At 38.7% G+C, this 72,089-nt stretch overlaps 5 protein-coding genes across 8 annotated transcripts in view; 3 read left to right on the top strand and 2 right to left on the bottom strand.

The window, feature by feature from the left end:
• The first annotated feature begins 17,106 nt into the window (after window positions 1-17,106).
• On the top strand, window positions 17,107-26,707 carry LOC135475263 (uncharacterized). Of its 3 annotated transcripts, none has more exons than XM_064755097.1 (2): window positions 17,107-17,339; window positions 24,128-26,707. In XM_064755097.1, exon 2 carries the CDS (start codon window positions 24,188-24,190, stop codon window positions 25,256-25,258), a length of 1,071 nt encoding a protein of 356 aa, XP_064611167.1. In that variant the 5' UTR covers window positions 17,107-17,339; window positions 24,128-24,187; the 3' UTR covers window positions 25,259-26,707. The 3 variants fall into 3 exon arrangements, with proteins under 3 accessions (XP_064611167.1, XP_064611168.1, XP_064611166.1); XM_064755098.1 differs by lacking the exon at window positions 17,107-17,339 and adding an exon at window positions 20,765-20,837; XM_064755096.1 differs by lacking the exon at window positions 17,107-17,339 and adding an exon at window positions 21,904-22,612.
• A 9,903-nt stretch (window positions 26,708-36,610) lies between these two features.
• LOC135475430 (large ribosomal subunit protein eL13-like) lies at window positions 36,611-40,487 on the bottom strand. Its single transcript, XM_064755321.1, has 4 exons — window positions 40,460-40,487; window positions 38,436-38,686; window positions 37,539-37,712; window positions 36,611-36,883 (listed from the first exon to the last, which is right to left on the bottom strand). Exons 2-4 carry the CDS (start codon window positions 38,679-38,681, stop codon window positions 36,668-36,670), a joined length of 636 nt encoding a protein of 211 aa, XP_064611391.1. The 5' UTR covers window positions 38,682-38,686; window positions 40,460-40,487; the 3' UTR covers window positions 36,611-36,667.
• A 55-nt stretch (window positions 40,488-40,542) lies between these two features.
• LOC135475414 (U6 snRNA phosphodiesterase 1-like) lies at window positions 40,543-46,931 on the top strand. Its single transcript, XM_064755301.1, has 7 exons — window positions 40,543-40,715; window positions 42,343-42,488; window positions 42,994-43,180; window positions 43,812-43,865; window positions 44,291-44,396; window positions 44,811-44,894; window positions 46,156-46,931. The coding sequence occupies exons 1-7, from the start codon at window positions 40,543-40,545 to the stop codon at window positions 46,267-46,269; spliced, it is 864 nt and encodes a 287-aa protein (XP_064611371.1). The 3' UTR covers window positions 46,270-46,931.
• Window positions 46,932-49,991: 3,060 nt separating this feature from the next.
• Window positions 49,992-64,814, top strand: LOC135475181 (uncharacterized). Of its 2 annotated transcripts, none has more exons than XM_064754972.1 (12): window positions 49,992-50,128; window positions 52,493-52,667; window positions 53,246-53,401; window positions 54,121-54,257; window positions 55,444-55,595; window positions 56,377-56,565; window positions 56,754-56,843; window positions 57,981-58,070; window positions 59,831-59,959; window positions 61,536-61,667; window positions 62,443-62,559; window positions 62,946-64,814. In XM_064754972.1, the coding sequence occupies exons 2-12, from the start codon at window positions 52,507-52,509 to the stop codon at window positions 63,072-63,074; spliced, it is 1,482 nt and encodes a 493-aa protein (XP_064611042.1). In that variant the 5' UTR covers window positions 49,992-50,128; window positions 52,493-52,506; the 3' UTR covers window positions 63,075-64,814. The 2 variants fall into 2 exon arrangements, with proteins under 2 accessions (XP_064611042.1, XP_064611040.1); XM_064754970.1 differs by lacking the exon at window positions 49,992-50,128 and adding an exon at window positions 50,145-50,392.
• A 5,413-nt stretch (window positions 64,815-70,227) lies between these two features.
• The window catches only part of LOC135475854 (glycine cleavage system H protein-like), a 9,366-nt gene continuing 7,504 nt past the window's right edge, over window positions 70,228-72,089 (bottom strand). The window contains 1 exon segment of the mRNA XM_064755799.1: window positions 70,228-70,954. Within this exon segment, the coding sequence (XP_064611869.1) occupies window positions 70,866-70,954 (89 nt within the window). The 3' untranslated portion in view covers window positions 70,228-70,865.

Raw genomic sequence — 72,089 nt, 5'->3', positions numbered from 1 at the left:
CCTAGATTGGTCCGCTACAGACCACTAGCCCGCTACAGACCACTAGCCCACCATCATCAGGCCGGTTGTTCAAATGCAGGTTCTGTACCAGGAGGGTGCGAAGTACTTACAACGTAGCAACACCGGAGAGTTTTCCCCAGGTTCTTTCGGTCCCTCTTGCAGACCTAACTGCAGCCATAAGGAAATCCGTTTTGAGTATGTTTTACAAACATCAATCAATGCAAGCAATCGTTCGATCAAACTTCCGTGTCTCTGTTTCAGAGAAATTTCTGGCAGGGCGCTCACTCACTGGTTGTCAGGCCTTTGACAAATGAGATCGTGTGTTCAAATCCTGCTATCGTTGTTTTGACTGCTGTTTTCCATCAGGGGGTTTGCTGGGTGCCTCGCCTAGTTATCAAGCTTTACTCAGGCCACTGCCTGGTCGCCTTCGTAGATTTAAAAGTCCTGAACTCCAATTAAATAAATGTCAGGCAGCAGTACCCAGCAATGAATTACATACATGTATATGGGTCAACGCTTTGAAGTCCTAGGACAAGGCTGGTCTTATACATAATTAGTACCTTATCTGGTTGATGAATGTGTATGGTTTGTGGAGGTTCATGTGCGATAAATAATATTCACGAAGCTAAACTTTCCAACAAAGAAGCCCCAATGATGTAACGTGAACCTCCCACCATAATGCTACTTGTAACAGGTCTTGAGTGTGGTGTAAAATACCAATCAAAGGAACGAGTAGAGAACAGGAAGAAGTTAACTTTACAAAAGCTTTTTGGTAATAGCCCCATGTATATATACAATAAATACATAAGATTTTTAATGATGAAAAACTAAAGCAAAACCTTTACAGAACTGTGAAAGTACAGAATGACAGAGCCGTACTCCAGTGCGTTGCTTTACTAATTTATTTGATTGGTGTTTTCAGCAGTACTCAAGAATATTTCCCTTATACAATGGCGGCCAGCATTGTTTGTGAGAGGAAACTGGGCAGGGACCCGGGAGAAACGCACGACTATCCCCAGGTTGCCAGTGCATTCCTGCCAGAATGCATTAAATATAATTACATTTTAAATATTTAAAACATTCATGCATTGGGATGACCCTATGTAGAGAAGTAAACATCTGTGTGATAAGACGGAAGAGCTTTGTAACAATGACGTTTAAACTTGAACAAAATTCACTTTCAAAATGGCAAGACAACTAGCGTATACTCCACTTCGCTTGGAGTCAAGAATATTTACTGCAGTATTTCAAATGGGTATCTACATATTTAGCACTTTTATGGACCCTAGATTTTTATGTTTGAATGTAGGTCCCTATAAGAATGAAGACCTTTGTGGTCGTCTGAGCTTACAAGTACTTGTAACTCACAAAACAAATTATATATTCTGGAAGTCAGCGGTGTGGGTGAGGAGGAAAAACTTCCGCATATACCGGTAAATAGACACTGTGAAATGTAGACCCTGTGAGACCTATTCCTATCGTCTTTCAAAGTGTTATTAGAGCCTGCATGATCAGGTTTCCACGGACCAGGGGGAAGAGAATGCCAGTGGACACATATATCATGATCAGACTTGAGTAAACAAACACAATTAACAAAGTAGGACACTGGGAGAAAAAAAAATTAAAAAATCAGAGTTAAACAATTGAACTCATTCGACTCATTGAGAAAACGGAGTCAAATGACCCGATCAGCTGTCCAAAAACTCACATGGTTATATTGATGACTCACTTGGTTAGTCTGAAAAGTCACAGGCGTCTTTCCTAACTGGACTGATCTGCTTATATGACTTGGTTATCTCAGTGAGTTGAAAAAGCTCATCTGTATAATTTTGAGTCAGTTGCCCCTAACTTTCCTCTCCGTGTACCTTTCCCGCGACTCGCATCCAAGCTGAATTTGTCGTTCTCTTGCAATGCATGAATATCAGGTTACCAATTAGCGAATAAAATATCGGAAAAAGACAGAAATGCACAGTAAACTACACAGCAGAAGGAAAGATTCCTCATTGTTAGTTTACAATCCGGTATCGATCTAAACATAACAGCTAGTTGGTGCGCACATATAAACACTTATAACACGGGAAAGAAAATTGTCGTAGACTTCATTTTAATGAAACAAGCGGATTGTTATTCGACGGAGTTTAGTGAAGGTACCACCAACATTTCGTCCGTAAATCCAAAGTTGTTATCCATATAGAGACTGTGTGATGTTATGATGTATCTGTATCATTTTTCATTTCAGAAACATTTGTCAAATCTTCACTCAAAGTAAAACTGTGTTAAAATCAACAGCATGAACAACAGAGTACTCTGTTCGTGTGAATTGACAAAATAATCTGTTATAACGAAAAATAACAGAGTGAACTCTGTTGACGGATGGCAACAGACTATTCTGTTGTTTTACATTGAATTAATAGGCTAATGTGTTGTGTTCAACAGAGTGAAATCCGGTAAACTGTAACATACTTTATTCTGTTGCTTGTCATAAATTCAACAGAATGATCTATCAAGTACAGCATAATGGTTTGTGTAAAGGCAAGGTGTGTCTTTTGTGTTTCTATCAAAAGAAACCGACAAATACGTTGCGGTACTGAATTTGTTCGATGAAAATGGTCACACTTCTCATTTGCTATTTCTCAGAAAATCTCTCATAACTGCCCATTCTTGCTCAGCTATATTCATTAAACAAAGCTTACCTCAGACGACCTCTCTTGCAGAATAAAATTATCTATAGCGAAGGTTTAGGGGGCATACCAGGCTATTACCAACCATATACCCGAAGACCTTTCGAATAAACACAACCTCTACAATGGCTGCAATGCAACAACGTTCAACACTTATGAAGCTAGCTATAACATGACAATTTTTAAGTGAGAAGATTACTTTATTTATAACACTACGGAATGTACAAATATATTAACAGATTTTGGTAACCCCAATTACGAAGCAGTTTGCAAAAGCTGGCAACAATAGCTATTTAAACAAGCCACCTCATTCACTCGCACGACAAACCTTTAATACCGGTATGTACTACACCTGTATTTTCTACGAAAACAGCTTAAAGTTTCAATCTTAACTTACAATGCAACCAAACAATTTAGCAACTGTATGATTCGATTAATATACGGCACAACACATCACTTCAGTACAATTGTTTTTGTAACTCAAAAAGCTGTACAGTTGAGGTTGTAATCTGGAAACAGTCATACCTATAAAGTCCTATTTTACATGCAAGTAGCAAATTGGGAAAATCCGGAGACCATGGTAGCCGTTTAAATCAACGAATCGAGGTGCAACACATCGTCACCTCTGTATCTTTTTCTCTCCTTCAGCATGTTAAGAAATTATTATTCATTAAAATATAAGTTAAGTTCAAAAAAGAATCATTCACTCACCCGAACAAATCTTTAGTATGTACTACACTTGTATTTCGTACGAAAACAGCTTAAAGTTTCAATTTAGCAATTGTATGAATGGATTAATATAAGAGACGACACATCACCCCAGTATCCGTCAACTCCGCCCCCCCCCCCCCACCAACACACACCTAAAAAAGCTGACTAGATGTAACAATGTGTAGAACTCTGTACAGCTAAAATATTGCCTAAATTGCTTCACGTCTGGTTGGTTTATGAATTATCTATGTGAGATTCCATCTCCTGGACATAATTAAGCACATGTGAGAGATTAACAGCCAGTGGTAGGGAACTCGGGTTACATCTGAACTCTTACAGACAGAAATCATTATAATGATTCTGTAAACAAACTGATACTCTCTCATTCATGTATTTCTTCATGAGTATCATGTGACCCCTTGTTCATTAAACATGCATGGCATCAGTAATTCTCTGCATAAAATTGTCTGAAATTTATACGTTATTCTCCCGCCAACACTAGTATGTACTCCTTCATCCATACACACACTCCTGTACGTCAGATAAAGTGTGATATATAATAAAATTCACTTTCAAAGGCACCTAATGGTATTAAAACAATAGTTTTGATGTCAACACTTAATTTTTTCTCTGACAAAAAAGTAGACTACAGTAGACTGTAGGCATTCTTGAGAACATTGACTACATGTAAACTGACGGCCAAAAGACACTTTACAAATAGTTCAAATCGATTTATTTTGCCAAAGCAAAAGACAGGATGACTGAAGTTTAAGATATTGAAAAGACCAATGACTTCAGATATTGAAAGTCTTGAGTAAGAACGGACAAAGCAGCTCTCAAATCATTTAACAAATGTATGGGGTCTGGCGTTGTCATGCTGGTTCAGGACACCACGTGGCTGCTGTTGACGGAATGGCAGGGAAACAGGACGTAGAATCTCATCCACGAAACGTTGAGCTGTTAGGTTCCCGTTGATGATGACCAGTGGTGTCCGTTCCTCTCCACAAACCCCACCCCACACCATCACCCTGCCGCCACCAAACGGTACCACCTCCTGGACCGATCGCCTCTTCGACGGTAAACTCGCTGTCTGCCATCGGCTCGGATCAGGCAGAAGCGGCTTTCATCCGTTGCCAATCACGTCGCTGCAACCTCTAGCGACGATGTTCGGCTGTCAACAACTGCCCTCTGAATGGTAAATAGGCCCAAATTCCGTGAGTCTCCTGTACACGGTGTGCCGGCTGAACGGGTACCCAAGGCATTGATTGACGATGACGTTACTGTCAGGAAGCGATTCCTCAAGTGTAAGGTGCGCAGGCACCCGTTTTCTCTGGGCGTAGTTACCCTAGGCCAGCCGAAGGTCCTTGCAATGTGGGCATGGGTGGCTCCCATGGATACTTTACCTAGGGCCCTTTCGCGTTGTTCTGGAGTCAATCGAGGCATTACTTTGGTGGTTTTTAGCCGGTGTGCAAGTCCAGCACACTGTGTGTAACGTTTTTATACACTTATTACATGTGCAGTTGCGGCCATCCATGGGTCACGTGATTTTTCAACTTTTTTCACTGTCTCAAAACAAATTCGTGTGAGCGTATATGACGCTTGCACATGGGAACATGCTTCGTACAATGTTTTCCTACAATAATTTGGTACTAATTTGCTGAAAAGGCTGGTTAAATTTAACTCACTGAGTCGCAAAGTTTCTTTTGGCCGTCAGTTTATAAAATTCTCAGTGAAATAAGGTTCTATTTTATTTAGATATGAAAGCCACTGGCAAAACCAAACTGCCTTCTATTAAATAACTCTTCTATTCAATAAACTGAGATTTTTCCTCATGCTAATATGTGTGCAATGAACTCTAGTCAGTGTGAAGTTCATATAAGATGAAATCATGCATTAAAGCAATATTAGCACGTTATTGACCTGTCATTCTGAAGAAAATTTACATTAAGAGAAAAAAAGGAATTACAGAGTACTATATTAAATACAATCCTATAATCTCTGGGAATGGTCTTGTACTTTGGAACCTCTTCCATTAAATTAGAGAAGGTATTTCTCCTCACTTTAACCTGGCTTCTTCTGTAACAAAATGTTTTTGCTGCCGACATCAGAATATCTTCCGCGTGGTTTAAACTCAGGAGGGCCATTTTAGCAACCTCATTCTTTGCCTCAGTTTGTGTGGTTCCTGTTGCAAATGTGAAGCCAAACTTATGCTACACGAGGAACATTTATACATTAAATAAATAAGAAGATATACATCAAAACATTAATTGGTCATTCACTTATTTCACTTTATTACAACCATCAGCTTTTTGGCCAAGGGAACCAGCAGCTAGAGTTCAGGACACCAATTAATTTCAAATTACTGTACACAATTTGAACTTTAATATACATTAGGTAGTTAATAATAACAAAATTAGGTCAAGTTTGTCGAGAGATTTTAGTTAAATTCCCTAAATTATCAAACTACACGATCACATGTATTCTGCATGTACATGTGCCATAATGCAGAATTTTGGTAAAATGTTAAGTGCATGTATCACATGTACATTTACACGGATGCTAACTCATGCATCTACCCTTATTGTTGCGTGTAGGTCAACCAGTTGTCCCAGACATAGGTTACAAATGTTCAGTTTTTCTGTGACGTCAGAATTGCTTAGAATGGAATGGAAAGTAACATCGTTGTCACAAGAAGGGGTAGTGGGACATCGGTAGTGGTGTATCTATCCATTAATACACATGAAGAAGGCAATGTTCATATTGTTTGGTTAGACAGTACCAGTTATAATACTGGATACATAATTCTCCACAAACAGGGCATTGGAAATCTATACCTACACTCAATTCAAAATGCATAGTTGCAGCAAGTGTAAATGTATTTAACGGATTGCAATTTTACACCATACTCAAGAATTTTTCAATTATACAATGTTTATGCAGTGGCGTAAATATGGTGGGAGGAAACTGGGCAGAGCCCAGGGGAGACCTACAACCATTCACAGGTTTCTTGCAGACAGGGTACATTTCAGCCCTGCAAGCACTTTCAAAATAAAAAAGTCCACTTTGGTTGTATTAGTTACATGATGGCCACATACAAAGGGGTATAAACAAGGAGTTATTTGTTAGAGACCAACATATTTCATTTGTTCCATCTCACTAAAAAGTCTGTTATCCTGTGTACCACCATGCATACCGTGTAACAAATTTATTATACTGGAGACCAAGCCATGTGACACAACAAGACTCGCAGATTGTCTAGTCAGCAAAACAAACCAATTATTTAATTTCATGTACATTTATTGTAGCAAACTGAACAGAAAATCATACAATACATGTGCAGTAATCTGGTTTTATTGGCTATTATCAGCAACTCTGCTTTTTGCCACCCCTGGCTATGTTGGCCATTCAATCTTATATTTATGTAATTGTATACACATTTAAGGCACCACAGGTAGTATGTGTCAAATGCCTGGACACTTCACACAGCAATATAATTTCATTATCATTTAATTATTATGTCTTGACCAGCCTTCACACGCTGTCACTGTAAGTGTCATCTGTAATACATGTACCAATACAATGCATTCATATATCTATACTTACATCCTTCAAGGCAACAACCTTCAAAGCAGTATCACTTTCAATACAAAATAATAGTTCTCTGTCATCAATTTGAGCACCACCATCTGTTGAAAACTTCAAATCTTCTAACTCTGCATTCAAACGAAGCTTCTCTTGCACTGCAAAGAATGAAGAGAATTTCCAACTTGTAAACTTACATAAGCATCAGAATAGCTTAAAAGTAAATTAAAATATAGTTTATGTTTTTTCATATGCAAATTAAGCCAGAATACAGGCCTTTCTGGAAGTTGCATATATTCAGTCAAAAGACATTCACATATCACCTTATGAATACACCTGCACTTTCAGTTGTACACAGCAAGTCCTAATATTTGTATCAGCATTCATGCTTATATACCCAATCAGCAAGTCCATTAGCATTACATTATACTTGCTCGAAAATAGACCTATATTACATTGCAACAAATATGGAGATGTCAGTGCTCCAAATCTGGAAACCTATAAACCTATTAGACTGTTTTCGGTTCAAGTCAAACTCGTCTGGCAGTTTAAATGATATTAGCGAAATTGTATACAGGAATGGGTCAGAAAAAGAATATAATTTTGTAGAAATGAAAGGTATAACACTGATACAATGTACAAACAAAAAATGATTATACAGATATATATTAATGTTTTTGAATTTCAGGCACGTCAGCTTAAATAAAAACTGCAATCAATTCCATTTACCTATTACATCAGATGATATCTCAAGCTGCAAAACTGTTGCAACATTTCCTCATACATGATCTCCTGGCAATGCACAGGATGGTAGTCCTTAAGTCTAGAAACAGCAAAGCAGAATTCTGTCATAATTCTTCTTCCTTATTTCATAAGCATTGAAATGTTCATCGAACCAGAGTGTTTCATAACTTTGAAGAACAAAGTAACTGGCTGCCGCAATTGATAAAATGCTAAGAACTTTTCCAAACCGTGGAATACTGTCAGTTGTGCTGTGCACCACAAAGCACTTTGGTGTGAACTTGTAATGACCAAGATTTAGCCAATTAACAACATATAAATGAATGTGAATGAGAAAATGATGCTTTGGCAGAAGTTGTCTGTTTGGAAAGAGATTTCTGAACATGGTATGATGGTCACAAATCAGTTGCCTTAAATATTCACATAATCCAGATGTGATGACAGGGGCAAAGATAATGTTCATGACTTGCAACAACAGTAACAGTAGAGCCCTGTGAGGTTCTTCTCTTGTGGATCCGATAATGAGTGGTAAATTCCTGATCAAACACCAGGCTTCTGCTGCTCACAAACGTACACTAGACTGGGTCACGAAAGTCTGTCGTTTACTGTTTCTGTCTGCAGGGCCGTAATCAAAGCGCTGGATTTTAAGATTCAATTCATCCAGTGTGAAATACTGTTCCTGTATCAACACATTGACAACTAATTTCAATTCCAGTGGTACTATACCCTCTAGTAAGTCATGTATAGCATCAGGTGCATAGTACTCTGCCACATGGAAAGATGGAATGTAGTTCAAAACACAACCCTTCTTTTGTGCCAGTCTCACTAGGATCATACGCTGGTTGCGCAGAAAGTTGCACACATGTGTTACATGTGTCTTTAGTTCTGAGCTCAAAATCTGATTCCAACAATTGACCTTGTGCCGTATCTTCAGTTGCCTCACAAAACCTGCAGAATTTGCTTGCTGAAAAGCTCTGTAAAAAGCCAAATATAGAATGGGCTCCCAAGTTATCAGCAGAGAAGAGTACAAGAGTTCCTCGGATAAGAGTGGGTGTGCTGTTCATAGATATGCAGATACCTTCATTTTCCAACTAAGTCAATGATGAAACAACTGGTGCTAATAACTTTTCGTACCCATACTTTTTCACATCTTCATAATGCCATAAAGAAACCAGAAATATGCTACTCAGTTTTAACAGATATTCTGGGGGAAAATTTTGAATCACCATATGCAAGCCCTCTAACTTGTGGACAGATGTGTGGCTACCTAGTTCATTTGTTGTTTCAAAAGCATCAATGAAAAGATGCAGCTCAAGTGATTTTGGAAACTTGGAGAAAAGTGGATATGTGGCAATAGTAGGTGTGTTTTTAAAGTCAGTGATTTTCCCACAAGGTTTTGGACAGAGTTGTCAAACAGTTTAGCACTTGTGTATTTTTCCAGAACCCTTGTCAACAACACTTCCAGTTGTACAAATTGAAAAGTTTCTTCCACCAGAACTGTTTTTGTGAATCAAACCTACTTTCCTGGCGTGTCCCCAGAACAATCCCTGTTGGTTCAATGTAAGAACCTTCATCTTTGAGAACGTTCTGTCTTATGTATTCTGTATCAATTCATTGAAGGTGACGGGGAATATCAGAAAATTCTGACATACAGGTGGCTACAGATTCTGCAGTCTTGTCAATGCCCAAACTTTCACACATCTCTAAAACTTGTTTACAAACTGCTGACCACATCCATCAAGGCGTCATGAAAATTTTCTGTAATGGCTTGCATCAGTAAAAGTGTTACACCAGGTCTTGACCGCATGTTAGTGATGAAAGCCATGCATGATGTTGGTAGACCAATACCAATATTAAAACCATCCTCAACCTCTGTTTGAATGCAAAAATTATCCCCAGTGAATGCGCCTGTTTCCATATATTCACCTACAGAGTTGTATGGTCTGTCACTATCATCACACAATGGACTTTTCCCTCCTGAACACCAAGATTTTGCCACATCTGCATCTTGATGATGGGACCGATTAATGTGCACTCGCAGAGCAGAGAAAGAAGTGAAACGCCTAGGACCATCAGGCTGGCCACACTGGACATCCATACCAACATGATGTATAGCATGTTTTGACTTAAAATGTTTGCACAGGCCATTTGTGTCACTTGCCACAAGACACTTACAAACAAAACAGTAGAGTACCATTGTCACTGTCAATCTATTAAGATAGCGGAAGGAGCTAGACTGAAGATGTGTCACTTTTAAGCATTCTCACCTGTGTCCTTGAAAGTTTCCTGTTCCTCAAATAAAACAGTTTTTCTTTATCTGTTTGTCGGCAGTAAACACCTTTATAAGCTTGGCCATGATAAACACTTGAAAATATATTAAATGAATGTTAGTTAAGCTTTCAAGTGATATTGCATCTGTATGCATTCACTTGATAGGTGTTCAATGCCATACTGGAGAATTTTTGACTGATAGGTATACCATGGAGGTCAGTTTAATGGGTGTAGGAAAGCAATGCATGTGCCTGTGGTAAACCACAGACCTTTAGTAAATTAATGACAAATTTTCTCCACATATGATATGACATACTGATATGCACACCCTTTAGGAGGAAGGCAAAACTAGTGTTCAACAAACATCAGACTGCCCAATTATTGATATAAACAGTGATATTTCCTTTTTTTTCATTTAACAGGGCATAGGACCTTTTTGATGTAGACACAGGGCCTATATGATTTTAACATGCTCAGTTACATGGCATGATGTTACAAATTATAAAATCATGCATTCCAAATTTGATTATGAACTCCATGATGGGTTTTATTGGCATTAAAATATGTGAACAACATAGTCATAGTTTTTTGATATGCTTAAACAAATCTGAGCAAATGATACAACAGTCAATTTTGAAAATTTTATATTTTATATGGTTGGGCTGAAAAGTGAGGGGTCCATAACAAGTATTGGGCCTCGTATTTCTTAAAGTGCAACCTCTACCCTACTCCCCCGATTTCTACACCTCTACGTCAGGTACAAACCTAGTTCATCCAGATGGACTCAGGACGTTATTTTAAAACTCTGACATCCATCGCAACCCCGTATAACGAGACCTATGGACAATGTAAGTAAGTTTTAATGTGTGGCTGACAAATTTGAAAACTGTAAACCTAAATAGCATAGGGATTCTTCAAAAACACAACTTGGATTTAATGAATGATTATGGCTCGACGCCATGTGGACAGAATCTCGTGGCTAATACGTGGATTGAGCCACGCCTCATCTTCGTTACTGGAAATGGATTGTACTTTGATGAATTTAAATACATCCACTTGACCTATAAAAACTTGTGCAATTTAAGGCGCTTGCACCAAATCAAATGACTGAAATGATTAGCAATATACCATTAGTTGGTATATGACCAAATTATCACTCCCCTGCTGAACGTACCGACGTGAGGGAGCTAACTTCTATTGTATTACCTCCAATGCTATAAGAGTTCTACATCTTTTTGATTTGACTCTCAGAATGTTGTGCGTATATTAGGAGGGCAATGAATAATGTATGTAAGTTTTTAATGCGTGTCTGACAAATTTGAAAACAGATTTGCAAGGCAATTTCCTTGTCATGCTTCTTATTTTCAAGCTTGATTTCAAGCTTGAGGAACCAAGTAACTACAACAACTAGCCAAAAATGCGGAAAGTGAAACCTATTAAAATATTGTATATCCTGATGGACTAAATCGAAATTTACATGTCAACAATCACTCTTTAAATATTTTTGCACAAAATATTAAACATTACGAGGGTTCCACTGATTTACGATCGTAATCTTTTTTGGCTTCATACATGTACACATACCTACTGCGCAAGTTTTTCTTCCCTGTTTAAAGCAGTATTTTAGCAAAAGTCACGTTGTGCAAACTTTGGTTATACCAATCACATTTCAGTAAAATTACAACTTACCAACGCCTAAAAAAGTGAAAAGATCCTTCCTGTGACCCGTTCCTTACTCTGGCTGCAGCCGGCGGTTCAAGAATAGCGAGGATTCGGACGGGTTTAAGGTTGTGTCAGCGCCCGTTGAAATATCGTGTTACAAGAAATTGACCAATCGTTGCTCTGCGTTGTGGCTGCAGCAGAGTAATTCTGATATTGTACTCAGCATCCGTCCGTCAGAAGGCGGGAATGGACGAATTAACTGATTCAGTTTGCTGAATCAACAGATCAATCTGTTTTTTGGTTTTTTTGGGGGTTTTTTTCAACAGATTATTCCCATCAAAATACAATCTGATGAAAGAGTTTTATTTTGAATTCTGGGAATACGAGTGAATGTAACGTCCTTCTATACAGACGATAAAAACTGTATGGATATTATCGAAAGCAGGCCTGTTTACAAGAATATATTAAGAATTCAGTTGTTGGGAAGAGTACAATCTGAAAAAGAACAAATTAAAACTCTTGAATTTACAAGTAGTAGAGCCTACAGGTGCAAAATACTACTAAAACCTGGATCAACTAAAATAGTAAACAATTCTCGAACAGTTAAATAGTGAAATTATGTCTGAATTGTTTGATTTGTTCACATTATTAAGTATACCGGTTCATGCAGATGGTTCTCTAAATGAATTCTTCGTTGAACCTTTTTTTCAATGCTACATTGGTTCTGGCCCTATTGGCTCAGAGGCTGTGTCATTCAGACTAAGAGAAAACAGGTGTGTTCTAGGATTAAGGAGATAACTTCGGCCTGATTGTGGGATTCTTTATTGATATACATACGTACATTTAGTCTAGTGTTGTCTTTTCTTTTAAGGCTGCAGCGTAATGTTGAAAAATTGTTGAAGTTTTTATTAGAGTGATAAAGAAATCTAAAACTACAAGTAATGTTTGTTTTTTATTTTGTTTTCAACTCATGCTTATATACTTCATTTTAAGTTTCCCTTGACGAAGCAAAGTGATTTTTTAGTGGTCTGAGAAAGTATCGGTGTCCTATTTCTATATTTTTATATGTGGAATGATATGGGTGTAAATAATGTATATGTAATGTGAATATCATATGTGCGGGTTTTTATGCTAGTATTTGATTGAAATGTGTTGTGGTAAAGGTCAGGGTGGGCCTATCTCTTGAGGGCTGCATGGGTTATACTTTTTCGTTCATCAGCCTGTAAACTAACAGGTTAAACTATTTGTTCACCAACCATTAAACTAGCGAGTTATTATTTTTGTTCATCGAACTGTAAATAGCCGTTTATACTTTCTTGTTCAGCAAAGTGTAAACTACCCGGTGAAACTTTTTTGTTCATCAACATGTGAACTGGTCGTTTACAACGTTTAGTTTATAATGTGATAGCGACCGTCCGATTGTCCGCTCATCGCCCATCCGTCGCCCGTCCGTCGCCCGTCCGTCGCCCGTCCGTCGCCCGTCCGTCACCCGTCGGTAGCGTCTTGTCTGGTCTGCCTATTCTAAGCTTTACATGCTACGGATTTCACTTCTTTTGGCTAGGTGTGTTGTGCAGCACTGTTGATGCCAGCTGTCATGGCAACCAGATAACCAGTTTATAATAAATGTATTCACTCTGTAATTATGGCTTCGTGTCCGGGATGCATGTGTTGAGCTTGTGCACTTTTTATTTTTGATTAATACATAGATTAATTCATGTTGCGCTTCACATTTGTCCAAACTGGCGCTTGTTATGGTAGCAAGATTGCCATACCATGCACTATATAAATAAGTGTGACCTTGTGTCCGGACTACAACTCCAGTTGTCTTGCATGTGCAGTTGTAATTATAAGCGGAATCATAGATACAGGGTGACAGTGCGTCGGGCGTCCTCTTTTCTATTTTCGCGGTTGCTTTGGTAACCAGCTTACCGTTTTCCCTGCGTGTACTAGCCCAAATACATAGGCCTGTATGTCCATGCTACGGCTCCAGCTGTGTTGCGCATGTTCAGTTTTAATTGACAGGTGGATACATAGATACTGATGTGAAGACGTGTCGCATTTCGCGTTTGTCCATATCTGTTGTTACCATGGATACCTATTTCTCAACAGTATTCTGTACGGATAGATATAAATGCATGTCATTTTTATGCCTGGAGGAAATCTAAGTGCCCAAGGTAAACCCTAACCTTTGACATGTTACTGATCAACTTTCCCACGACTGAAGAACAGATAAGCGCAGCACATATACTGATAGAAGACAAAGAGCGTTGTAAGCTGTAGTAATCTTCGCCAACAACTAAAACAAGCGTAGTGGCGAAAATGTATTGTCATCAGAACACTGGAACAGTCAGAGTTGAGGAATCTGCAAAATCTCTGTGTATATCCGGGTTTGGATCTACGCCTGTGTGCTCTTGGGCTTCACGGTATTGGAAAGGGGCAGGGATGTGTCGGGTGTGACTTTGTTTATTAAACATGTTTGGGTTTGTAAGTAGACAACATGTGTTGATGTATGTTTGGTTGCGTTATTACCGTTTTGTTGTGTTCAAGTTGTGTTTGGACTGAGTAGAAACTTGGTAAGTGTTGTGGTGACCAAAGAGGATGTGCATTTCGTATGGCGGCTTCATGAAGATATATACGTGTGTAATGTTGTTTGTTGTATATGATTTTAGCAGATGGTGTCATTTTAATATAACCAGGAAGCTATCCCGGGTTTGTCAAAACCCTTCTTGGGTGGGACGTCGTATCTGGTGTATTCGGCATGGTGTTCCTGTGGGGCACCACTATATACATATTGGTTATATTATGTATATTTAATCATACTACATTATTATACATATTGGGCATTGGTTTCTGTCTCCTATACCACGAGTCACCGTCGGTGATGTGACCGAAACGTTGTTGGCAGGAGTTAAATATATAAACCACGAACAAATGTTTCATTGATCACGCATCCACGCATGTTACACCGAACTGCTGTTATAGTGCCATAGAATATATGCACGCTTTGCATTCAACATAGTACAATTTATAGGGCCTATAAAATCCATGTGTGTATATTTGTATAATCCCGTGCATTTTTAATTATATGCAGATTTATAATCTTGCACATTTTAATTATATTTTGTGTTTTAATTGTAAACAATAACAAATAAACTTGGCTCATGCAGAGCTGTTATATATCATGGTGACATCATCCATGTATCAATATTATTTGATTTATTTATACGCTCTGCAGGCCACGTGCTCTGACCGAGTTACATCTGTGCGGGATATCATTTAACAAGCGAACACCCAGCTGACCTCTTCCCTATCTCCAAGTTATTCGGTGAAAAGTTAACACTAAATAACTATATGGCACGACCTCACAGTATATAGTACATGTAACTGCATTCGAAGGAAGGCATGACACCACGTGTAAACGTATAAGCCTATACCAGCGCATGGCCACATGTGTAGGCCAACAAATGATTATGACGTAGCTTTCGTCACTTGAGCCCCAACATAGCGTATATGTATAATAAGTCAACTTTCTCATTCCATATGGTTTAGCTGTAAGCGAGAGACACATTACCCGGAAGTTTTGTCGAAACCTACATACGATGTTTTCATGGATCAAACCTCAACGGAGCATTGTTATCCAGGAATTCAATTCGAACACACAAATAGTCTTGATATTATGCAGTCTGTGTGAAGCACGTTATATACGTTTTATTTTATGCTCTTTTCCCACAAATCTCATAATGCATATTGATATATATGCCCCTTGAAAGCAAAGGATAATATATGGTCAACAGATATAGCTGCATACAGAAGGAATGTAGGACGCCCAATATATCCGCAGGACAGATGTTCTTACATACCCTCAAAAAATAATCTGCTAAGTTTAACAGAAAGTTATCTGAGCGATACTAGAATGTATTCTGTTATTGCAGCAGATTATTCTGTTAAGTATAACACACATTATATTAATTTAACATGACGATTCCATTAGACTTACAGGACATTATGTTGAAGGTGACACAATATTGTGTCATAAGAACAGAATGCATTCTAGCATATTTCAGACAGCAGACTTTCTGCTAAATTTAACAGATTAATGTTTGAAGTGTAGGATACGAGTCCTTAGTCCTTATTTTAATTCACGACCTTCTGAAGACATGTTTTTCTTTTCTTGTTTGAAAATCCTTTTCTCTTATAACTGAATCAGATAAAACATTAAAAACAATAAATCTTCAGAATAAATAAATGCAGAATCTTTATCTCGTTAATAAAGCAAGCTCAATGGATTAGCATCAGTTGATGAACAGGGAATAACCATTTACTGAAGAATACGACAGACTACCTCGTTTTGGTTCCACACAAGTTTGTGTTTATTATTTTGTAACACAAATGTGTTCTTCGCATTTTTAACACATGTTTCTGTTGAGACAACACTTTTCTGTGTTGAATGTTAGATTTCAACACAAGTGTATTTTGTGTGAGAGTAGGAAAATATACATATATGTTTCATCTCATTTTTCATCTAAAACACTTAGCGTTCTAGCTTACTTAATGTCTTATATTTTATACGTTTTTGGAGAAGAAAGACAAGTAAAGGATTTGTAAGTAAGAAATTCGTCCTGCCACAAGAAGACACAGTATATACACACACCAATTGGCTCCTCGTCGTCTAATGACGGAAAAATTGTTAAGTATGACGTTAAACCCCAAGCATACATACAAACATGTGGGCTCATGCGCATAAATGAAATTCGGGCTCTTGTCGTAAGGGCTCCTGTCTTCAAGGGCTTGTGTCGGTGCACTGTAGGCCTACAGTTCGTAATGAATTCGTTTCGCAGAGAAAGACCCAGCTTTCTCATGAAGCATGTTGCATGATATTTGTTTTGGGGTTTTTTTGTTTTGTTTTTTTTTTTGGTTCTCTTTTTCTTTTTGTGTAGTAGCCTCCTTTTCAAGCAACTTTCTGATATATAAATCCCAGGTGCATGATGTCCGTACCTTAACTGGCAAAGGTCTTAAATGATAGGTGTACAAGTAGATATATATTTTTTTTTTCTTGGCAAATAACATATCAAAATACGTGACAGATTAAGGCTGAACAAAATTAGGGAAATCGACGAAATTCACAGCCTGCATTTCAAGTGTGGCTTTCCTTGAAAGTAGTAGGTCTCTATACAGAGCTGGGAGAGTCGTGAAGAAATCGATAGTCTGCATGCTATATGTGCAGACGCTACGCGTGAAGCAGGAACCAGGCCGCACTCCCGGGCGAACTTGCGTTACCATGGTGAACAGCTGGGTCACGTGACGCATCCTCTAGCGACAGCGTCTGTCATGTGTTAGCATAATAACGGGTAATATTATAGCTGTAAAGGGAGCATTTTCGTTATAGCTGAGGGCCTGGCAGGTTCTTGGGGTCGTGAAAACCTAGGAGTCGGGCTACAAAAGGGGAGATTTAGAAAAAAGCTTAGTTCATGGTATAGACGGGCCACAGTCTGCACATATCGCTAAGAGGAGATGCTACCTAGATCTTGAGTTAAAACGATGATCCAGTATACTAGCGGCATTGCAGAGAAGATGCAGCGTGATACGCGAGCCTGCCGCGGTAGTACCTGAGGTGCCATAGATACAAGGCTACAACATATACACAGCATACATAGACCCATAGGTTCCGGTCGAGCGTTTCTTCGTGGCACGGTAGGTATATGTAGAACAGTGTATAAGATCAAATCTATGTCCATATAAACGGCAAATTTTGGTTGATTTTTTTAAATTAGATTGTCGTTAAACGTCATACTCAAGAACATATGACATATGTACGGTAATTTGTTAAATGAGATGTAAAACCAGGGAAAATAACGGCGTAACATGTATAGGCATATATATTTTAGTGGTAAATATGGCAAATCCATCTGGTTCGTCGAGAAGCGCTAGGATCATTTGTATCTAAATTAGTACAAGGCTATATATCAATCATCGCAGGTGCATAATGTTGGTTTAATTTTTTATTTTTTATTTTACAAGTACGCTTATACGCTTAAGCACAGAAACTTTTCTGCTGAATACAGACGATGAGGTCAACCTGATACATTCAAAACTGCATAGAAATTTTCGTGTCTCTGAGTGCTTAATTGAAAATGCTATCCAGACGTCATGTGTCTGTATATGGATATCGTATGCGCGCAGTCGCGTACGGTGTATATACATACACAGCATGCTGGGCTGGAAACATCTGCAAAATCACCTGGTCAGTGTGTACTTTGAGCTCTTTCGTGATTATCGTGTGCATGTGTGGACGCTGTTTGCTCAGAGTTCAAAATCATTACGAATCTGAATGAAGGTTTATAATCGTTTTGCTTATGCTGTTTAAACAGCATAGAATTATGTATATACATGGGTATTTGTGTGAACGGTTTGCTCAAAACACAGTGGTAAGAACGCGTCGGTAGCAGTATATAGTGAGTTACACTGTGTTTCTATAAGCCGCCTCTGCGTGCAGGGGATCGGCGTGCGTCTCAGCGCGGGTCAGGCTGCTGTCAAACGGAACTGTGCTGCACTTGTTAGGGCATACATTTCATGCAGCCGTTGGGGCATACATTTCATGCAGCCATTAGGGCATACATTTCATGCAGCCATTAGGGCATACATTTCATGCAGCCATTAGGGCATACATTTCATGCAGCCGTTGGGGCATACATTTCACACTCCGCAGTTTGTTCATTCACATAAGAATTTATGCGTCAAGAAGGTTGTGAGATGATTCATGAAATGATTCAAAACGTACAGGCCTAATTAGCATACTACATGTATATGGCAGTAATCAGTTTTGACGTTACCCCGTAGCTTATTACTTTGGCGTGTGTACTCAGATATTATTGATGCTTAAGTATTGAAAGGCATGTCACTGACATTCACTGACATTCACGGCTTGACGTCCAAAACTGTATAAGGATCGATGACTGAATTCAACTGAAATGATCCTATTGAGCCAGCACTCGATGGTAGTTTTATATATATACGGTTTCGCAAAATCGTCGTTTAAACAGTTTTGTACAAAATACTGTTATCAGTACGAAACTTAAATATGAACAGATGCGTTCTATGAACATATTATTCTTGCATCAGTTGGCTTCAAAATTATTCTCCATGTTGTTGTTGGTTCAAACTGCATGAAGTGCATATATGATTTACCAACACCTAAAACCTCACCCGCTGTACACAGAGTAGGCCTATACCCGAATTTCCGGGTCTCATTTTCATCCCTATGTATATACAGGTGTATATTTGGTAGAAACTTTATTAAGTGTTCGAATCCAAATTGCAAGAACCCCATGGCCTACAGTACTCAGTATGTGCATCTGGAGACAAAATTGTGTATACCTCATAATATAAGATTAGACCACCTTGAAATCTCCGCATACAGGAATAAAAAATGCTGAAATATGTATATACCTGACCCAATAATCTCATTTGGAACTTTTTGTCAAAATTGTGTTTATCTTCCATTCCCTAAATTCCCAGAAATGCTTCTGAAACCAATCATCAAACCGGACATTTGTACGGATTGCTTGAGTATATAACAGAAAAGACAAATGTTGGGAAAATGCTGGGATGTTGATAACATGCAGGGCCTATTAGAGAGCACGCATCTCCAGTCGGCCCACTCTTCACGAAGCAGTCTGAATGCTGACCTATCATGTGGGGATTGTCATGTAAACAGGGTACAACAGGGAACAACAGGGGACAACACACTGAAAATCAATGGCTATAGATACTAAAACGGGCGAGCAGGTGCGCGTCGTACGAACAGCGTTCTTATGTGAACCACTGAAAACATGACTGATGATAAACACAGGCTTAACAGTGAATATATTGCTTTCATAAAGGGCCGATGTGGACAATGTTGTCTTTAGCCGAGCGGGCTAGCACGTCATGGTGACTTGAGAGCCTCTATAACCAGTGCTGTCGTTGAGCTCATGGTGTCCTCTGGCCGCACCTGAAAAGGTATGCCATGCCATAAGACCCCGTTAGATGCCCCTCCCCCACCCTAGCTGTTCAAATATATCACATGAAAGTTAACCTGGAAATGATAATACAATCAGTCATATCTTAATGCAAGACCAATTAATCATCGTAGTATAAATTTACTATCGGCTGTAGGTTTCAAATCCTTATACAAGTTTTGAACAATTGAATATGTGCTTGTCAAGTTATGAAATTATGCACCAGTTTACACAGAGGACAGTGGTGCTCGTGGAGTTCTAGGAGCACAGAGATGACATTGGTCTCATCTCACGCACAGTGCCCATTGCAGAATATGCCATTTCATCTTGACATTGTAAATTAGCCTATATAGTCACTTATATAGCAAACCGTTGTCGCTGTAAAGATATGAATTGAGTTACTAGCGTGTGTTTTCATGGTACCCAGTAGCAAATACCTTAAATAATCTTAAATATTTTACACATATATCATAATAGGAATTAGAATAGGTAAACTATTTGTAGTTTCAAGTTAAACGTTAACTTCTAACTAAAGGCCTCTAATATAACCACAAACACGTATGGACGGAATACAAATACAGTTTCTCTCTTTTTAATGATTCCTGACAAAAGCTTTTTTAAAGCTTATTATTACAGGTGATTTGTTTTTTGTTAACATTTCTTTTAAATATTTGTTTTCCCCAATATTATGGCGACGACTGTAGCTATAACAACAGATGCTTAGGGTTCACAACGCTGTTATCATTCAAAGTACAGATGAACGATCTCGAGGGAAGTATGAAAATGATGGTGTGGATGGAAATTTCACATATCTCCGGCAGATTTCACGCCCTGTTTTGTTTATAGTATCTAAACTAGCTCGCTATACACTTCCTCATAAATGACGGGGCTTAATTTCATCGATACCAAATGACGTGGTTTGGCAAAGACATGTACATGTCTGAGTCGAAGCAAATCTATACCGGAAGTGTTGCTGTTATCTAACAGGGAAGAATAACAAATGGAATGCTTCCCTATATTCCCTCTCTCTTCATACTTCAAAACACATCATTGCACCCCAGGGGGTCGGTGACGGTGATTACACCTGCTACAAACGGTTTTTCTTCGGCACTGTCTCAACCCTCCTCCAGTCCGGGAAGAACTGCATGTATATGGGCGGGGCACGGCCTGCATGGATTGAAGGGCCATATTGGTTTGTTTAGATATTGCAACACATGTTACCATATCTAAATGCTGTATAGATCTCTCATTATAGGACTGTGTATACATATATATACAGACACAGAACGTCAGAAGGCAACACGTCTGTTCGCTGTCATTATCTGTACGCGTATGTATGTACTGCAGACTAATCAGTTATATAGGACTACATACTTAAACTGACCTCATGATAGAGCATTGCGAAGTACCGTTACTATGAAAACAATCAATCCTATCTTTCAGGTAAGTTTTTTTCCTCCTTTTTAAAACAAGAGAATGGCGAAGGCTATGAGAAGCTTGTTTCTTAAAGGTACGTGTATTTAGTCTATATGGTCGTCTTGGTTATTCAATTACTGTGTTCATATACGTCATACCTGTATGATGCCGAGATAGATAGGTAGAAAGATAAATATATAGATAGATAGATAGATAATTAGATAAAAGGGTTGTACAACAGAAAAATCCTGCCTGTTAATTGTAGAGAACCCGCAGAGTGAGCATGTCGAAAATTGTTGCATGACGACTGTTGTATGGGTTAAACACGAATGTTCATGTAATAATATCGATTAATTTCGCACACATATATACATACAGTGGAAATAATGCATGCCAATTATATCATCGCCACATCGTTTAATTAATTACACACCTGTACCAGCTGAGGGGCTGGTCGGAAGGTGTCATTAAATCAGAGCAGACTGTCATCGAATTACGGCCATTTACGACGAGATTGTAGCTTCGTGGCAAGGTGCATTCACCTGGTCCAAATATAATGGTAATTTTTAATATAGATGCAACAACAGACTGCTTTTACTTCCAGATGCATCATGTCCAGCTAGCACTAAAGCCTTTTAGTGTGTTTATGAATTTTGACATATATATATATATATATATATATATATATATATATATATATATATATATATATATATATTGGTTTGTATGTATTAATATATCGGTATGTGACAATTTTAGCTTAAGCCGATCTTTATGACCACCAGATTACTAAATATGACATGTTCACGGTATACTGATAGAGAAGCTATACTCAATCAAAACGACATGTTTACTATTTTATATGACATTAAGGTCCGATTCATATCGCAGCCCTGTGCATCTGGGGTAAAATTAGCGTGTGCGAGATGGGTGTGATAAACATTGAACTTTATTAGTTCCACAGAGCATTTCTCTTGAACGATGGTTTCTCTACAGTTATAGGCGGTCATAGTGACGTCAAATATTGACCTGTATACTGCATGCGTATATACTACATTTCACCACAAACATAATGTGCTGGCATGCAACAATTCTTGCTACATGTGCTCTTATTTAAAGGTAGGTGTAGGGGTTTCGTTTTGTCCGCCACTGGCGGCACATTCTCTAACTCCAGAATAGAACACGGCGTGACGTGCCTCCACTCTGGAAATCGTGTCAAGTCACGTGACGTAGCACGATGTCACACATGCCAACGATTCCGCCGACGTCAAACCCGTTGACGGCAGTGGCACTGCAGATGGCAATGGAACGAGGCGTCAGAGAGACCTAGAGCTTCTCCAGAGGCCATCGGTTTACAAAAAGAACGCACCCCAGGGCAAACTAAACCAAAATGACAAATCCGTGAATTGCCTTTTTCGTACATGTGACAATCAGTGATGCTGTGGAGCTATGGGGTTATGTTAAAAGTATGCGTGTAGGGACCTATGTATGCAGGACTTAATATTTGTTGTAAACTTTGGCCTAGACGGTCTTCTTAGCGTGTAGGAGTGGGTAAGTTGTAGTTAAAATTATATGAAACGTTTACATATGTACATTTACTTCAATAGGCTTAAAGATTCGAGAGGACTTTCAAAACATTATTCTTAAGTAACACAGTTCACGTCTTTATTTTCTATGGAAGCCGATCGAGGACCTTTTGCTAACTCGCTACCTCGACCTTTGCAATTCATCTATAGTGGCAGCAGGAATTTTGTCGGAGGGGTCTATTCAAATTTCAGGATGCACCGTAGACTTATAATTAGTGCAAAATTTATTTCTTTATTTCATTTAGGTTTTAAAGCCATGCATATATACCCAGGAAACTATATATTCGACATCAGTTACGTGCATTTTCCTGTTGTCAAATACATATGCTCTATATAATAGGCCTACGCTGTTATGTTTTTCGAATAATGCTTGGAATTTCAGAATGCAGCATATGTTTATAATTAGTAGAAAATGTACTTATATACTTGCATTCGATCCATTGATTGTAACCAGGTTTACCAAACTTATTATTGAGAAGAACCAAGGTCGTTTTCCCAAGGGCGTTGAGCCTGTGCCTCCATTACCTTGTAAACACCCTATCTATTGAATGCTTCTTTCATGCAGGTTTACCAATATTATTTTTGTTGAGAACTTTTTTCATTCTCGATGGCCTTCGCAAATGTTTCCAATGCCATCGTTGATATCAAGCAATTGTCATCAAACCCGAATACCTAAGCATGTGTATCTCTGGCAACAGTCTGACCAAGGTTGCTTGTATTTAATGCACTGTGCGGTGCTTTTATCATTTTTAATGCATTATTTAGGTTATTTTATTTTGATGTTAAGCATTCATCTATAGGAGGATATAGGCCAAGTTTGCTCTTCCACAAATCTATCGCAGGCTGTTGTTGATTAGAACTGCCGCAGCGACATGTTTCTTTAACATGTGTCAGTGTGCTGGCAACAGTGAGTTTAGGCTTCGGCGGCTTAGTGGAATTAAACCATTCACGGATGACCCATATCAACCTAGAATAAATCAACACTCACTGTATAGATGTTGGGTGAGGCAAATCACGTCTGCGTGCATACAGTGTCTTGTGTCATGTCGACCCGTAAAAATCCAGTACCACAATCAGGTCTACAGTGGATTTATTTGAGTGGTGTTTTACGCCGTATACTCACGAATATTTCACTTATACGACGTCAGGTTAACACCGGACCAGTTCGACCTATTACTGCAACAACGAAACCACTAAGAGCCGTTATCTATACTACCGAATAAAGTGAGAAATATTAACAAACTGGTGTTCATGTTATCTACTTTATATTAAAAAGAAACTCTTGTTAACTTTTCTTGCATCAGATGTATACCATTAGCCGATCCCACAAAGCTATAGTTTTGACGAAATTAAACAATTTAAATGTGAATTAAAGGCTTAAAAATGGGAACGCCTTAAAAAGTGTTATATATTAGGACTATTGGGACCATACACTATATATATAATGCTTGTTAACATGTATCTCAAATGCTTTTTTTAGGTCATCTCTCAAAGGTGCCGAAGGTACATGTAGACTAACGTTACCACGACCGGTATAAAAATGTTTGAAATCAGCAACACTACAGTCTCGGCAAACGATGACGATGGAGATCTATATCACGCTAGCTTCGATTTCCTGCCCAAGAAAAGCGGCGGCAGCAAGCACATTTTCAAAGGAATGCTTTTCGGACGTGGACCTAGAAGCGGCGGGAAATGTGCGGTGAAGGTGAAGCGAGACTGCTACACGACGGAAGCAGAGGACTGGCAATGCGAGGTGAATGCATCCAAAGCTGCTAACACAATCTCCACCGTTTTCAATCAGCGCGTTCTTAGCAAGCAGCACTGCAAGATAAGACTGCGGGTGCCGTTCACAGCCCTAATGGACACCGTCTGCGGTTCGTGTTCTCTTGTCCAGTTGTTCTCTAACTGTGTGGGCAAGAGTATAAATGACTCCAAGCCAGAAAAAGACGAGTTTGTGCTAATAGAAGATTACATCCGTGGAGACTTTAGTAAACTGAACTCCAACAACGGCTGGAAATCGGCTAACTCCAGGTATCAGGAGCTGCAGGCGTTTGCCCACTTCGCTTGGTGTTATTCGGGTGGGGAATTTGTGGTGGGGGAGTTGCAGGGTGTCAGGACGCCCCAAAACTACCTAATCACCGATCCTGTCCTCCACTCGAACAGTCAGCTGTTCGGTGATCGGGACCAAGGCCAGCCAGGCATTGAGGCTTTCTTCCAAGAACACGTGTGTAATGACTTGTGCCGAAGTTGGGCAAAACCTTTCCAGAACAATGACCCAAATCTTCTGGAAACGGTAAAGGAAATGCATAAATTTGGCAACAACAACAACTACAATTTTTTCCAATCAGACACAGTCTGGCCACCTCCTTGTCCTGTCGACTCCATAGCCGAAAAGAACTTGGATTATTTAACCAACACAAAATGGGTGACACAGAATAACGTGAATAGCTTTGACAAGGAGACAATGTGGGTGGCTTCATCTTTGCCATATTTGCAACTCCAAAAAGCTCCGCAAAATACACTAACGGGAACGCTGTGGAATGAGAAAATTTGCTCTTGGCCAAAGAAAACACTACGCGACAAATATTCCTTTTGTCAAATAAACACTTGAGTTAAAGCTATATATACGTACTTAAACTAATATAAGGTGTATCGCGCATGCGTGTTCATCGTTGTGATCTGTATTTCAGTTTGAATTTATGCGAATCCTGCAAAGCCATACCTATACAGCCCTGTATATTTATGTGAATGTATGAGCAAATGTTTGACACGTATCCTGCACTGTCCACTTACAGCGTCAGTTATAGAACTTTGCCATTACATGCGATGTGCATGAGATGGTTACAAGATACGTGAAAAGGAACACTGAAACAACAATGAAGGTTTCAAGGGAAATGAAAGTCAAGTTGAAAATGGGTGAAATTTGTTTTTGCCATATTTGAGTCTTGTTTTGTATCTGTTAATACGATCCCTTTATTTTGTGCTTGTTTTCCGCCAGTGGTCGGAAATTTTCGGAAATGACGTCACAAATGAACTGACTAGCGACCCGCAACTAACTTGATGCCAAAAAACTGCATGGGATTTTCTCCCAGCTGCAAAGTTGTTTGCAGGAAAACTAAGGAAAACTATAGCTTAAATCCATTTTTACACACGAAGAAGAAAGCTGAAAAGCTTGTTTGTACTTGTTTGTACCGTACATGTTAGGATACATCCTAAACTGCATATCAAGGAATAAAATCATACCTTTAGTGTATCCTGTAACCGGCATAGTTCAGTGAAATAAGGAAGTTACAGATCTGAATATAGATATTATAAGGGATGTCATGAGGATTTAAATCATACGGATTGTGTCTTTCTTTGTTCCATTGCGGATGAATCGAATATTCTAGTTCCAGGCTTGTTCTGTCTTCAACAGGTGCTGGAAGAGTCAGCTATACAGGACATGTTACGGCCGACCTATAGTTAATACCTATAAAAATACTGCGAGTCGTTTATAGATATACATAAAATATACATGTTGTGATTAACTGTTCGGGATCATTACCAATATGAGCAGTATTTGTTTAGTATAAGCTACCATTTTCGCTCTGCTGACCATTTTAGTCCTTCCGTGATGCATGGCGTGTTTCTGGTAGCAAACAGGATCCAATATATATCATATATTTATGTGTATCGTGCTGCACGATCCCATGTCGTTCTACACTAACAAGAGACCATCCAGTTCTTGGCCTATACAAGACGCCAAGTAGAGAAGTACCCGTCAATATTGCCAATTTTGGAAGCTTTTTGCGTGAGCGGCTCCTGTACTTTCAAACAGAAATAATCTGTTAAAATTAAGAGAAATTCTGTTGTCTTGAGTCACGCTAGAATTGGTTTTTATATGTCCACAGATTATTCTGTTAAAAATAGCATACATATTCTATTAATTTAACATGAAGATTGTATTATACTAACAGGACATCGCGTTGAATACAAGAATTTGAAAGTATTATCTTATAATAGCAGAACACATTCTAGCGTCACTCAAACAACACTCTGTTGTCAAAACAGGTTGCTGTTTGTTTTTGTTGTTGTTTTGTTTTTGTTTTGCTCTTTTTCATTTTCTATTGTAAGACAGTGTAAGTCAATTGCTGTCATTGCTCAATGATCAAGCTTCATTAAAATGGAAACGTTTGCATGTGTGACTGTACCGTATATTTGCAATTAAGTGGAGTGGTCATAATGTTGTTTGGGACATTGTATACGAGATCATTCACAGAGCTCTTTTTGTATACGTATCTAAGATACTTGCACACCTTTGTCTTCTAGACGCGTGGTTAATATGTCAGCAGTCGGAACTGTATGGTTGAGTTACATTGTTTGTTTGGTGCTTAAGTGTAACGTCCTATGTTGATGTTATATTAAAATTTTTCCAAAACGCTTTCATTCCTTTCCTTCACCGAACATTTTGTTTATATCTTCACATATGGACATTAAATTTGGCGATTTCCCGCTCTCACTGCTTGTGGCACTTTGGTGATGATCACATTCTCGTTGAAGATCGTGCTCTTGTGTCGCACTACGCATGGTGCATTTCTGCATCAGGTGTGTGAAAGATCATCAGTAACTGTCCAAAGGTTCGTGGTTTACCCCGTCGCCCATAAAACTGACCGCCATCATATTTATAAAGTTAAGTCGGCTGTCAAATTAATAAAAATATGAAAATTACGAAAAACTGACCTGCGAAGTTTTGTGAAAGTGGTCCCTGACAGAACTTCTGGACGTATAGTTTCCTGGATGTCCTGTCCGCATATGTAATGTCGACAAAAGCATGATGTTCAAGATATAAATTACATATTTATTTCATTTATTTATTTGATTGGTGTTTTGTACTCGAGAATATTTTCACTTGTACGACCGCGGCCAGCATTATGGTGGGAGAAAATCCACGACAGGGGGAAACCCACAACCATCCACAGGTTAATGACAGACCTTCCCACATATAGCCGGCGAGTAAGCCAGCAGGAGTTGAACCCACAGCAACCACATTGGTGAGAGGCACCTGCGTCATTCCACCCAGCTGGTGTGCTAACCACCTCGGCACCCTACACTCAGAAAAATATATGAGTCAAGTGACTCATTTTGGTGAGTCTTTGGTATGTCCCTAGTTTGTTTTTGGTATATCCCTAGTTTGACTAAGCTGCTGAGTCAAGTGACCAACCCAGTTGGTCACAATTGTTGACCTAGTTTTATAGTGACTCACTTGATGAGTCACCAGATTAGTACAGTGAGTCACTAGGGCAAACTGGGCATTGCACTGTATTTTTTAAAAGGACTGTTGTTTAACACCTACTCAAGAATATTTTACTCTTACGATAACAGACATTATTTTATGGGTGGGGAAAACCGGAGTGCCCAGGGTAAACCTCTAACCTAGTTACACTGGCACGTTATACTATACTTTTCCACTTGTGACATGACATATTGTTGAAAGATCTTTGTCTCCTGTGAATTTCATTCAATACTACATGAAACAATATCTTCATGCACTTACAGCTACCAAAGGCAACAAGAATAATGGGAACAGGTACTGTTTTTGTCATCGCAAATACCCAAACCATTCAACACACTGAACCAAATATATAACCCTATTGTTGCCAATTTCATAACTCTTGTTTCATTTGCTAATAAACAGTATGGTTTCCACTGTTGGGTTTCATTTTAGTGATCTTATATTCATCAAAAGCAAGAGAAAAAAAGCTATTTTTAACTTCCAGCCACATGTATTTCCAGTAAGAGTTAAAAAATGTTTAAGATTACCACGATAACACATGCTCTGGAGTTTAAGGTCATACACAATGAATACTCTTAGATACTTCAGTATTTACTGTCAGTGCTTGAAAAAAAAACAGGAAAAGGTGGTAGTCAACTGAAAAACTTCATCACTATTCTTTAAAAATCCAAGTGGCTTTCAAATGAACTAGTCAACTGCAACCATACTTGATCTCTCAAATATGTTCAGAGAAAAATGTCAAAATATTAAACGTACCTAGATAAAGCAGGACTTGGAAATTGTATTTATATTAATGTTGTCAGTCCTGGTAAAAGCTGCTGAAGAAAATGTCGAAAATGTCATTACTTCACTTTAAAAAAACAATGGCTTTAAAATTAACTATGTCATTAAAACGACAATGATGCTTCAAATCCGAACAAAGTAAGAGAAAGATTTCAAGATATTAAACATGAGTGGAAATAACTAGATTATTTCTTGGAAATTCATATGATACACATTAGTCTTGTCAGTCCTCAAAAAAGCAGGAGAGTCAATATAAAACACCTGCAATTTTTCCCCACAACATGCTACGAGGGCTTTAAAATCGACTACTGTATTAACAACTATACTCTAACTCAAAACAATGAAGGTTTTACAATTATTGTATGTCACTAGAATAAAACATGTTTCAGAAAATCGTACTAAATATTCAACATCATAGAATATTGAACCAGATAAGCAGGGCTGAATTTGGAATACGTCAGGTGAATAGTAATAAAGACCTGCCTTGTATATCAGGGTGTCTTCATTCTATTTAAACTTGGCCAGTGAGTGCAGCTGACATGTCTGAAATTCATTTGTGTTATTTTGCATGCTTGGAAAGTTTAGTAATAAGGCTAATGACTTTTCTTGGCATTGAGGTTTCATGCTTTACTCCAACAATAATCTTCTGAACAAAAGTTAAACTATTATAAACAGTTGGTGGGTATGCCAAATTAAAACTATAATAAACTGCCAACAAGCACTCAAATCCTTGGATCAGATGAAACGGATGAGCAATGGCTTCATTGTCTACAAAATAACGTATACTCTACTGCACCATAACGTCCGAGATGGTCACCACTGTATACCAGCAATGGTGAACTCACATGCTCTGGCTTCTGAAACATATAACAGACACGACATCTAATCAATGCAGCTAACAAGGTATTGTGACAACGACTAAAAGACTAAGAATAACAGAAATCGGTACACACTGAAGAATCAATAGATGAATGTATATCCATTTATATGGGGAAAATATGTTAAGTTTAGAATGACATGTTAACTATAAAATGATACATGATAATATAAAATACACGTATGCATCACAAATGAATCCCCCCCCCTTCATTTTTTGGCGTATCCTCCTTCGTGTTTTTTAAAACCATGCACTCATCGTTTTATAGTATCTTTTTATGTACTGATTGGTTAGATCTGAAAGCAGGGGAGATAACTAGGGGGAAGGCAAATTAATGTTTGCATGAAATTCTTCACGTAGGTGATTTGTTTTTCAGCCTGAGCCAACTATTTGAGACCATGATTGATTGTTAAACACCATACTCAAGAATTTTCCACTTATATGATGACCATCCTTCATTTTTTTTTTCACGAGTGTAGGAAACCAGAAATTTCGGTACAGTGGTAAAGCCCTTACCTTTGGCAAGGTAAGGTAACTGATGACCTTCTCCACAAATGACATACAGACTTTCATGCCGTAGAGGTAGAAGATGTATCCTGCTGCCTTTTAAGTCGAAGAACTGATGGGCGACATAGGATTAGACCACAAACCAGTAAAACCCAATGCCAGAGGATTACCACCAATTTGAAACGCCATCATTAAAAAACTTTGTGGATCCACGTGACACGTATGTATGGCCAAGTTTAAAAATGCATGATACAGGAAGTTTGGCCAGCTAAGGCAGCCTAGACAAGAACTGTACTAGTCCACAGCCTCGAGCTGCTGTCCCTTGTGCAATATTGTGTAATCCAGATCACACAATATTATAAAACATATTTTGTTTGAAACCTTATACTGAAGTTATAGGCAACAGTGTTCGGGGGAAAAAAAAAGACTTGTCACTGCAACAAGTTTAAAAATTAACACTGATATTTAGGTTGCCATGGAATGGCTGTAAAGACAACCTACCGTTTTCGACATGGGCGTTTTCTACATGCATGTAGGCTGGACCCAGAAGCAAGAAGGAATATTTGACTTCATTGTGAATGGACTTGCTTATTAAAACAACAAATTTTTTAAAATGCATTTAAAACTGGAAATGTATTTACCGAAGCATGTGAAAGCACGTTGGCATTCAGATTATGTCGGAATTACTTTCACTTTGTTTGAGACGCTACATACGATACCACAGGCAATGAGTGTACCGATCAGTATGTGACATTTATCGTTACCATCACCAAAATTCGACATAAAATTTTGAAAATTTATGTTTTAAATTTTATAGATTTTATAAATTCAAGCGCATTCAATAACCTTTGGCGAGATAAAATTGAAAGGATAAAAACGAAAGCACCACTCCAAACATAATTAACATTTTTAGTCATTGCATAGTCGTTATATATTAATCCCAGCAAAACAATGAATAAAACGTTTTCGTTTATTTACTGGTTTTAGGGCCACTTTCCTGGCGGATATCGTGGCCCATCAAATCAGTGTTTTATTATTTTTTTTTTTAACACATGAATATTTTGGTTACATAACAGCCGTGCGTTGGTATACTATTTTACATATGTACATGAGTCAATTAGTGGGATTAACCTCTTTGTGGTAGCATGTTACAGCTTATTCTATAGGTTCAAATGCTGCCATGGTCATTTAACAGAAAGGGGATAAATAGTAAGCTATTTACAGGGATTAACGTTATCTTTACATTAGAAATACATAGATCTGCATTAAAAAATTACAATGAGTTGCCTATACAGAAATTTACACAGAGAGAAAACAACAGTAGTGCTTTTATTTATTGGTTAACAGTTTTGTTCTCTTGCTTCCTCCTCTGTGGCGTGGAGTTAAGGAGCTCCCGCCACTTATACCGGACGCCGTCCAGGAAAAACCAGCGTACTGGAAACCTGTGCCTGTAACAGGTGCGACAAGTATAGATGAGGAGCAAGGATGTCAGGCCTCATCCACTTAGTTGAAGCAAGAGATAGTCCTATTGTCATGATGTCTTTCATGTTTCTGGTCTTCGTTTCCTGGTTGTTAAGTTTCTTTGGTCCCATGGGTCTTCTTATTGTTTTCCCTGTCTTCTTCTTTAATTGATTTCCTTCTCTATTTCCAATTTTTATTTTGGGCCTCCCATGGCGGCGCAGACAGCACGTTTCATAGACCGGTAGAACAGTTCCTGGCCTAGAGTGTTTAGGTGCACTCCGTCGTTGGTTAGAATTTGTTTTTGTGGTCGGATCAGTCCCCGGTGTCTCCAGAAGGTGGCCAATTGGTTGTTTGTCAGCTTCTTGTTAATTTCATGGATTTTTGTATTATAAATGTGGACCGAAATTCGCCGAGTTACCTGACGGTAAAGAAGCTGGCTGATGTAGATCCTTGGAATTTGGAATTTCGTTTTAAGTGCACCAACATAGTCTAAAATATCAGCGCAAATTGCTGCTGCTGATTTGTGAGAGTCCGCATCGTTTCCCCCAATGTGAAGGATAACTAGGTCAGGTTTTGTCTCCTGAAGGAGACTTTCCAGTCTTCCAGAGCATCTAAGTGTCCCAACTCTAGCTCCCCCAATGCCAAAAAACCGAATGTCCTGGCCTGTTCCAAAGTCGATTCTAGAGTTTGGGATCGAATTTCGAAGGATACTATTCTCCAGTCTATGAACGTAATTGCTGCCGATAATAAAGATTTTCATCCTTTTTTTTTTTTTTTTTTTTTTTTTTTCCCCTGTGAAAACAAATAGAGAAAACAAATATACAAGATAGTTGTATTTTTGATTTGCGAAGGGGTTTTGTTTATGACATAATGTATATCTTAAACAAGAAGATATTTGATAAAACAGATATTTAGGAGCAAATTGGTGGTATACCTACCAATCAGAAATTGATAGAGGGTCTGCCCTCGTATGATATATACACATTTGTAAATAAATAGAAAATAAATATCAACTAATAAGAATAGATAAATAACAACAAATAAGAGGGCAGATTAGTTAATGGAGAAATATTATTAATTACTACAGTTATCAACTTTTGTGGTTACATTGTTTTCGTGTGCTATGTTTTTGCAGATTGGTTTCATGCACGTTTTATCGGCCCTCAAGATCAAGGTATCGCCGATATAGTTGGGGATAAAGTTGTAGGGAGGAATTATGTATATCTGTGGAATAAACGGCCCTCAAAATCAAGGTATCGCCGTTGTTAGTATATGTGTTTGGTAATTACGGAGAATGCACCGTGACGTATTGTTGACTAGAGCAGAAACGGCCCTCAGAATCAAGGTATCGCCGTTGTTGGTCAATTGTGTTTTATCAGATTCGGCTTTCGTAACCCGTCGATTTGATGTATTCTTTTAGTAAGGAGAATATTTGTGCTCTCAGGTGTGGTTTGGGGTTAAGGATAGTCTGAAGGTCAAGTTCACATTTGTAGATTTGCAGGCATTCTGCCAATCGTCTTCGTTCTTTACTGTGTTTAATACATTGTAGCAAATAGTGCTCTATGGTTTCATCATGCTCTTGACAGGCTGGGCAAGTTGGTGAAAAATTTTGGATTAATGAATAAAAATATCACGAAAGGAAGCTAATATTTGACCATAACACATGGTCTATTTCGTTAAACGCACTGACACTGAGTACTTGGGTGAACTACTTTCGGAAATTTCTCCACCTTTTTTTCATGGCTCTATAGTAGGCCTCTGGCGATTTTCACCAACAGACTCATACAAATAATTGTAACGTGTAAACTTACGGATCTTTCCTCACACAGGATATCTGGCAGGCAGTCCTGAAAGACACTTGGCAAGACAAGCAGACAACCGTAACCAACCAGTCTCCATTAACTTTGTCTAAAATGATTTTTTTTCCTGCTCGTTGACAAAAATATATCACCAATGTTTGAACATTAATTTGTTATGTCTGACCAACAGATTTATACATTAGAACTTGAAATACATTTAAGTACTGATTTATGAATATTTATGATTGATTCATTGATTGGTGTTTAATGCCCTGCTTAAAGTGTTTTTCACTCGTGTGACAGCAATCAGTTTTATGGGTGGATGAGACCAGTGTAACAGCACAAACCCAACAGCAAGAACTGGATTCGAACTTAGGAGATCACTGGCCAACTTGAAAGGCCTGATAGTTAGAGTGAGCGAGTGCTTGGGGTTTAACGTCGTGCTCAACAATTTTTCAGGCATACGACGAGGAGATAGTCAGAGCGAGTCAGCACTTTAACCCTCTGAGGCAGCGAGACCAAACTATTTAAGACTAAATTTAAAGAAAACTTCTTGTACATTATAAAGCCTTTCTTTCAAAGCTTTGGCCATCAATAAAAATATGTTCATTTTACGATAACCCGGCCAAGTTTCTTATTTTTCACTCAATGACAAATTCTTTAAAATCCCTCTTTTTTATTAGCCAGAATAAAGAAAAAAAGATTTTCATACCGACCTACCCCACTCTTTTTTGATAGCGCTGGGTTATGCCCCACAAAGTATTTTTTTTAAAAGATGACTTTATGTAAAATTTTTTGTGTTTTCGTCTCTTCTTTTTGTGATTTCTGTTCAGGACTGAATGAAGTCTTTAAAAAGTTTCATTTCTTCAGGCCTGAAATAGTTCTCGAATTTCCTTTACAATGTCTGGACATGCACTGACAGGTAGTTTCTTGATTTCTCTGAGAATAAGAATAAAAAGGTCAATTTCTCTTTTGTAATCATGGCTTTGAAATTATTCAAACCCTAATTCTGCATTCATATGGTCAATGTTTACCTCTGGTTTGCCCAAAGCCATGTTTAAATCATTGTCCTCACTTACTGAATCGTTCTCCTATGTTCTGTGTCTACATATGGCATATCAAGTAGACATGTGCAGCTGATAAAAATGAAAGTGCTTGTTTTTAATGTTTTGTATAGGAATCAATTATTGAAAATGTTTTCTTGCATTGATCAATTCCACAAGACAACCGAAAGCCATGCTGAAATAATTGTGTAACACAAAATGCCGAGTACTAAACTTACAGCTGTTGCATGGAAACTTTGACATATCGCAAGTTATTCTTAACAAAAGTATCGAAGAAATGCACAATACTGCCTGTTTAATTTTATTAACACAGATTAATTTTGAACTATTTAGATAACACTAAACCAAAATATAAGGTGCACTAGCTGTTAGGGCTACCTAAGATTTCAAGATTAACAAAAACTTGAAAAAATAATGTGGCACTACCAATAAAATGCATAATTTGCCATCTAAAGCGAATTTAATACATACTAGCATATATATGCAGATCATTCCATGCCTCCTAAATTACATCTTTGCCTGTCATGCCTTTTTCTAACTGTGAGCCGTAATAATCAGTTCTCAATATTTACCCAGCTATTACATGTAACTGTACTGCGACTATGTACAATTTTGAATAATAACATCAAATTATTTATGACTGAATAGAATCTAACACAATCATAACATACTGTTTTCTTGAATTTGAATTTCAAACAAAAAATCTTTGCAGTTCACCGGTAAGTACCTGACAACACGTAGATCTGTTAATGAGCTTGGCCGTTATGTGGTTTTAAACACCTACATTACAGATAAGGCGGGAAAATCACCACGTGTACCTGAGACAATTTAAAGTGTGCTACACTACTGTTCCAGTTTTGCCGTTCGGAGTCTCTAAAGGAAATCATTAGACACCGCTATTCATCTAAAGTCTTCTGGTCTCTTCCGTGCATGTGTTTTTTAAAGGTTTCCTCACTTACATACCGGAGCCATTTTAAGTCTCCTATACGATGTATTAACAATTTGAGGTATATATAGAAATATATATACCTCCATGGTCTTAGGTACAGATGGTTTCCTTCCAAAAAAGCCTGCTCGCTGAATAGCTCACCTTCTATAATACTACGGTGTAGTAGTGTTATCGAAGGTGCAGATTTATGTAGAGCTACTCGCTGAACTGGTCTTAAGTATATGCACTATTTGGTTTCCTCAGAAATGACAAATATCCTAGATATTTTCACTGGATCTAGTGTCTTTTTTCAAAAACGCCGTCAAATACACCGCCTTATGTTAAGGCCTTTGATATCGAATCGCGCACAGCTATAATGGAGTTCTCCGTAACCTGAAGTGTTCGCACAGGCAAATATCATGCAGCCCAACGTTTCATTACAGGCAAAGCTGTGATGAGCCATTTGAATAAGTTCCCCTTGCAGCTGCCGAGACGGGAGCTTCGCAAGGTGCTCCGTCTCTAACTTACAGCACAACGCCAAGACATGGTTAGAAGCCACAGATGAGACCGACAGAAAGCCAATAATTAGGTATGTCCCCAATAATTACTTGAGAAGGGCACAATACAAGGCAAACATCGGGTGCCAATCATTGTGCTTTTAGGAAACCACAAATCGCTAAGACTACACCGTCCGGATTTAACAAGTTCTAACAATCGCCTCACACCACAGTTTGCCTGAAGATACCATGTGGCAATGAGGTGTCCTTAGGTTGTCAAGTTGTCAGTGCAACTGCTCGTTAGGTCTTCCTATTCAGCATCCACTTGGTTAAATGCAATGCCAGGCGATATAAATGCAGCTCAGTTAGGTACTCGTACAAAATTGGCACTCTGGTTTCCTCCACCAAAAAGTACTGGCCTTCATCTTAGACATGATACATCCTGGAGTGAGGCGTTAAACAACAATGAAACACATAAATGTACAGACAAGTTAATGGCTTCTGAAAGTCAAGGCCAGCGCAGACCAAAAATCGATCAGAGCAAATAAAATTGAATTTTTCCAATGATTTTAGTTTATCCCAAATAATTAACAGTATCAGCCTTGTCTATGCACTTGTTACTTTCAAAATCGTTAATAAATTTCCTAAAATTGACTGAGCTGGTGCCATTATAACCTTTTCAACTTCAGAATGTTTTTAACACTATTAATACTACTGGTACGAGTCAAATCAACGTGAGCCTTACGCCAATAAACAACACAACAACAACAGCGCATTCCCCTCCAGATTTATTATTTCCAGAAGCTGATCACACAACTGATGGTAATAGTTTTTACTTGGCCTTCTCTGCCTCTTCTGCGGCTTTGTCGGCAGCTCTCTTCTGTCTGACGCCGTACAGACGTGTGTCTGCGCGCGCCTGTCTCAGTGCAGTGAAGGCCTTGAATTTGTTCTCCTCAGGAGTGATCTTCCTTGCCTTCTCTCCTCTAAATGACTTCCTGATGGGCATGACCATGCCGGACAGCTGGGTGGCCATCTTAAGCTCCTCAGCCTGGTGACAGAATTTCAATAAATGAATGATTGTAGCCAGCATGGCAAGTTGACAGATTAACGTAACAAGATGAATCAATGCACGTTAATACTCTTACACCACAATGTCGACTTTTCAGCTGCATCAGAGATGTCAGTAATGCCAGGGTACAGGCAACATAATGAAATCAATGAAAGATCATAGTTTTACTTTACATAATCAACAGAATGATTCCATTAATGATTACGGTTTTACGATTGCACCCTTATCACAACAGTTCAGCTATAACTTCTATTTATTACAAGAGTAACACTTCAGAACCGACATTTGGATGTCATCGACAAGCAGTAAGGACTTCTCAAATTTATGATTTTCAGGATAAGTCCTCCTTTGATAAAATATAGAATAACAGATTCATTTAAATGCCTCATCAGTTGTGCAGACAACACTTTAATTTACGGCATTTCACCTTAAATATGATATGTTTGACTTATTGATTTGGTTAGTGTTTCATTGTGTACTCAGGAATATTTCACTTTCAACAGCTGTAGACAGCAAAATTAGCTCACATGAAATTAACTGTTCATAGACGAAAAAAAAACAAACAAACAAAACATATAGGGATAAAGAGGCAGTACACCAAATTGCTACTTTCACATTTTATGTCAGTGCTTACCGAGGCATCTCCCTTCTTGGGTTTGCTCAGCTTCTTGGGGAAGAGGATCAGCTTAGATCGATACTCCTTAAGGCGCTGTACATTTTCCTGCAATGACTCCATTGACTTGTTTCTGCGCCTGAAATCAACAGCTATGCCGATGGTGCGAGCCTCTCGCTTGTTAATGTTGGCCGCCTGTGAATGGAAATGCATACTCTATCACTTTAAAATTCCTTGCATTTCACAGGCCCATTCTACAATTCACATGGAACTTCGGGGATCGGGTTATTTTAAGACCTATCAGTTCCTTACGATGTTTTGTGAATTCTTCAATTATTCTTCAATATTTGCAGTTAAGACATCCCAATATTTAACATTTTATTGTTTGCTTCAGATTAATTTCATACATAAAATGATTGCAGATCTAATACCTTGAAATTTCATCTATTCCATTTGATCCAGACTGTGTGCATTGTAAAGGGAGATAATGCAGTTTATCAGACAGCACGTTTACAATAAATGACCTCAACCTATAATCTTTCCGAGACAGTGTCTAAAACCACAATTTGCATCAATGATGAAGACACGTCCCATGTATGAAAAACAGGTGTTAATCCCAAAAAATTTGCAAACCTAGAAAAATTATTTTGAAATTTGCTATTTTTATAAAAAAAACAATAAAATTTTGTCAGTTGGTTAGCACGCTAGCGCAGCGTAATGACCCAGGAGCCTCTCACCGATGCGGTCCCTATGAGTTCAAGTCCAGCTTATGGTTGCTTCTTCTCCAGCTGTAAGTGGGAAGGTCTGCCAGAAACCTGCGGATGGTTGTGGGTTTCCCCTGGGCTCTGCTTGGCTTCCTCCCAGTACAGTGTAAAACACCGATCAAATACATCAAATAAAATCTTCAGAGAAACTAACCTTAAGCTCCTCCAGGGTGAAGCCTCTGCCAGCCCGGATTTTGCTGTTGTATTTAAATGTTGGGCAGTGTACAATTGGTCGGAGAGGTCCGGCCACTGGTCTAGGGGCAATGCGCCTTGCCTTCTTTACACGCGTCTCATGGCGCCGCTTCTTTCTCATTGGCTGGTTGAACCATGTTTTTACCATGCGCTGCCAGTCCTTGTGGAAATGCCCATTGGGCAAAATGTTGTTACGCTTTGGGGCCATCTTTGCTGCAAAGAACAAACAAACAGTATTTATGTTTTTATGGGATCCACACAACCTCCTATCAAATTTCAGTCAAGTCGCACCCAGTAATAATTCACTACACGCCCAAGCATGCTATTTGATTGTTGCTTTGAATTGTGACTTTTTCCCTATTACAATCCGTCATTATACCCTTTTCAAAAGGATGGGTACAATGAGTACATCGTATCTTTTTAATGTAATTAACTCCTCCTACAGAAGGCAAGAGAAGCTTCTGAATTGTAAAAAAAGGCAGTGTGGGTATATCAATCCAACAAGTAAAACTCACTTGAGTTTCTCTAAGAAATCCGGCAGTTTGGTAGGGAGGGAATTACGCTATCAATCACGTCACCATACTGCCATAAGGGGGCAATACACAGTTTCATAACCGTCTAAAATTTTGTAGAACCTATACTCAGATGGCAGAAATATGGCTCATCAAGGTAGCTTCTGCATGGGAACTGAACATGCCTATACATGAATTACTAGTAGGTTGAGAAATATTTGGATATGCCATAATCCTCGCTGCTCAACCCTTAGTCAGAGACCCCGCCATTTGCTGAAGTGGTGGAGGACACATTTCAGCGCTAATAAGCACTTCACATACCTCTAGGTAGTCTAATTTATATCATAACATCTCCCCTTCCAATCATCTCTCACAGTTTTATAATGAAAATCCAATAAAGTATGCCTTTCTCACGGAAAAGCCTCTAGGCTACGTGGGACAGATATGTCATCCAGATGGCCGCCTTATGATTAAGTGAATGAAATCAAATTTGGGAACATGCCATTAAGAGAACTTCTGCTTTCTTTCACTGATTCATTAGGTTTACTTAGAATTTTTCTGAACTACATATAGCCTCATAATTCTGTGCTATACGAAAAAAAGACTGCTTCACTAGTCCACAAGTTCAACTGTTGATGGCAACTCACTTGTTCATGTGACCCGTTTTAATGACGAGAGAAATATCTGCTCTCCTGACAACACCAGAGAGGCATGTACCTGGATCCTTTCTCCTGAGAAATGTTTTTTTTTACCATGCAAAACTGTGATTGGCGATAGGAAAGGGAAATGTTATGACCTGAATTTGACCAGATAGATGTAGGGCCTATGTGGAGTGTTTATTTGCGCTGCACTCTGTTCTTCACCACTTCTGCTAATGACAATATCTCCTGATTAAGGGTTAAGCAGTCTTGATTATGGCAAATCCAAATATTTCTCAAACTACTGGTCAGCGTACACCGTAAACGAACAATGTTTTGTGCTGATGAGTATTTGAAATCAGCCAATGAAGAAGATAGAGTGAGAGGGATAACTGAGTGAATACTGGATCATATGTCACTGTCAACTTCATTTATTACCACTTTCATTTAACACCAGCCAAATTTGTAAACGCTTGTCAAATTGACAGTTGCCTTGGTTAGGTACTACAACTCTCACCGGACAACCAGAAAGAGGATTCTTCAGACAGCTGTGCTTTATCTTCTCAATAAGTCTATGATATCCTTAACTTCAATGTTTAGGACTTAATTTGCAGAGGTGCTGTAGTCTCTTGATAACGTGTTGTTGTTGTTAATAGACGTGAAAGACAGCCTGATCACGCCCGAATCAACAGCTTCACAGTCATCCAGGCAAAAAATATGCATACAATCTTTGAAAAAAGATGTTCTAAATGTTATTTCTGTGAGTTGGTTTTCAATTTTAAGTTTGATGATGGGAAAATCATCCAGATTGTACATGGGGTTGAACACTGGCATACCTTCGGCTCAGTCCCCAACTAGAAAAGGACCTGCCAGATGGCGCTTACAAATTATCTCCCCTGGCTGTGAGAGCAAAACTAGCATGGCGGCGATTGTCGATTACTCTGATAGTTCCGAAGATGATGTAGAGGAAAATGATGAGAGCACAGACTTGACAATCATGAAGAACACAAAGAAACACAACATTAGTAAAATCACCACGGATAACACAGTTTCGTTTGACAAGCCTTCACGGAAGAAAACGAAGTTGCTAAAGTGCGTATCCCACCAAGCCTTGGGGGCGAAAATTGGTCCCTCATTGGCCCCAGGCATAATATTTTTTCCCCTTTTTATTTTCACTTGGGCTGAATGGGTCTGTAAAACTGTAAAGTCTAACGGGACTGTCGAAATTATAGATTAAATTACTTTGGTGTAAATGAAGATGTGGGGTTCTTCTGTGACCCTGGAATTGTACGGTAATATATTTTATTCGTAGTTTCACCCGCGTCTGTCAGCAGCCTGCGGTTGGTCGTGAGTTTTTCCCAGGCTCTGCCCAGTTTCCGCCCACCATAATGCTTGCCGCTGTCGTATAAGTGAAATGTTCTTAATAATGGTATAAAACACCTATCAAATAGATAAATAAAATAGTTTCACCCAGGTTCCTGGCAATGATCTGAATTGGTGAAATACTGAATTTGCTGTTTCCTGAAGTTGAAGGTACTACAGGTCAATGAAACCATCATATTTGAAACCTACACGCTTACTGATTACTTTTCCGTAAAGAATTTCTTAATTTTGTTTATGCTAAAAGCTTATACGATACCAATCTCATCTGGGTTAAATTTGCTGTTTTCATCTCCAGTATTTTAGTCACGTGACCAAAAAGTGTGCTGATTATTGGCTCAGAGTAGCTGTGACTTCTCTGCAGAAAATGTCCTAGGGCGAAGGCAAATAAATTATTGCCCAAAGCTGTTTTAAGCACTGTACTTGAAGTTTCCCAGGATACTTTTCTCTTGGAGCGTGCTCTGATGTTGGTTTGGGCCATCCGTGACCAACCAAAACTTCGCCAAACCTGACGTCAGAGCAATCTGCTCTTCTACTTTTCTTATAGAATTTGGTTTATAAACTTACTGCACATGTCTAAATTCCAATTCATTGGACACCAGTGGCACTCCAACTCAGTTCCAAAGGTCACTCCCATGCATATTGTGGATTGAGATTGAAGACTGCATCATTTCTTAACTCACTAGCTGCTTTGGCTCATTTAAAACATCACAGCTTTCTCGACATATTAATTGCTACCCTACAGCCTGCCCATAACAGCCATCTTGAACCTCACCACATCATGGGTGCATCACAGATTCACAGCTCCTAATAAAGCAGATGGACTAAGACAAATCATACAGTGGGAAATGCATTCAAAAACGTCATGCAACCTCAATCATTAAAATAGAAGACTCCAAAAAAAGCTCTTTTCTCATATTTTGTGAAAGCTGCGGTCTTTCCTAATAAGAGTGTATTTATTGTAAAGGAGCAGTGAATATTGAAATGGACTGATGAAAAACAAGCAAATTTTCTGCTCATCAAGTAGAATTGACATACATGTATATCGTGAAATTAATTGCCCGCAATTGCTTCACTGTCCAAGTGAAGTCATTTCGGACATGTTCTCGCCCTTGAACTATTCCCAAGTTCAAATCAGTTGTACTGCTGGTTTGGTTACATGAAGCCTTAACTCAGGAAGTTTCTCGGTCAGCACTGGTTTTCTATGCCGGAGCTTTATTAAGTTTCCTCCACCCATAAGATTAAACCCAATCCCCTGTGTATGTAAAACACAAATCAAAGAATTAAGTCACAAATATCTGAAAGTGACCTAGTTTTCATTTCTAGATTTATATTTCAGAACTCCTTTACCTGTGCCAGAAGAAGTGCTAGGAATGTTTGGAAAACCTCAATCAGACATCCACTGTGACCCAGTGCAGCACAGTGGTAGGAAACGAAGCTTTGCTCACATGGAAGGAAACTGGGCAACATTCGTCTATGTTCCATGTAAGTTAACTGCTAATAATATTCTCATTCTTTAACCAAGTTGAAACAGACTGATTGTAAAGCCTAAATTGGAGTGTTCAACATTGTGATTCCAAGCCCATTTGTAATATCACTCTTCTCTTTAGTTTCACTGACAAAGTAGTCCAACTAAACTGTAGTCAAGTCAGAGATGACTCCCCGGGGCCCAGTGCAGGGTTAATCATTCGTTTTAGCAAAGACAAGCAGCCATATGAATTACTGTGTTTGTCAGCCTGTCAGTCATTGTTACCCTACCTTTGTCATCAATTTTTTTTACATCCTATGATCTTTCAACACAGGCAATTCACTTAACAAGGGGCAGAGTGTAAGGTCGCAACTCTTTTAAAATTTGTGTATATTGACATTTAGAAAGGTGAAATTTCTGTTTAATACAGTCGATTCATCCATTATTCAGTCAGTCAGACAGAAGTAACAGGCCATATACATGTAGGTTATCCATTTCTCTAATTATCAATTGATTTATCAGACAACGCTGATGAACATTTGTTGAGACTGAGAGATGATCTTTTTAAATGTCTGAGACCATATGGAGATTTTCAACCAATGGATGATCACCATATTAGCTTGTCCCGGACTGTGTCTATACGACATCACTGGATTGAACCAATGCTGGCAACCCTGCGAGAAGGCATTCAGTCAAGATTCATTGAAAGGTATGCGAATTATTACCTGACCATGTTATCAAGGACTGCATCGATTTCACAGCTCTGGAAGTGGCAAAAACCAAGAACTCTATCCAAGTGCGAAGAGAAACTCTCAGGAACATGACAATAGTACAGTGTGAACATTGGAAGGGTGACGTCATGTCATTTGATTTGATTGGTTACATTTTATCGCCATTAATTTCATTCAGATGTCTTAATTCACGTCAGGAAGGGTGAGCAGTGGTGAAATTAAAGTTATTAAGACTAAATATTTAAGCATCATGGAATATTTCATACAAGTAATCAGTGTGGTAAAATAGAAGATATCGATATTACTTTCTGAAAATATACTGTTACCTTTGATTTATGGCAAGCTTCTATACTGCTACATTTAAAGCTAGGCTGTCCTTGCATTTTTGAATGATTGATGCTAGTTCTTGCATAAGAGGAAACGAAGTCCTTAGGACATCATATGTTCCATCAACTTGTCAGATGATAGCCCAGCAGGCCAAATGAATGGCCTTTGCTGGAAAACGTAGGACAGTAGGTCCTTGAAAGTTCTTGAAAAAACTTTGAACTATTTGAGCTGAGGCATATCCATCCACACTAGATTTATCCATTATTGTTTTCTTTTTTCCAGTTCATTCTGTAAGATCTATGGTGTTCACATATACACAAACGATGAGAAAACTAGGTGAGTAGTCCTACTTACATCAGCTTGTTAAGCCTTGTTCACATGTAAATGTAGCTTTAGTGCCATTAAGCCAGCTTATAACAAGAAAAGAACCTTGCTTGAATATTTTAAGGCTCAAGCACAAATTGTACAAAGTGTAAAGACATTGAAATATGTTGGTGATACCCGCTAATCAGACTATTCAGTAAGTACATAAATCATTGTCGTATGTCTCGTATTAAAGGTTCTTTTATGTTGGTAATCCACTTGGCTGCTTGGTTTATAGTGTCACAAAATATATGCAGAAATTTCATAGAAAATCGTGTCATATGCCATACCTGATATGACCAGGTGGATGAAAAATTTGTCATCATCTGTACACTATGTACATGGAGATTCATTGCTTTTCCCAAGGGTATAATTGTAATTGACGGATGATTTCTCAGGTCTTTCCTTGGATTGAAGATACAAGACGTTTCAGGTGTTCTAACTAAAGTCACTGAAGTTGTGAACGAGACCTTCTCAGACTTCAGACTCCCTCCTTACTATGAGGTAAAGTGTCAGTACAGTAGAGTAGCTGTGGATTGCATTCACTAGGTCTTACATAGGGCTATCACATCACACTACATGTTTCTGTCAAAGCCAGGGCCAATTTTAAGGTGTATTGGATTTATTGGTCCTTGCCCAGTTTTCTTCAACCATAAAACCATAAAAAATTTTTCCTGATTTTTGATTTTGATTAAAAATTAAATGCATAAACAAATAAAAACGACAAATGTAAGTGTGAAAAATGTTCTGAGTATTTTAAAATCCATGTATGTGATATATCACATGTTGAAGATGATAGCGCGTTATCATTTTTGATAGAAAAGCCATGCACAGAAATTGACAGACTGCAAAGTGGTCATGAAGAAAGTTGTCCCACAACATTTGTCATTGATTGTATCTGACTTGTATATATTTCAGGATGCCTCTTATCACTTGAGTGTGGGGTGGGTGCTAGATGACATCACCACTTCGTTATCCACTCATGTGCACACTGAACTTCAGGTAAGTCTGTTTGCCAGTCTCGCAACATGTCCTTTTTGCCTGTAGAACCTAAACATGATGGGATTTATTCATTTATCGGTGTTTTACGCCTTACTCAAGAATATTTCACTTATTCGACAGCGGCCAGCATTATGGTGGGAGGAAACCGGGCAGAGCCTGGGGGAAACTCACGACCATCCACAGGTTGCTGGCAGACCTTCCCACGTATGGCCGGAGAGGAAGCCAGCATGAGCTGGACTTGAACTCACCGCAACCGAATTGGTGAGAGACACCTGGGTCATTACGCTGCGTTAGCGCACTAACCAACTAAGCCACGGAGGCCCCAATCACGATGGGATAAGATATATCTGACCCTTCACTGCTAAAGCTGATTGCCATTGTAAGCATGCAGTGAACAGGAGGAATTCTCCATAGCTGCACCAAAGTGCCATACATATTGTATTGAGACTGCGTTAGATCGTTAAAGAGACGTCTCTTAATCCCAGGTTAAATGAATGGCCCATGTTAAAAGATAGGATGTCAAAAATTTGACAGACATACTCACCGACTGACCCACAAACCCGCTAATCAACAGAACGGCTTAAAAAGCTGCTTGTTGTAGTTAAAAATTCTCGAATTCTGTGTACAAATAAGGAACTTATCGATAGTGTATTTGTGTACTTCATTCCATCTTTGACTCACCTTATACTGATTTTAGTAAGGCTTCTTGCTGGCTCGCTTAGGCTGAAATCTGGTGCTGCCCGAATCATTTGATGGATCCATCCTATATGGTGTCCCACCACTCCTCGTGACAACATTACTTATCATTCCATTCCCAGTGAAACCTACTACGACATCCCAATGTCACAGGAATATTGAACATCAACCAGAGTGTGTGTGGGAAATTTGGTTGACTTATTGGCTACAGTATGGATTACGACTGCTCAAATGTGTATTCTTGATTGACAGTATGGATAGGTCATTTGTCCCTTGTAGACTTGAATCCACATCTCACTGGTGTGGTATCGATTTCAAATCAGCATGTTTTACGTTTACCTGGGGAAGCTCTCTGCCTAGTTTCCTACGCCAATAAACCATTGTGTGAGAAAAGCAGTGAGCAAATTAAAAAAATGTACCCATTCACTAAGATTAGCATGACGCCTTCACTTCACATGACGTTATGAACAATTGTTTGTAAAATGCTAAATGTCTTTCTTCGCTTAAAATTAGGCATGGAAGAGGCCATGTTGCTGTAGTGACAAATCTTTATTTGCTCTTGCAGGAGGTCATGGATTTATATTTGGAAGATGAGCCAGCCTTAAAGTCAGCTGACATTTGTGAAATCTGTCTGAAGACTGGCAACAAAATCTTTGCTTGCCCTCTGTCATCTAGATGACACTAATGACTGTAGGACAATTAAATTTTAATTCTGTCTATGTTAAAGTGAAACAAAACAAAAAAAAATAAGTCTCAGTAGAAAGGCGAGTGCAAACTTTATGCAAAACCACATTTATTTACATAAATAACCTAAACTTTTGTTCCTATCTAAGTTGGTCATTTGTCATGATTCTGAGAGTTCTGTTGATCGTAGAAAGGTACTTTGTGGTTTGTTTGGAAGGTAACATGATATTCTACTTGGAATATTTAAGTTTCTGCATCAGATTATGTTTTTTATTTGATTGTTGTTTTTCACCGTACTCCAGAATATTTCACTTATACGACAGTGGCCAGCATTATGGTGGGAGGAAGGGGGAAGAGCCCGGGGGGAAACCCACAACAACCTGCAGGCTGCTGGAAGACCTTAACACATAGGGCTGGAGAGGAAGCCAGCATGAGCTGGACTTGAACTCACAGTGACTGCATTGGCGAGAGGCTCCTGGATCATAGCACTGCACTGACCACCTTGGCCACAAAGGCCCCTTTCTACATCAAAAGTTATATTTTATGACATATATTTGTCTCAGAAAATGCACTCTTTCGGCAAAATTATCGGTCATGTACATTTTTCTTTTGACTGACTGATAATATGCATTCAGATGTTTGAATTCTAAGTTGGGCTATTATTTTAAGTATAGGTAGTTTTTGTCAAAAAGCTACTGACTTGTGACCATTTTTTCTGACAAATCTGTGATAAGGTATGATGAATTCTTTGTTGATTTGTGAAATAAATTTGCATTTCAAACTCATAAATCTGACCACTGTCATGGAAGTGAAAAAGTTTTCAGTATAGGCATATTTATTTATTTATTTTTTGGATTGGGATTTAACGCCATTCTCAAAAATGTTTGGATTAAAGTGGCTGCAAAATTAATGCTGCAGGCAAAACCACACAGTGCTCGCAGGATTCGAGCACACAACCTCAGCAGTGAAGGACCCAAAACTCTCAGTATCATTGCAAACCACGAATTAAATCAACCAGTCAATTGATCAGTCTGGATATACAAAATCACCCTGCCTGGTAAGTTTACTATCAGAATACTTGGTGTGGGCTTAAACTCGCGGAAATTCAGGAGGGAAAACACTCATCACCCCATTAGGCGTGTGGTAAGTCGACAAACGCAAAACCTTGCAGTTTCAAACACTGACGGTACCGATATCTGCAAAACAGTTCGTGTATTATTAGTTACGTGGTGACTCAGTGTGATAGGATACGCAAATGGTGAGGATTATTGACGCCATATATTTGCGTATCCTATCACGGAGTCACCATGTAATGAATTTATCCTGCAAAGACCCATCAAATCAGTGCAGAAGACCGATGTATAGGCGAAGCGCTTCAGCGATGTGACAATTGTTGGACCCCAACAAACGGAGATAAAGTACACAGCAGACAAATTTGACGTCGTGTGCAGGATTCCAGAATACTGTATATTTGTACCCCACGTGACCTTTGTTTTCCAATGAAAAGCTTAGTATTTTGTCTGATGCCGGGAAGCACGAAAGCAAGAAACAGATGATGTAGGTTTCACGTGTATATTTTGTATTGGTTAAGTAAATTTTATATTGGCTGAGTAAACAAAAATATGGCCGGCTACATTAATTGTTACATGTATCCTATATACATGACTCGAGGTATTTATGTGTGACGTTGGTGTCAGAAGTGTATCTTACATTTGTAAAGTGCTGAATTCTAAGCGGCTGAAAAATGAAAAGCATGTGTCAGTTGAAACTGCTGTCGCTCCCCCCTTGGATATTTGTCCAATGCTCGCAATTCTAACTGAGGACCCAAAATATCTACTCTGTCCAAGGAGGATGTCAAGAACTTTGTAACCAAGTGAAGTTGTGTTTCCATGCACATGCGGTTCTGTATGCGTTATTTCATGCATGCGATGGCGTGAAGCAATCGTGACAGTGTTTCCACGGCACGTGCGTTGGCAGCCGTGTTTACATGCACAATTCCCAGCAATAAGTCCTCGTCCGATGAGTTAAAAATCGAACATATTTCATTCTTTCTGCGTTAACGCATGTGTTAAACAATGACAATCAAGTCTGTGGAAACACTATGTAAAAATTATATAATTCCTACTCTTCGAAGAACTATCGGACAAATACTAATCGCAAACGTAATAGAGACTTTTAGTTGGAGGTTACAAGTTCAACTTGTAACTTGTAGTTAAAAGTTACAACTTCCAGTTGCTAACTAAAGGTCTTTAACTGCATGTCCGTTGAAACACATCTATATGATACACGGGTCATTGTCTTTCAGTGTTGATATCACAATTATTTTGATTTTGTCGGATCTGGACAAGCGAATACATTTATAATTAAGACTAAATACATATTTACACGTTGGAATATCACTATAAAAATTAAAATGTCAAAATAGTATGTCCCAGCATGTACTCCGAAAAATTTGCGCACTGGTATAATTATGCCCGTTTCATTACAAAATCTCGGCCGGCAAGGCCCCAGGTCTTGCATTGCAACAACCGCTCCAGCATGATGACCAGTCAGTAAATACAGAAAAGCGTTTGTCTTTATAATTCTCATGCCCAGGGTAGTCAGTGAGGGTATAGTATACCGGGACAGCACTAAGGGCTATATACACACCAGCAGCAGTAAGACTTCTGGATCGCAAAGTACTTTAATAAAGCCACCAAACAACTTCTGAGGCTATTCTTCATCAATATTCACCTCTGTTCTGTAAAGCAAAAAAGAAAGGAATAATATTTATAACATCGTCAGTGATCAAACTGATGAAATAAACTGTATAACAATACAAAACGGTGACGTAAATGAAATTACCTATATCGGGCCTACATGTTTAAACCTACCGCGCTATGAGACAGATCAGCCATTATTAATTCCACTCTTCACCACATACTAATGGCACTTGATTTCTGTTTCCGTCCGAATGTGTTGCAAAATTAGTGCTGTCACCGGGAAAATTTTCATTATCACTTTATGCTAATGTCACCTTAAGTGTCGTTAAACGCCCCATATGCCTTCGACTGCACTCACACCGGCCATTATGATAGCCGTAATTGGGAAAAGGTTTCCTCGCGTGCGGGAAAGCATTCTGTGCATTCAGTGAACGGTAAGGACTCGTCCATCAATATATCTTTTTACTTCATGTCCGATGTATGCTCTCCACTTTTCAAAGAACAAAATGTATGTTGAAGATTTAGCTTATTATAACCTTTATGTTACCAGGAGGGCCTATGGGAAATGTAACAATGACTAAATCCAACAAAAACAGTACATTAGACCAATTTAAAGGCTTATTCTCTCCTTATTCTGGATTAAGTGTTTTCCTAACACCACAATAGTTCGAAGGTTTAAAAACACATTCTTGACACATTGACTTAACAAGAACTGGATAGAATGCAGCTGTGGAATTATTGCATTTTATCCCTATAATAACGCAACATAATTTTTGTTTATCCTTTAATACAGGTTTATATATTGTTGTATGACAGGACACAAATTACGGAAATACATCTACATTTACAAATTTACATAACAGTTGGGACTAATGTAACATATATTAGTCCCAACCCATAGTGATGTTTTTTAATATATTCATAGGTTACTTTGAAAGCTGGCAGTATTGTAAAATTCTTCTGTGACCATGCTACAGGCTGTTCCCAACGCACAGATGGCAGCCTTACAGCATATGAAAACAAAACCATGGTGCGTGACGTAGCCTATCCCGTTGCGAATGTTGTGTGTGTCGGATGATGTACCGAACGTTGTGTCTAACTGCGAAGCTGAGAAGCATGCGCCTGTGGTGTCCTTTACAGTCACGTGACTAGGTCAGAATTCAGTCCCAGCTTCCACATCTTGCAGGCTCTGGTTCGTGATCGAGGTTAGCGAAGTAGGACAGACAACACGTCTGACATAACAAACGTCGTTAAAGCCACGTGTGACAGTTTTAACTGGTGCACTTGTCTTGATGAGCCAGAAGGGTCAGTCTCACAACTGTCGGGGTAGAAGTTTTTCCAGGACCCGGTGCGCTATTCACGCTTGTTGACGTTGACCACGGTGGCGTGACTTTACGATCATCATGGCAGAATCAGGTGACGATCGATCGATAGACATATTAAAATATCGGATGAGCATTGTTTCTGGATTTTATGGGTGCAATGTGTAGCCTGATATTATACTTTTTTGTTGTAGGATTTTCCTAGCATCGCATCATTTCATCTTAGCGGGACCTCCGTGGCCGAGTGGGGTAGCACGCCAGCGAGGCACAATGGCCCAAGAGCATCTTAACAATACGGTGGTCGTTAGTTTAAGTCCAGCTCATGCTGGCTTACTCTGCGGCCACACGTGGATTTCCCCCAGGCTCTGCCGGTTTCCCCAACCATAACCGTCTTATAACTGAAATATTCTTGAGTATGGCGTAAAACAAGAATCAAATAAATAAATTTTATTTTAGCTGGCGATACTATACATATAACTGATATAAATATGCGCGCGGTACCGGCACATCTACATAATAGGCCTACTATCTAGTTAATATATGTGTGTATAAGGCCATGGTCATATGTCATCACGTGGCATCCTGGTAATAGTTTCGCCATGACAGGGCCGACTGTTTTGGCTAGCTGCCCCATTCAGCACTCTCTAGAACAATGGGACGATAGTTGGCCTTGACTGTGTAAGAGATAAGAGGGTAAAAAATTGTAATTGTATCATTTTTGAACCCCCCCCCCCCCCCACGTATGATCAGCACTACAAAAACAATGGAAACAGTTTTTTTATTTGCCTGTGATGAGGTGGAATGTATTATTGTGTGGCATTTTTGTCTGTTGGTGCATCTGCTAAATGTGAACATGGTCTGCATGTTCTGTCAGTGTTAATTTTTAGTGGATACATGTTTACCATACTTCACCTAATGAGTTTGGCCTGTAAAAATGCGCTTTTTGTAAACACATTAATACCTTTTTGTGATGTTTTGTGATTTGTCAGTTCTTGGCTAAGGATGGTGGTTTTTACTGCAGAAACTACAGGTTAGCTCCAACCATAAAGCCTGATAGGTGAAAAATAATTTTTGGAGTACAGCATTTAAACATTAATTAAATAATAAATAAATTACTGAGGTAATAATGAGTAAATTTGTCCTAAAAATTGATTTTTAAAATCAAATGAAGGCCATTAAATAGTATTTTTGCCACTGACACTTACATTTTTCCTGTAGGATATCATATACCCTCCAAACAAACTTCTAAACACCATTCTAAGGTCTCTCATAATGAGGTAAACTGAGTAACTAAGTTAGTCGTAGAAGGAAATTTTAGGTATAATATGCTGTTTTGACATCATATTTCTTTGTCACTCACCTTTGACACTTTGGAAATCTTATTCTTTTATAGGTAAAGGGATTAAAACATGTACAAAGAAATAACTCAAAAGAATTAACCCATTAAATATAAATTAGGAATTAGAGGTTACATGTATTAAAAAAGAGGAGGGGCCTCCGTGGCTCAGTTTCTTAGCGCTCTAGCGCAGCGTAATGACCCAAGAGTCTCTCACCAATGCAGTCGCTGTGAGTTCAAGTCCAGCTCATGCTGGCTTCCTCTCCGGCCGTACGTGGGAAGATCTGACAGCAACCTACGGCATAAAACACCAATCAAATAAATAAATAAAAAAAGAGGACAGCACAACTTTTTTGGTCATGCTTGGTCGACGCTGTCACCGTTCAGCTAGTCTCTTCCACTAGAGATCACCAAGGAAAACTGACTCTCTGGTCAGTGCTCCTTCAGATTCAGGCAAGCTGACCTGTAGTGCTTGATATCACCCAAAATCGGATTGGTGAACAGCAACCAGGGAAATTGCACCTCATAGAGACTATTAGGGTCTGATTCTGCAAAGCCAGTTTTGACATATAGACAAAATTTTATATTTGGTTATATACATGTAGATTGTTTTGGGACTGTAGAATCATCCATGTTGTCATCAGACATTTGTGTCAAAATTGCATTTTACAGTACCTAAAAGTAAATATTGTGACGAGGTTTATTAATTTGGACTGACTGTGTGAATAGGGTGTTCTGGGCTAATTCCACAAAGCAAGTTCTGACTTTAGGTCATTTTACATGTAGTCAGTTATTTAGAACTGTGATGTGTGAATATTTCTGGATTTCAGTTCAGTAAATTTTTTGTTGTTTTTTCAGAAGTTCGCTCTGAGATGCGTGAGTATTGGAAGGAGCACTCCAAGGAGTCCTCAGCTAAGGAGATGATGTTAGACTCCAAGGGAGAGCTCCTTGTGACGGCAGAGGTCGATGAGATCATGTCTTATCTCCCTCCATTAAGCAACAAGGATGTTATCGAACTTGGTGCAGGAATAGGGTTAGTTATTTGTTTATCTGAGTCTCCAGTAAGGCTAGAGAAAGGTTTAAGGTTGGAGAGAATTGAACAGTGCACCTTGTCAGGTATAATATTTGAAAAACCGCTGTTATAGTTAAAGCTGCAGCAGAACCTAGCTGGATTTGAACTTACAACCTGTCTGGTCGATGGCTGTAGTCTAGGGTTCTGGGAGGCTTCATAGGGTGAGTCAGTGACACATGTGTATACATGTATATCCTCATTGCTAATGGATGTCTCAAATTATTCAAAACTTTAATCATCCTGATAAAAATTTGACTGATCAGTTTTTTTCAAGAATTGCTTCAAAGATGACTTCCGTAAGAAGATATATGGTATGGTACGTAGAACTTACTTATGAAATGTAACATTTGTCAGTTGACATTTCTAACTGATCAAGTCTGTATGTTCTAATCCTTATTGGTGGTACATGTATTGCCATTCTGATGACATGATATGCTCTTAGCTAAAGCCACAAAATTTGGTGTTTGGGGAAAAAATGTGAAAAAAAAGGACACAAATCAGCATCATTTGTTAATATGAATATTTGATTTTTTTTGTAGGCGTTACACTGGCCTTCTGGCTGAGAAATGCAAGTCTCTTGTCGCAGTGGATTTCATGGAAGGTTTCCTGAAGAAGAATAAGGAGTTGAATTGTCACCATGGCAATATTAATTACAAGTGTGTGGATGTTACAAAGTTGGAGTTGCCACTGGTCAGGTGGGTGCTTAATTGATCAATATAGAGGACATGTAATTAAACAAATGATGAAGTATTTAAAAGAAAACACTATGCTAAATGCATGTATGCATCAATTAAGTATCCCACATAAAGTTTATAAAGCTTATTTCTTTATTATTTTTTGTGATGTTGCATAACCGATCTAACAATTCAGAGTAAGAAAAACTGCGCACATTTTAAAAAATCAAAAGCCAATTAGATGTGAGTTATTTCTATAACCCGAAACACAGCTGTTTCTGCTGACATCACGCAATGCCCTGGTTTTGCCGTTTAACCTTACAAAGTGAACCATGAGTGATGAGGAATTGTGTTTCTGGAAGCTCTATCATGGCGTATCTCATGTCCTCATGAGAAATCTAGATTAAAAGTTTATTTAAAGCATAACCAACCTCATTAGAAAAAAATGGATGTGAATGGTTTATATGGTCAAACAGCTAGGATTATATTAATTGTTGGTCTTTCTTTTAAAGCATTGTCTGGAACAGTTCATAGAATAAATGCTGTGATGTAAATTAAGCAGTCAAGTGGCCATACTTTCACCAGATGGGCATGACCAGTGTCAGTAATCAGCTACTGTGGTTGATCAGTTTACTTTGTCAGTAGTGGTCTTCTGTATTTATAGTTATTTTTAATGACCTTGGAAGAAAACAATTCGCTAAATATCTCTCTATTATCCTAAAGTTTCCTACATTATCCAGCGCTGACCTTGTCTTCTCCAACTGGTTGATGATGTACCTCAGTGATGATGAAGTGAAAGCCCTGGTTGCCAGTCAGTTGTCATGGTTACGAGAAGGAGGATACTGTTTTGCTCGTGAATCTTGCTTTAGGCAATCAGGTGCATCTTGTTTTCATTATTACATCAGTTCTTAAAGTCATTCATAAGTGTTAAAGTCATGTGACTCTTCTTCTTTGCATGTGCAAAGGAAATTTATTGTTATATGTCATGATTTTGACATTTAATGAGATTGCTACGCATCCAGACAGTGTGAGAGAGATTTTAATTCCTTAATTGAAGTACCTGCGCAGAAAGGAGCAGAATTTACAAAAATGACAAGATCATTATTTGGGATTAAGTTGGCCAGTTATTAGCAATGACAGATTTTTGACAGGTTGTGCAGAATGTTTTATGACCCTGGTGCCTCTCACAAATATGGTTGTTGTGAGTTCAAGTCTAGCTCATGCTGGCTTCCTCTCCGGCGGTAAGTGGGACTGTGAATGGTCGTGGGTCTCCCCCGGGCTCTGCCCAGTTACCTCCCACCATAATGCTGGCCGCTGTTGTATAAGTGAAATATTCTTGAGTGCAGCGTAAAACACCAATCAAATAAATAAATAGATAACAAAATAACGTATTTGTATTGACACTGTACATGTGTCTTTCATAGCTCTTTCAGTGCTATGTTATGATGCATACACCTCACAGCGCATGTGGTGCTCTCTTCGTTCACTTCACATCACTGCCACCTCAAAACAAGCTTGACCTATGAAGCCTGTGCAACACACGTGTAGACTTGTTTAGACTTAGCCTCACAATGGATATCCTCATGCAGGACTACGTGTAGATAGTCAGCAGTCATCAATAATATTGTTTCAGATGTTAGTTGGAACCATGCATAAGTAATACATAGAGAGAATGTATGTGTATGAAGTATTCTTAGAAATAAAGGCAAAGACAGAGTATTTGTGTTTTCTGACATCACTTCCTGCTTCATCACCATGACCCCAATGACCTTGGCGCTCTTCAAGGCAAGCAAAATGTGTCTAACTGTAACAACCTCAACAGAGATGTCATGTGGCAATAACTGGAATTTGCTCAAACTTCACTACTTCTCAGTTACAAGTTGAAATTCTTGTCATAATAAGTCAGCTTACAAAACACGTTTAGATTTATATCTCACGTGTGCAAATGTATGGAATACATATTTATTTCTTATAATTTAGGCACTAACTGTTTTAATTCTGATACAAATTGGTTGAATTTCTGTGTTATTAACCCAGAGAAATCTTGGTTTGCTTCCTGTCAGGTGATTTGACGCGATCATTTAACCCGTCTAAGTACCGAGCTCCTGCAGATTATGAGAGGCTGTTTAGATCCGTCAGTTTGCCTACAGAGGACGACCAGGGAGTGTACATATTTGAGTTGGTTCTTTCCAAGTCTGTGGATGCGTATATCAGGGTGGGTATCATACAACCTTAATTCCTCAACCTGTTCACATATGAAAGGGCAATTTTCAGTGCCATTTGTCAACATTTTTAATTTGATTTGAGAGACAGTACTGCGTTGGTTGGGCTCACCAGTTTCAGAGCTTCAGAACAAAAAGTATAATTTTCCCAGCCTACACAGAATAATGCCTTCAGATGTGCTTGAATAAACTCCTTGCAAACATGCGAAAAGGTTGAAGAATTTGTTCTTCAATTAGGTTCAATTAAATTGGTTCATACTCATTCATAAGAATCCAAAGCAAAGAACATAACAGAATTTAGTCAAGTAACAGCTCATTTTTATCATTATAAAATTTTTAAGATTTCTTTATACATTGTTTGGTGTAAATTGTGAGTCACAGAAAATCGTCTACTATATAGTCATAAGGTATAACGTGTAAAATGTCTCACTATATTCCAAGTCATTTACTACATAGTCCTATGGTATAACGTGTAAAATGTCCAGTCATTCCCAGACATGCAAATGTCTCGGTATATTCCCAGTTATTTACTACATAGTCATAAGGTATAACGTGTAAAATGTCTCACTATATTCCAAGTTATTTACTACATAGTCATAAGGTATAACATGTAAAATGTCTCACTATATTCCAAGTCATTTACTACATAGTTGCATGGTACAACATGTAAAATGTCTCGCTGTGTTCAAAATCATTTTCTACATACATGTAGTCATATGGTGTAACTTATAAAATGTCTAACAATATTCCTGCAGTGCATCGTTTGTGTTGCAGCTGAAAAACAACAACAGTCAGATTGTGTGGTTACTGCAGAAGGTGAGGGTAGGGAAAGAGCGTTACCAGGGTTACCACACATTCCAGCAATTTCTTGACAGTCGACAGTATTCTAAGGAAAGCATTTTACGTTACGAGAAAGTCTTTGGGCAGAATTTTGTCAGTACTGGTGGACTGAAAACAACACAGGTAAATGCTATTCTGGACTTTTATGTTTGTTAGAATATTTTGTGTATATTTAAATACCCGTCGTCCAAGTTAAAGTCTTGATAAAGAACATAAATAGGACTGATGGGATTACATGTATGTGTGTCACAATCACTTCTGCAATTGACTTGTAAGTGTATACATTAATAGATTGTGTCCTTTTTCATCAGGAGTTTGTGAGTATGCTGGATCTGAAGAAGGGACAGAAAGTGTTAGATGTTGGTGCTGGCATTGGGGGCTCAGCCTTTTACATGGCCAAGGTGTGTATTGTAAACAGATCTCAGGTGTGTACCATATATCAGGTACGGTTTAGCCGAAAATTCCTGGCCGTAAAGTTTAGCCGATTTGAGTTGGGGGAAGGATGATAGGGAAGAGTGGTCAGCTCTGGTCAGTAATCCCCAGTGTTGGTCTGCATGATGACCCTTGCCACATGGGGTAGACTCCCCGGGCATGGACTGAGAGAAGGGTGATTATACACCCACTAGTCCATCTTGACCGTCATTAAAATGTTGTTTGTTACCGCGCAACAAGCCATTGGTCTCAAGGTTAGGTTTGTTGGTTGTAGAAAAATTTTAACTTGCGGTAAATGATCTAAAATTTTGCCCATCGGTAACTTCCGCACAGTCTGAGTTGAGGGCAGCATGACATGTGAGATATGCAGCATGCCATTGTTTTTTGAGTAATGATGACATTGCCCGATGCAATGGGTTCTAATCATTGAAACCAGGCTTATGGACTTACGAATTAGAAAAAGTGTTCTAACTTCACTTTCCTTGCAGTAATACAGACTTCCAACATACCCATGTGTAAAGCTTGGATTGTTACTTGTAACTGACTGAAGGCAATTTTGGTAACGAGTATGACTGATTTTACAGACAGCTGAATATAGGCGACTCTAGAAAAGAAATTGACAGTAGTATGTAGACTCGGAACTGAGTCAACGTGTGTAGACTAATATGGCACTAGTATGCAGACTCTAAACATGGTCCATGGATGTAGACTATAATGATAGCACAGTCGGGTTCAGGAGGCGGTAGATCCAGGGTCAATTCTGGGTCGGGTCATACTTAAGACCTGAAAGAGGAAGGTGTAGCTTCCTCACGTGGCATCAAGCATTAAAGGGATAAGGCAACGACTGGTTGACCCGTATCAGCATAATGGCTCTGGTGGCGCGGCTTAATTGCCTTCGGTAAGTCGTCTCAATGAAGCAGCACTAGATAAAAGAGCGGTGGAAATCTGTCCTGCAATAAGGAGGCACATTACATGCACTCTAAGGACTCCTTCGTTGTCATATAACTGAAAAATCGTCAAGTACAACGTTAAACCCCAAGCACTCACTCATTCACACTCTCCGGGTATATCTTGATTGTTTTTAGACGAGATCACTTATGTTTCAGGAGTATGGAGTGAATGTCTTGGGTGTGGACTTGAGTTCAAACATGATCAGCATAGCCCTAGAGAGAGTGGAGCAGATGGCAGGGGATAAGGTGGGTCAGGGCAGTAGATGCTTTCTTTGTATATGTGGTGTTAATCATGACAATCAGCATCTTTTCAGATAATCTGCAGAACTAACAACATTTCATTTTTTACTCAACCTTCACTGTGCAGTGTTCTATTTTTTTATTTGTGTTTTCTCGTGAGTTTGTGCAGTTGAACAAGTTTAAGCAATGTTTCTAGGTGTAGCCCTTCACGTGTGTATACTGTTTGACGTCGTGCATGACGTCGTGTTAGAGATTATGTCTTGTTGCCTGACGTAGGAATGTTTTAAGTTGACTAAACTTGTATTGTGACATCATCCTGCAGAGATGTGGGATTTTTTGGTGTCATGATGTTTGGGTGTGAAATATCAAAACAATAACAAAAATTGGATGTACCTGAATGAAATGTCACTCATATTTACCAGGTATATAAAAAATGAAAATGCCATGTTTGACTGGCTGATAAACATAACAGCTAAAGTGCTCCTACAGTGTATACCTGTTGACGAGAGTAACAGGAATAGTGCTTCCCATGCCTGTTGACGAGCATAACAGGTGCAGTGCTCCCCATACCTGTTGACATGCATCACAGCTGCAGTGCTCCCCATACATGGTGACAAGCATAACAGGTGCAGTGCTCCCCATACCTGTTGACATGCGTAACAGCTGCAATGCTACCTATACATGGTGACAAGCATAACAGGTGCAGTGCTACCCATACCTGTTGACATGCGTAACAGCTGCAATGCTACCCATACATGGTGACAAGCATAACAGGTGCAGTGCTCCCCATATCTGTTGACATGCGTAACAGCTGCAATGCTACCTATACATGGTGACAAGCATAACAGGTGCAGTGCTCCCCATACCTGTTGACATGCATCACAGCTGCAGTGCTCCCCATACATGGTGACAAGCATAACAGGTGCAGTGCTCCCCATACCTGTTGACATGCGTAACAGCTGCAATGCTACCTATACATGGTGACAAGCATAACAGGTGCAGTGCTACCCATACCTGTTGACATGCGTAACAGCTGCAATGCTACCCATACATGGTGACAAGCATAACAGGTGCAGTGCTACCCATACCTGTTGACATGCGTAACAGCTGCAATGCTACCTATACATGGTGACAAGCATAACAGGTGCAGTGCTCCCCATACCTGTTGACATGCGTCACAGCTGCAATGCTCCCCATACATGGTGACAAGCATAACAGGTGCAGTGCTCCCCATACCTGTTGACATGCGTAACAGCTGCAATGCTACCTATACATGGTGACAAGCATAACAGGTGCAGTGCTCCCCATACCTGTTGACATGCGTAACAGCTGCAATGCTACCCATACATGGTGACAAGCATAACAGGTGCAGTGCTCCCCATACCTGTTGACATGCGTAACAGGTGCAGTGCTACCCATACATGGTGACAAGTATAACAGCTGCAGTGCTCCCCATACCTGTTGACATGCGTAACAGCTGCAATGCTACCTATACATGGTGACAAGCATAACAGCTGCAGTGCTCCCCATACCTGTTGACATACGTAACAACTGCAATGCTCCCCACACCTGTTGACATGCATCACAGCTGCAGTGCTCCCCATACCTGTTGACATGCATAACAGCTGCAGTACTCCTCATACTAGTTGACAAGATGACCAGTATGAAACATCAAACATTCAACTCCATAGTACCAAGTGTGTTTCATTTAAATGTAACCTTTTGATTGATTTGCTCATATTAACATCAGAATTCGTCTTATTTAGTCGCAGGTGAAGTTTGAAGTGGCAGATGTAACAAAGAGGCAGTACCCCTGTGATAGTTTTGATGTTATCTACAGTCGAGACACCATCCTTCATATCCAGGACAAGCCAGCCCTGTTCAGCAAGTTTTATGTGAGTGCACTGTAACAACTCTTTCATCTTTTTGTTCATGTTTACAATTCATTTCAATTCCTTATTTGGAATTTGCGAGGTTGAATTGTTAGACAGAACATCAAAACAAAAGTATTAATCCCTTACCATGTGGTTCAAGGAGGAACATCTTTCACCATAGTCTGTGCGTTGGTTAACTTTTTAAATTTTCTATTAACTTTCACAAGCTCTGAACTTTCTTCAGGCCAGATTATCCCATTTTCTTTTTGCATGTTCTTTGGATTTTATATTTTTATATTACAATGTAAGTGGTAAAAAAAATGGTGAATAGGACCTAATACTACTAGTATGTATGAACTATGAAACAGACTATCGACCATGACTGATAATTCTAACTTACCTCCAAAGACTTGAATACTAAAAGCAATGGCAAAACAGTTGCCATCCTCATCATGGACGCCGAGATGGTTCCATTTCACTAATAAAATAGGGAGGCTGGGTTGTGTTGTCAGAAGGTCTGATATCTTCAAAATCTGACAGTTCACATTTTCTGAGGACAAATGCAAATTTAATTTACATATAATTGGTGAGGCAGTTAAGTTTAAAGGTGAAATATTTACCATTGTCAACTTCATGTGGCCAATAGGGGCATTTATCCTGTGTTTGAGATATAAAGAGGTGGCATCAAACAACAAGCAGCTAGGTACTATGTATGGATAAGCGCAGCATGGACAACGATGCGTTCTTTCAATGTCCTCTTACTAGTAACCCCTCCAAAAGCAGCGGATTGCTGGTATTACTTGCAGATGATGGGAGTGAACAGCTTGTGCTTGATGATGGCAGACATCTCCTGTGATACAGGACTCATTCCGTGGTACACAAACCACTGTCTCCGCCTCTCTGCAGTCAGTGTTCTGAACCACGCTCGTGTTGGAATACATGGGATAATGTCTGTATCTGGCCAGCGTAACAAGTCAAAACTGAGGACTTGCATACAGCTAGAGGCCATCTGAAGAACAACTCCGATCTTTGAGCAGTGTTTTACACTCAACCGTTGTTTCCTCTCAATCGTCGGATGCCTCTGTGACGTGTGTCAGCTCGTCTGGCCCCATAACTATCGTCATCCAGACAGAGTGTGACCCGAGTTGAAGAAGTTAGTTTGCTGAAATCGGCTCCACATGGTCATTAAATCCTCGGCAATGCTACCATCTCAGGAAGCACCTTCCGGTTAAGCTTCCTCTGAATCTACAAGTTACTCCATCTTCGTCATGACGACAGATATCATGGTAGGCTTTCTCCACGGCTGTTGGTGGTGGCACAGGAGCTTTTGCTGTAGCCACGAGTATCTGAAAACTAACACATGATGGAGAACGTTGAGCATATGGTTGGATGTGGACATTTACTTTTGATTTTAGCGTGGCTGTCTGCTTCATATCTCACATATATGCTAGCTTTTGGGAACTTAGGCATACACACAAATCTCCGGGTGTATACAGAACACTCTGTTGTGTGTCAGCTAAGTTTTTAAGCGTATTTACGCCTGTACGCCCCTTATATGTAGCACAGCATAATTAAATATGCCGATGTTTATGTACAGAGCTGGCTGAAACCTGGTGGCAAGGTCATGATCTCGGACTATTGCTGTAAGGATGGGGAACTATCTGAGGAATACAAGGCCTATGTCAGACAGCGTGGCTACTTTGTGGTCAGCCCTCAGCAGTATGGACAGGTCAGTACTTGCTACTGTGATGTTAAGTATGCTTGTGGATTCCATGGTACCAATGGCACGAATTAGGCTTACTTCTGGTAACACTTCTGGTATTTAGGGTTAGATTCCTTTTAATGCATGAAAACAAAACTAGGAGCGGTGTAACTTTTGCAGTTTGCTGTTAGCAGCTGCATTTTTAACTGAGTTAAATCCCTACATGTAGATCACTGCTTAGGCCATTTGAGAGAAGGAATTTTGTAGATTCTCTTGATTCCGTTATTGACCTTGGTGGCAAGAAACATTGGACAGCACTGTCGTATGTAGCCTTACATGAAGTTCACTGTATGAAGATTGGTGGTTTTTCACCAGTGTGAGGAGTATGTGACATGTAAGAATGTTGGCCAGTATAAACTTGTCAAACGTCAGTTTATTCCAATCATACAACATTATACAGTCATTATGTCAGAAACCCTTGTGTATGTCAATATACAACAATCAAATAAATAAGTCAAAACGTGTAATAAAATGTTTTTTTGCACTCGCCAGTGTAAGACTAAATACATACTGTCCAGTAAACACATGCCATCAGTTAAACACATGCTGTCCAGTAAACACATGTCAGTTGAATGGGAATTTATATGTAAAATTGTACCTACCTGTTTACTATCCAGCTTATGTGTCTGTGTACATAATGAGGTAAGTCGTTTACATTTTGGGAGACAAAATATTTGCTGCTTTTATCAAGAATTTAGATATTTTTTTTCAATTACAACAATGTTTTCTTGTGTTTTGTCAGTTGTTAAATTCTGCTGGTTTCACTGCTGTTCGAACTGAAGACCGAACTGAGCAGTTTGTGGAGGTTTTGAAAGGGGAACTCTGTCAAACAGAAAAAAACAAGGAAGAATTCATAGCTGTGAGTTACAAGATAAACATCAGAGACGGTTTTGTAATAAATTTAGATGTCACTGGTTTCAACGTAACCAGTTTAAATCTGTTATACATGTATGCTGATACCAGATTGCAGCATTTTATAAACATTGCTGTATCTTTATGCATGATGGTATTGTGTGTCCTAGCTGTGGTGTAAAAAAAATCTTTAAATCATTTTGAGCCATTCTAGACAAGTGACTTCTAGCTAATTGCTACTAATTACACAATTACATGAACAATTACAGTGGAACCCTATAAACAAACCCTTTTTGTATAAAACCTTCCGTAATTGTTTTGTCATAATTCCTTATCATGGCATTAAACAGCTATCCAAAAGATAAATGGTTTGTCCATGTTGTGTTTGTGCAGGAGTTCACAGAGGATGGGTACAACACAATTGTGAATGGATGGAAAGACAAGCTACGTCGCTGTGGTATGGGGGACCAGAGATGGGCATTATTTTATGGGGAAAAGCCAGACTCCTCACAGCCCCAGTGATTTACCTGGTATTAACAGGTGCAATTTATACATAATGCATTGCCAAACCATTGTTTGATTTTATTCGTGTCTGTCTTTTATTATTATTGCTACAAAAGTATTTTTAACTTGTATTATTTATTTTAATCGCATTTTTGGCGCATTTAAAAAATTATCAGGCCTATGTTTTTTTGTTATATCCACCCCATTTGTTTCCTTTGTATTTGTGTACACCAATGGCCTTCTTTCCAAGTCCAAAACCAATCCAAAATAAAGCTACTTAAGCAGCAAGTTTCAAATCGGTATTTCCGGCCCACATGTCATCACTTCCGGGTACTTAAATGGTGTCTTTATGCACTGCGGATGTAGACAACTTATTATCAGAAATGTACATTCTTCCTGGCCATCAATATATTGATATGTACACTGTACTACATGTACATGTGCCAAATGTAGTAGTTCAGCCTTCGGACAATTTTTGAAGGACTCCTGAGTTATTTAACACAGGTGAACGATTTTCAGCATTACATACAGTACATATGTAGCCATTGTCACTCAACCATTTTTATCTTTACAACTGCAACAGTTTCCTGTCACTTATGCAAATATGGGGGTAATTGCGTTTTTCGCAATTTGCAACAACAGTATACATAGCAGGGAATGTTAAATAAGATCAGATTGGTTATCAGGATGTCAAATTATGTCAGGTAACATGTTTAGAAACTTTAAATTCAAATTTTTTGTTTTAGTTTGCAAAAATTTTGAAAAATGCAAAAAAGTGAGATTTCTTTTTGGTATGTCCTTCTTCCGGTCTGCAGACGTCGCTTCCTGTTATGTAAAATTAGTCATCTTGCCTTGAGATGTTGTTATGCCTTAAAATAATGTGTCTACCTTCATTTGTTAAGGAGAAATAATCATTTCCTGTTTTGAGGAAGTCTCTTTCAGTTTTGCAGAAATTGCATATTCGGAATCAGCATCCAAAACTGCTTCTGATAGACTATTTCCCATAGTAAGATTTTTAACCAAATTATTAAAATTAAATTATAGGAAAAAAACAAGTTTTTGGGTAAATGGTAGTAAAAGGTGTTTATATTTGAACCCACATTACAAAATCTGGCCATACAGATGTAAGAACTACATGTAATGGCCTGCTGCTTTTATATGGCAGGACTTACCCGGTACTTTTAATATTTTTTATGACCTGCCATAACTCAGGGTCAGTGAATACTTACAAGGAGGAAAATTTACTCTGTATTGTCGGTAATCTCCAGTGAAAAAATTGACTGTACTTAACGAAGCACCCATTCTTTCAAGTACTCTTGACCAACAACTATATTTTTCATGACTCCCCAAGATGATATAAAGTCAATCAGTATTTTATTGTAAGAAAATAAACTTAGAGGCATGAACATTTAGACTGTATAGTTGGTCATCTGCAACCAGCAGCCATTTGCTTACAAAGTTAACGGTTTATGGGTTTGAAGTACCATTAATCTTTTCTTGCGAACTTTCACAAATATTGGTAAAGTAATTTTTTCTTAACTTTTAAATCATAAAGAAACATTGCTATATGGTATTGCAAGCCAGTCTGTCATTTATGAAAAAAAAAAGGTAAGAGAAATTCAATTCACAAACTTTTGTGAAAGCCAGCCAACATGTAGGTCAGGGTGCATGTTTTCATACAGGATATGCACCTTTACAATCTTATAGTACATCTTACAGTGCTCGTACACACATTCCTTAATAAATGTGTTACACATAATGGACTTGGATGAGTTTTTCTTCTTTTTGTGAGTTAGCTGAGTTTGGGTTTATAACTCCTTGTTAGACCTGCAGAGGTGCAGAAGGGACTACAGGTTTACACATGGTCAGTCAAGCCTGCCAGTCCATCATGTAACAGTTTTCGAGGCATATTATTTTTTTTTATCTGGTTCATTTTGAATTGAAACTTTGTACATAGCTTCACCAGAACAAGTCACAGGTCAAGTTTCGTTCCATTTCCACAGAATTATAGTAGTTTTTATTGTGTTCTTTATAGTCTAACATTGTTTTTTTGTAAAAATGTTCAACAAAATGAATGGAAATGTGGCAAATGGCTTAACTGAAACCGTAAAACACACCAGATATGACACCCCACCAAGCTACATTATGTTGACACCTGGCCGACCCCACCCAGTCACATTATACTGACACCTGTTTCCATGATCTAACCTCTCCATGCTGAGAGCAGATTGATGAGGCAGCAACAAGTACTAGTAAACAATTTTTAAAGTCTTGTTTGACCCAACCCAGGTTTGATTCCAGGTCTCCCGACTTATAGGGGGGTGGGTGTTCTAACAAGTAAGCCACAAACAAAGTGGTGTGGACAGTGGAACAAATGCCTGAATGCTTGGGGTTTGTCATACTTAACAATTTTTCAGTCATATGATGACGACTGAACAATGGAGTGAATGAATGCTTGGGGTTTAACGTGGTACTAATCAATTTTTCAGTCACATGATGATGAACAAACAGTGCAGGAAGAGTAACGTTTTATATGGCGGAGAGATTCAACAACTAAGTGATGCACAGATTGATTGATTGTTGTTTATTGCCATACTCATGTATGGGTTTACGTATACACTGATGTTCGCTTTCATGGGCAGAGGAAACCAAATTGTAAACCACTGACCTTTGGCAAGTTTCCCACATGATGTGTATATAAGCACAGAACACTGGTAGAAGACAAGATTGTTGTTTATTGCCAATCTCCGGAATGTGTTTACATACATGTGTACACTTATGTTCGCTATTATGGGCAGAGGAAACCAAATTGTAAACCACTGACCTTTGGCAAGTTTCCCACATGATGTGTATATAAGCACAGAACACTGGTAGAAGACAAGATTGTTGTTTATTGCCAATCTCCGGAATGTGTTTACATACATGTGTACACTTATGTTCGCTATTATGGGCAGAGGAAACCAAATTGTAAACCACTGACCTTTGGCAAGTTTCCCACATGATGTGTATATAAGCACAGAACACTGGTAGAAGACAAGATTGTTGTTTATTGCCAATCTCCGGAATGTGTTTACATACATGTGTACACTTATGTTCGCTATTATAGGCAGAGGAAACCAAATTGTAAACCACTGACCTTTGGCAAGTTTCCCACATGATGTGTATATAAGCACAGAACACTGGTAGAAGACAAGATTGTTGTTTATTGCCAATCTCCGGAATGTGTTTACATACAGGTGTACACTTATGTTCGCTATTATGGGCAGAGGAAACTGAATTGTAAACCACTGACCTTTGGCAAGTTTCCCACATGATGTGTATATAAGCACAGAACACTGGTAGAAGACAAGATTGTTGTTTATTGCCAATCTCCGGAATGTGTTTACATACATGTGTACACTTATGTTCGCTATTATGGGCAGAGGAAACTGAATTGTAAACCACTGACCTTTGGCAAGTTTCCCACATGATGTGTATATAAGCACAGAACACTGGTAGAAGACAAGATTGTTGTTTATTGCCAATCTCCGGAATGTGTTTACATACATGTGTACACTTATGTTCGCTATTATGGGCAGAGGAAACTGAATTGTAAACCACTGACCTTTGGCAAGTTTCCCACATGATGTGTATATAAGCACAGAACACTGGTAGAAGACAAGATTGTTGTTTATTGCCAATCGCCGGAATGTTTTTACATACATGTATGCACTTATGTTCGCTATTATGGGCAGAGGAAACCGAATTGTAAACCACTGACAACTTACTGATGAAGTTTCCCACATGATGTGTATATGAGCACAGAACACTGGTAGAAGACAAGATTGTTGTTTATTGCCAATCTCCGGAATGTGTTTACATACATGTATATACTGATGTTCGCTATTATGGGCAGAGGAAACCGAATTGTGCAGGGTAGACCACTGACCTTTGGCACGTTACTGACAAACTGTGATGTGCAGATATGTACAACACTATTGGTGGAAAAAGTGGGTCTTGAATGAATGAAAGACTGCTCAAACAGACTTTCAAGAGCACTAGGCCACTTATTCTCACCCCACAAACAGTCAGTGTGGCACCATCAGAATCACAACCATTTAACCAGCCCTTATCTTCTTATTTAACTGGCTTTTTCTGTTTGTAGAACATTTATTTAGAACATTATTATGCAAAGACAAAATGTACCAAGAGGGAAGTCCAGAATACCCCACCATACAAAAATAATTTCAAATACCTTTTCTCCAAGAAGACAAAATGGAAGAAAATATTTAAGACCATATTTGCAAATAAGTTTTCATGCTCTTTGATCAGATTTTGGCATTATCTTTATGTTTTTTTCTGCTTTATGCATGGCAGTGAACAGTGCTACAGATAATTTTTTGTCACAGGGTGTAGGGTACTCCCAACTGTGAAGGAGAGGGTGTATGTTACTTCAGACTTTTCAAGTATCAAGTACCGTAGAACAAGTTTTTTTATCAAATTCTCAACACTTCACTATTTAACAAGCTTTTCCTGTTTCTAGTTGCTTGTAAGAGGAATCAGGGAAGGGCAATACAGATCATAAACAGATCACAAAACACCATGCATGTTCTCTTACATATTCTTTAAAGTCATCTCTTTATTGTAGAGTTTTGCATTACGACAGTCAAATGTATACACCTGTAAACAGTTAGATCAACATAACATTATCCCACACTAACCCCAGTGTATTGTTCAGCACCTTTATTATGGGTCACTCAAGTTTCCAGGTAGTTCCCACACTGTACACACAGTGAAAGACAAACAGCATTTGTGGTTGTGATCGTACAGCGTGATTGACCTGCCAATTTCAATTGTTTTACAGGCAGAATAAATCCCTTGTTTTTCCAATGTCGGAGGAGAGTATGAAAATTGAAACGAAAATTGAGATTGAAAAGTACTAATTTGTGGAGAATGGTGTTTTTCAGTTTTAGTTTTATTCCAATTTTGGATTTTTTTTGTCAGTTCACATGTAAAACTCAAAGTAAAATTGGTGTTGCCTGAGTATGCATTGGACTGGTCTTTCTATGTATTTACTGTGCCAGACAAGAAAAAAAAAGAGAGTCATGACAAGAACACCTTACTGTGTGGAGATCAGTTTTATGGGTACATATTTTTTACACATCTCCAAATCTCTGAGAAACCTGAGTAGGAAGTAAATTGCCAAGATAAGTTACTTACCGCCTGAATGTATACTGCAATAATAAAAATGCTAAAAATGTTACTGTACACACAACCTAAGGTGTTGATCTGAGAAAGTTGTTTTAAGGTTCATTTGGAGAGTAAAAATAATACCTTACTGAAACTGTAGGTTTTCACAACAAAATAAAATTGTTGGGACATTTATTTGCCTGTAAAATAAAAATACAATTTTTTGATGACTTTTTCAGGTCATTTCAGAACTTGCAAGCTGTTCGCCTTGACTGGATATTTCACACAATTTATTAGAATATATGAAAATACATAACTGATAACGTTTCTGTACAAGATGTTCACACTACTATGATTTACATAACCTACATGTAAATGTATGCATATATCTGAACTTTTCTTCAAGCTAAAACTTAATGATAATGTAACAGGGTCATATATAAGCGCTATCTACCTCTAGGCCCGAGGGAATTTTTCTGGAAAGTCTAGTGGTAGAAGCAAGGACATAAAACCCAGAGACTGCTGGTTCAAATCCCCAGCTGGTAAGTCTCCATTAAGTCTTTCAATGTTAAAATGTAAAAAGAAAATTACCCCTGAAAACATTTAAACAGTGAGGCAACTATCTCTAGACCGGTGAAGGTATGTACTTGTATTGAGATCATCTCTATACTGATAATTACTGTTATCCTAAAGAGTGACTGTGGAGTGTCGAAATGACGAAGATATCACAAATGTGTATGGCAAATTCTGGCACAAGAACATCTCTTATAACTAACTCCAGCTACAAAAACTCTAGATTACAGTCATTCTCCACTAACTTACAGCTGGCTAAATACATGCAACTGCTGCACAAATGTGTAGGGCAAATTCTGGCAAAAGAACACCTCTTATAACTAACTCCAGCTACAAAAACTCTAGATTACAGTCATTCTCCACTAACTTACAGCTGGCTAAATACATGCAACTGCTGCACAAATGTGTATGGTAAATTCTGGCAAAAGAACACCTCTTATAACTAACTCCAGCTACAAAAACCCTAGATTACAGTCATTCTCCACTAACTTACAGCTGGCTAAATACATGCAACTGCTGTTTAAATGATATAAATAAAATCACTGAGATTTTGTTGGGTAAAACAGATCCAATGAACTTCAGGTCATGTCATTAGTTTTCAATGCCCTTTACAGTCTCAGAGAACCACTGATTTGTCTTAGGACAGATGATGACACACAAATTATGCCCAGGAAATGGGGGCTTTATTTTCACCTAATGACTTCACTGAATAATAGGAGGTATAAAATGTTGAGACCTTGGAAATCTACGACTAGAACTGAGACTATGTACAATCACAAACTGCTGACATTCTCATACCGTTATGAAATGTGGCCATCTTTCTTTGCTAACAAATTTCTACTGTGTTAAAGCAACCTCATTGTCATTACATGTACTTTTGATACAAGAGCTGACCATGAGATGTTAAAGGCACTGGTTTACAACATGATACCAATCTCATCTAAACACAGCTAATTAAATGTTATCACTTACTATGGACGCAGAATAACAAACTATCCAATGTGACTAGAATAAGGCTGCCTTGGGTAATATGCTAACAAAAAGTATCAAATGGTATTCTTAAGTTCAAATTGTGTCAAGATATGATTTTCAGTCACGAATTCCAGTCTTACTTAAGACAGTGTGGATGTCTTGATTTGGAAATCACTTTTGGATTAACACCAATGACTTTCTACCAGTTTTCCAATGATGCATTTTGGCAAAGTAGTTTATACTAACTTGAACTGTCCTGTACAACCTTTTCCTATTTATACAAAGAATATCTCTTTTTCCTATAATACTCTTATGGCATAACAATACTTGAAACGTCTTTAACAGTGATACTATTATAATATGGCACATATAGGTTTTGAATATAATACAATAAATGATTTCACCTTCCTTCCCTTCACCTAAAAGTCTCACCCCCCCCCCCCCCACCCTACCCACACGTCAGACTTCCAATGCCCTTCTTAACACTTTTCATTAAGAGCTAATATCTAGTACATTACAGTACATCATTAAGACCACAGACTGACATCCCAGTGCAAAATGATACTGGCACTTAACAACACTGTCTCAAATCTTGTGATTCTTGTCTTTGTGTCCCCTTAAAAATGGCAGTATTAGTGTTTTGATAAAACTACAGATAGAACATCATTATTGTTGCAATATTTGTTTATTTATTTATTTGATTGGTGTTTCATGCCATACTTAAGAATATTTCACTTATACGACGGCGGCCAGCATTATGGTGGGAGGAAACCGTGGAAACCCACGACCATCCGCAGGTTGCCGACAGACCTTCCCACCTACGTCCAGAGAGGAAGCCAGTGTTATATTTATTTGACAACCAAAACCCACCCTAGTTTATAAGATTAATCTAATCCTGTTCAATTAGTTTTCTTTACTCTATACACAAAATAACCTGTGTAAAAATTTGCCACCCGATCCTACAATGCTATACAGGGACGTAATGTCACAAAGGGATGTCACTCAGTTGTCGTAATGTCGTATCTTGAAATGTGCGCATTCAAGTCAAGCCATATTCTTGTAGTGCATACAAGGGCTCCTCTCTGTTCCACCAGATTATTGCTCTGTGAACTCTTTATAAGATTCCTCGTCCATCAGATCCTTAATTCCTTCAGGAGAAGACAACTCCAGTTTGAATAACCAACCTAGAGAAGCAGAAAGTCAACAGAACAGATTATGGTGGGAGAAGATAAATGTCATAGTTTAGTTCACCAGTTATTTAAACCTTACACAGATGGGTCATTGTTGATTTCACTCTCCTTTGTGCAAATAAACTTAACTGACTTTCAAGTTTTGCAGCCTATAAGCACTATGTAGTTGTTTTCAGTTCATGTTAAAGGATTAGTGTTCAGATTTAGCTACTGACCCTAATTATAAAGATTATAACCCGTTTATATAGTATATCATCAGAAGAGTTTCTCAGAAACATGACCAAAAAAAAACAGATTTACTGCCCTAGCCGATCTCCAGCCGGCCGTTTGTCTCGGCTCAGCGGGTGACGTCATAAATGGCCAACTCTAGTCTAGCAGGTCTAAATGACCTGGAAATTCGCATGAAAACGATGTGATTTTATCTATTTATTTGTTTGACTGTTGTTTAATGCTGTACTCAGGAATATTTCACTTATATGACGTGGCCAGCATTATGGTGAAAGGAAATCGGGCAGACCCCGGGGGAAACCCACACCCATCTACAGGTTGCTGGCAGAACTTCCCACTTATGGCCGGAGAGAAAGCCAGCAAGAGCTGGACAACAACCCTACTGGTGAGAGGCGCACCTCATTGTACGGTCATTGCGCCCTGCTGGAGTGCTAATCCCCTCGGTCACAGAGGCCCCCAGATGTGATTTTTGAGATGGAATCTAATTACACAGAAGCAAATATATTGTCGTATCAATCTGAACTCATCGTGGAAAATGTTGAAGTTCCATTTTATGACACTGACATCTCTAGGCATTTCCAACTGCACTGGCAATGCAGACTAGTAAGCTATAGCTTTACCCTGTGGTACACTATACATTTCGATTGTGTGTTTATTTTAAGATTTAATATTTATGTGCTATTCTTTCCCTTTGTCTGCTTCACAGTAAATATGATTCTATTGTCCGAGGGATTCTCAATTCATACCTATATGCGATGACAACTACAAGTACGTGCTATTGTCAGCATTCCGAGTAGAGTCGTGTGTAATATAGATACATGTAGGATATGAAGGTCAGCGTTAGAGTGTACACTGATTTACTATCTCTCAGTTTTCAGTTCAGTTAATAGTATGTTATAAG

This window comes from Liolophura sinensis, chromosome 9, assembly GCF_032854445.1.
Source record: "Liolophura sinensis isolate JHLJ2023 chromosome 9, CUHK_Ljap_v2, whole genome shotgun sequence".
NCBI classification, from domain to species: Eukaryota; Metazoa; Mollusca; class Polyplacophora; order Chitonida; family Chitonidae; genus Liolophura; species Liolophura sinensis.
The sequence above is the reverse complement of the archived record's forward strand: the minus strand, read 5'-3'. Positions and strand labels throughout refer to the sequence as shown.

Coding starts and splice junctions, on each gene's coding strand:
- LOC135475181 (XM_064754970.1), top strand. Junction 54,258..55,443: donor ATCTTGCTTTAGGCAATCAG/GTGCATCTTGTT, acceptor GCTTCCTGTCAG/GTGATTTGACGCGATCATTT. Junction 56,844..57,980: donor CAGCCTTTTACATGGCCAAG/GTGTGTATTGTA, acceptor CTTATGTTTCAG/GAGTATGGAGTGAATGTCTT.
- LOC135475263 (XM_064755097.1), top strand. CDS start 24,188: ATGTTTGAAATCAGCAACACTACAGTCTCGGCAAACGATGACGATGGA.
- LOC135475414 (XM_064755301.1), top strand. CDS start 40,543: ATGGCGGCGATTGTCGATTACTCTGATAGTTCCGAAGATGATGTAGAG. Junction 43,181..43,811: donor CAGTCAAGATTCATTGAAAG/GTATGCGAATTA, acceptor TCTTTTTTCCAG/TTCATTCTGTAAGATCTATG. Junction 44,895..46,155: donor ATGTGCACACTGAACTTCAG/GTAAGTCTGTTT, acceptor TTGCTCTTGCAG/GAGGTCATGGATTTATATTT.
- LOC135475430 (XM_064755321.1), bottom strand. CDS start 38,681: ATGGCCCCAAAGCGTAACAACATTTTGCCCAATGGGCATTTCCACAAG. Junction 37,713..38,435: donor TCACCCTGGAGGAGCTTAAG/GTTAGTTTCTCT, acceptor TTCCATTCACAG/GCGGCCAACATTAACAAGCG. Junction 36,884..37,538: donor CCAAGAAGGGAGATGCCTCG/GTAAGCACTGAC, acceptor TTCTGTCACCAG/GCTGAGGAGCTTAAGATGGC.